The sequence below is a fragment of the Poecilia mexicana genome, unplaced genomic scaffold, assembly GCF_051168715.1.
Source record: "Poecilia mexicana isolate PSO_F unplaced genomic scaffold, ASM5116871v1 scaffold_3, whole genome shotgun sequence".
Classification (NCBI taxonomy): Eukaryota; Metazoa; Chordata; class Actinopteri; order Cyprinodontiformes; family Poeciliidae; genus Poecilia; species Poecilia mexicana.
In genome coordinates, this window is record NW_028263372.1 from 13,123,682 (window position 1) to 13,184,629 (window position 60,948).

The 60,948-nt window shown below is 40.4% G+C and overlaps 6 protein-coding genes across 8 annotated transcripts; 2 read left to right on the top strand and 4 right to left on the bottom strand.

Moving 5' to 3' along the window:
- Positions 1–6,900: 6,900 nt before the first annotated feature.
- bloc1s6 (biogenesis of lysosomal organelles complex 1 subunit 6) lies at positions 6,901–12,494 on the bottom strand. Its single transcript, XM_014998636.2, has 6 exons — positions 12,349–12,494; positions 12,049–12,164; positions 10,957–11,116; positions 8,890–8,977; positions 8,722–8,808; positions 6,901–8,640 (listed from the first exon to the last, which is right to left on the bottom strand). The coding sequence occupies exons 2-6, from the start codon at positions 12,101–12,103 to the stop codon at positions 8,521–8,523; spliced, it is 510 nt and encodes a 169-aa protein (XP_014854122.1). The 5' UTR covers positions 12,104–12,164; positions 12,349–12,494; the 3' UTR covers positions 6,901–8,520.
- Positions 12,495–12,999: 505 nt separating this feature from the next.
- Positions 13,000–24,350, top strand: slc30a4 (solute carrier family 30 member 4). 2 transcript variants are annotated; one of them, XM_014998635.2, is made up of 8 exons: positions 13,000–13,155; positions 13,474–14,017; positions 16,659–16,805; positions 17,924–18,077; positions 18,248–18,479; positions 21,066–21,171; positions 21,267–21,401; positions 23,266–24,350. In XM_014998635.2, the coding sequence occupies exons 2-8, from the start codon at positions 13,594–13,596 to the stop codon at positions 23,418–23,420; spliced, it is 1,353 nt and encodes a 450-aa protein (XP_014854121.2). In that variant the 5' UTR covers positions 13,000–13,155; positions 13,474–13,593; the 3' UTR covers positions 23,421–24,350. The 2 variants fall into 2 exon arrangements, with proteins under 2 accessions (XP_014854121.2, XP_087860310.1); XM_088004184.1 differs by lacking the exon at positions 13,000–13,155 and adding an exon at positions 13,219–13,323.
- An 8,278-nt stretch (positions 24,351–32,628) lies between these two features.
- Positions 32,629–34,022, bottom strand: LOC106924773 (cytochrome c oxidase associated subunit FA4L3-like). Its single transcript, XM_014998640.2, has 5 exons — positions 33,892–34,022; positions 33,715–33,775; positions 33,529–33,617; positions 33,375–33,435; positions 32,629–33,122 (listed from the first exon to the last, which is right to left on the bottom strand). Exons 2-5 carry the CDS (start codon positions 33,751–33,753, stop codon positions 33,054–33,056), a joined length of 258 nt encoding a protein of 85 aa, XP_014854126.1. The 5' UTR covers positions 33,754–33,775; positions 33,892–34,022; the 3' UTR covers positions 32,629–33,053.
- Positions 34,023–34,830: 808 nt separating this feature from the next.
- LOC106924772 (cytochrome c oxidase associated subunit FA4L3-like) lies at positions 34,831–36,894 on the bottom strand. The gene is made up of 3 exons (XM_088004185.1): positions 35,687–36,894; positions 35,521–35,581; positions 34,831–35,348 (listed from the first exon to the last, which is right to left on the bottom strand). The coding sequence occupies exons 1-3, from the start codon at positions 35,890–35,892 to the stop codon at positions 35,274–35,276; spliced, it is 342 nt and encodes a 113-aa protein (XP_087860311.1). The 5' UTR covers positions 35,893–36,894; the 3' UTR covers positions 34,831–35,273.
- Positions 36,895–37,396: 502 nt separating this feature from the next.
- Positions 37,397–42,547, bottom strand: afg2b (AAA ATPase AFG2B). Of its 2 annotated transcripts, none has more exons than XM_088004186.1 (10): positions 41,626–42,547; positions 41,357–41,542; positions 40,305–40,589; positions 40,019–40,204; positions 39,365–39,523; positions 38,563–38,772; positions 38,280–38,462; positions 38,012–38,146; positions 37,672–37,797; positions 37,397–37,584 (listed from the first exon to the last, which is right to left on the bottom strand). In XM_088004186.1, exons 1-10 carry the CDS (start codon positions 42,217–42,219, stop codon positions 37,447–37,449), a joined length of 2,202 nt encoding a protein of 733 aa, XP_087860312.1. In that variant the 5' UTR covers positions 42,220–42,547; the 3' UTR covers positions 37,397–37,446. The 2 variants fall into 2 exon arrangements, with proteins under 2 accessions (XP_087860312.1, XP_014854120.2); XM_014998634.2 differs by having other exon boundaries at positions 38,235–38,462; positions 41,626–42,543.
- A 1,166-nt stretch (positions 42,548–43,713) lies between these two features.
- nnt2 (nicotinamide nucleotide transhydrogenase 2) lies at positions 43,714–60,563 on the top strand. The gene is made up of 21 exons (XM_014998633.2): positions 43,714–44,054; positions 44,724–44,953; positions 45,051–45,250; positions 46,076–46,163; positions 46,301–46,389; positions 46,492–46,679; positions 47,696–47,829; positions 47,935–48,126; positions 48,627–48,777; positions 51,541–51,702; positions 51,782–51,892; positions 52,001–52,146; positions 52,277–52,472; positions 53,406–53,639; positions 54,456–54,616; positions 54,854–55,033; positions 55,106–55,265; positions 58,250–58,331; positions 59,433–59,551; positions 59,890–60,005; positions 60,095–60,563. Exons 1-21 carry the CDS (start codon positions 43,910–43,912, stop codon positions 60,239–60,241), a joined length of 3,231 nt encoding a protein of 1,076 aa, XP_014854119.2. The 5' UTR covers positions 43,714–43,909; the 3' UTR covers positions 60,242–60,563.
- Positions 60,564–60,948: the final 385 nt, after the last annotated feature.

The window sequence follows — 60,948 nt, forward strand, 5'->3', positions numbered from 1 at the left end:
CTTTAATTTTTACGGTTACAGTTCACATTGTTCTTTTTTTTTATTGTCCACAAGCATCAGATTTATAGTACATTGTTGGAAAGAACTTGTTTATTTTTTTTAAAAAAGTGCTCTGGAATAAAAAAACACTTCTCATCGTAAAAAAAAAAAAAATAAAATAAAATAAAATACAAAGCCTTCTTGCAGCTTGTAAAATGAACTTAACTCTTGGAGTCAAAGTACCAAAGACTGGAATTTGCTTCCAGTATTTTCCAGCACATTTTGTATGTGCTGATTATGCATCTTCCGTGTTCTTACATGTTTTTTTATTAGATTTTATATGCTTTAATTTTATTCTGTTTTTGAGTGAGTCTTTTGTTCATTTCTGTTTTCTTTTCGCTGCGAAGCACACTTTGGGTACGGTGAACGCTTTATAAATAAATGTTGATTAAAGAGTGCCCTCAATGTCATCAGAAGATTAGAGGGTTACTGTATATACCCCAAAGAAAAAGTGTGCAGCCAAGTTTGCTTTGCATCAAAATGGCCTCACACGTAATGAATAGGTGAATCTTTCTCGGAAAGCTTACTTTGGTTTCAAGCTCAAAATATCTGCCTAAATTGCACTTTTGGAGCTCAAGCCAAAAAAAAAAAGTTTAAAGCGGCAAGTTTTAATTCGTGCTTCGAGCTAATATCTTGTTGTTTTCTTTGTTGCTCTGTTTTAGATTTCATTTGTACCCTCATACGAGTCAAAGATTAATAGCTACTTGTAAAGCGCCAACTCCTGAATTAACAGCAGCTCTGAACATTTATACGGAGGGGGTGTTAATTTTCCTCAAGCAGCAGCTAAGTCATTATGAAATGGGTGTTAACTTGAAGTGTGGAAGCTTGACAGTCTAGACTTGGGCACATGAGATTAGTAGTTATATAACAGCGACTGCTGCAGGGAAAAAGGAAACCTGATGATTCACTTTTGCTTTGTCTTACCTTTCTGATGACATTGCACAAGAATTATCGCCTGAAAATGTTTCTTTTTTTAAATTATGAAGTGGCTTGTTTACGGAAAGAATGAAACTCATTGGGCTCAGATTCAAATCTTAATAAGGAAACTTTTTCTTTTTTTTTGCATGAGTGGACAGTGACAATCCCTGCATTTTTCTGGACCACACCAACCACCACACTGCGGGTGATGAATACTGGCCCTGACTGGATCTTGTTTGCTGCCTTTCCTCCTGCCTGTGTGTGTGTGTGTCTGATTTGAGCCCATCTGCAATGCACTTCCCCTCGGTCTGTCCAAAAAGCAGAGGAAGCAACCGTCTGCGCTGCGGCTGACTCAAATAGAGCATCTAAACAACCCTATAAATCCTGGCCTCAGACCTCTAACTCCATACAGTTACGGTTTGGATTATCACATCTCCACCTCACGCAGGTCAGACAGGACACAGCCCTGCAACCGCTAACCATCCTGGCAGCAGAGGTGACTGCAACTCTGCGGCCGTCTGTCTCAAAACAATATCTCTGTCCTGCTAACAGAATCCCAGTGTACCCTTTAACATAATTCCAACCAGAGAAAACAACAGGGACAGAGCTCATTTATTCGGTCAAACCACCCTCTCAGCCACAACTTCTCATTTGCAGCCTACCAGTTTTTCCTATATTTATCCCTTTTACAGCAGTCTTACAGGAGCCTTTTTTTTTTTTTTTCCCGCCCATAAAAATGTTTCGTGACAAATAAACATTTCTGCAGGGACTTGTTTTGAAAGTGTGAGCCTCTGCGAACCTCCGTGGCAGTGAGCTGAGCAGGTCTCAACGCTTCACCTGTGCGAGGCCGGAGTAAAAACATCTGCTGCGGTTCACCCACTCCGTCTGTGTTTATTCTGAGCGGACACAGTCTGGGGAGATTTTGACCGCCGCGCAGACACAACAGCACGCTGCGTAGCCCCAATATGGCGGTAGATATTAAACTGGCCACACTTGCAGTATGCAGTTGTTGCAGCCGTAGCGTTCTGAAAGAGGCATTCAGATTCAAAATAGCAATAATGGTATGAAGAACTGGCAGCAGAGGAACTGCGGCGCGACTTACAGTCACAGGGTTCACCTTTGCACTTTATGCTTTTCGGCTGCACGATATTTGCTGTTGCATCTCACAGAGCAACGACTGGTCAAAGTTGAAAGCAGATGTTTACATCTACTGCCTAAAACGTCACACAACATTTTTGTTCTTGCACTGTCTGACATGAAATCAGGCCAAACCGAGACGAAGATGCGATGGCTTTGAAAATCTGTCAATTCACAACACTTGAGATAGCAAGTGATAGCAACAGCGGGGGTGCAAGGGGAATCCCGTGCACGCCTCTCTAACACAGTATTCTGTGGCATTATAAAAAAATGTTTCAAAGAAATCAGGTAAGATTTAAAAAAAAGGGGAAACGTGGAACTTCCACAGTCTGGGTTCACTTTATTTCATGGGAACCGACCTAAAAAACATATTTAAAACAAACAAACAAACAAAAAGAGGTAGAGACCTTGGCAGGATGCTGCCTGAATGCCACCCATGGTGGTGGCAGCATCATGCTATGTGGATATCTTCCTGCACTTCTCAAAATCTGTTGCATCACGAGAAGATAGATTTTTATGAAAACATCGAAACAACGGCTCAACACTTCAGCCAGGAAGTTAAACCTTAGGACCTCCAAATGGGCAGTGGCCCATTCCTATGGCCAGTGGCGTAAGAATGGGCCACTGTCCATTTGGAATATAAGACTAGGGGAATATGGCATAAATTCACCAAAAAAAAATTGTATTTAGAGTATGGCAAGTTCTGGACTTTAATGCCCCATTGCAATATTATTATTATTTTTTTTCCATTTAAATGTGTTGCATGTTAAAAACATGAAAAATGTGTCCTATGGTCTTACATTTTGATTTTGGTCTAAATAAAAAACAAAAACACAGTTTTAATGTCTTGTGGTTAATTCACAACTAGTTTTCCAGAGCCTGGCATTGTTTTTACTGCAGAGTTTTTATTCTGGCACCTACCAGAAAAAGCCACGCTTGTTCTCAATTACACAATTGACATTGGAGCCCAAAATGCGTGTCTTTGTTGTTCTTGTTCTTGTTTTCTTTTTGTTTTGTTTTGTGTTTTGCAGGGTGCGGCATGATACTACTTGGTCTAACTTTGGGATGATTATGCCAGGAAATCCACCCCTGGGAAGATGTGCAGCCATATCAAATGTTTTTTTTTTTTTTTTTTCTTTTCTTTTTGAGAAGAATATTTTTAAAATGATGGATTTCAAGTTGTTTGGAAATGCTCCTACAACCCTCCCAAGAATGACGTCAGAAAAAAGTTGCATGTCTGAGTTCATGGCGGCCTTTTCTCAATACCGTTATGTAATCAGCACTGGCGTGCTCCGAATCACCAAGTTTCCAAAACGTCTTGTTTTACAGACGTTTTGGTCTCATTTGCTGATGGTCAGTACAGCAAATTGCTGCTACTTCCTTTATCAATATGGAAGTAGCAAGGTTTAGTTTTTCCCGATCGCAGAAGGTTATTCGGTTATTCCGTAAGTGAGGGAGAAAATATTTTCCTGAATTCAAATGCAAAATTACTGCTTTGGAAAGTTGCTTTGGTTACGTGGTGAACTGTTTAAATAGCTGTTCTGCACCATCTGCTGCGTCACAGAAGCCTAATTACAAACGTCTTCATTGCCACACTACCCACTCATCCTGATCTGAATCTGAACCGTTACATAAGGCACGGCGCAGAAGGGAAAAATCATCTAATTCACCGTCGCTTTGGACAAAAAAACAACACCACAGCGATGTGTTTTCCAGCGCTGCAGGCCAAACCTTTCACTCTGTGACAGACCGTGCTCGACGTCCACCATGCAAACCAAATGGTAAAACCTGGAGAGAATAATAATACCACGCATCTGTGCTTAGTGTGGGCCCCGGGGACCATATCCTGTTGTGGAGGGTCTGGGAGAGGCCTGGAGCTGCCAGTCTCCAGTAGACCACAGCCTCCCACTCCTCACCCATCTGAATCACTGTTTACTCAGACTGGAAGGCTACAGCATCATCTGTTTCTTCTGCTCCGTGTCTCTGTGACTCGCCTGCGGCTTTGCTGAGGGGAGGCTGTGTTTTCCCTGACGGGTAACTTTCTAAAAGTAGAGACAACTCTCCAACCAAACGGTCAGGGACAACACTGGCCTTGCCTCTGAAAACAATGTGTCTGTGAGCTGTCTCTCACCCCCCAAGAAGCTTTAATGCCTCCATCTGCTGGACCAACAGAGTCCATTTTTAATATAATCTGATTAGCTTAACAGAACAGATTCTGTTTGACCATTATTGAGGTATTATTGGGTTGCAACTTGCATCAGTAAGTGCAGAGATGACAGATGCATGAACATCCTGCTTTTGAAACAGCAGTTGCAGGCAAAGGCTTTGCCCATTTCGTCTGGGTCATACAGCATTGTGTAAGTACAAGGGAAAGGTTGTGAAGTTGTTGTTCAGGTGGTTCAGTTACCTAAGTGCGGTGCCAACATGTCACATACTGAGAAAACATTTGGCACAAACTGAAACAAACTGCTTAGGAGTTGAAAGGCGTCTACCAAACAAGGTAAGTAAAACATCCTTCTGTTGCAAAACTACCACTATGAATCTCCTAAGCCTCCAAACATTTACAAAACCGGAGGAGGAGGAAGGTACACACGAGTCAAACAAGGTCACTGAAACATCTTGCTGGCTTTAAATCCAAACTGAGTAAATCTTTTGTCCAGCTGATTGTTTTTATTGTTCTTTTTTTTATATACAAATGTTGCATTATAACAATTCCAAATCACTGTTCTTTTAGTTTATGTTATTTTTTTTTCATTGACTTTTATTTGAAAACTGTAAAGAGTAAAGAAAGTTTGAGGGAGACTCAAAATGTTTCTTTTGGTCTGATTATGAACCTTCTAATTTCGACTGAACCAAAAGTTATCAGAGCAACTCTACTGGTTCTGTGTGGACTGATCCTTCATTCCTATCTAGAGTAAAAGCTCCAGGAGGAAAAATCCGACCTCCGTATCTAGCTCATCCTAGACGACCCCGAGGCATTCCCAGGCCAGAAGTGACCTGACCAAAGACCACAGTGACTTGTTCATGTTAGGGACCACAAGGCACTCTTCTAAAGCCATATCTAGGGTAATGCTGGTGGTCCCGGTGTTTGAACCTCCAGGGACTTCACCGGGTTTAGTGTAAAATATCAATAGGAACCTTCCTTCATAATAATCAAGGACCAGCAGTAAGGGTCAGGGAGGAAATGCCAGAATTTGGTGCAATGCAAGCTGGATGACTGGTGAGGGCTCATCTGGCTTCTGTCATGTTGAAATTGTATCATTTTTGTTATTTAGCCAAATGTTAAGAGTCCAGATTTAATTAACTAAATCCACAAAATGAATAAAATAGTCTAAAAACACATCAGTCCTACTTGTAACATACTCTAGCTAAAGCTAACTTCCACTGATTGTTTTTGTCTCAAAATCTGAGTAACACTGTAATGTTTTAGTTTCATCAACATAAACAAAAGGTTCGTAAAGTTACCCTCAAAACTGTGCTTTGTACTCATTCCTTTTGTCAGTGAGATGCCAAATTGCCCCGACCTCAGAATTCCCCATTAATGTCCACCCTGTGTTACAGTCCAAGACAAACCAAGCGGGGGCAGTTAGAGTCTTGTGGGCCTTGACTCAACTTCCTGCTGTAGTAGCTGAGGTTAAAATTGGAGGTTTATGTGAAATGGAAGTGGGTGTGGCAGACACGGGGTTGGTGTTTAGGACCGAGACTGAGAGGAATGTAACCTACTTTCTCTGTCAACAAACTCCAGTTTTGTGGCTGGTCAGTTTTTACATGTTAAAAAACCATCCAATAAGAAAAAAATAAAGTTAGTTTGATAAAGCGCTACATGTTAAGGGAATACGGTCAGAGGTACGTTTGTGCGTTGCCTGGTCGTGCAAAATTGACTTCCGCTTAACGAGCACGCTTGCTCAATGAGAGGAGCGGTTCTCTGCTGCCATCTAGCGGGCCAAAATCATCATTACAGCTCCTTGTTTATATATATATATATATATATATATATATATATATATATATATATATATATATATATATATATATATATATATATATATATATATATAAAAAAAAAAAAAAAAAACTTCTCAGACACTTCAATATTCCCTGAGACCGGCAAAATTGATATTACCGAAATATTAGGTTCTGGTTGTGTTATGGCAAACACAACCATGGGGGAAACTGCCAAGTTGAACATGTGAATGGAAAATTGACTGCGGCTGTTTGCTAGAAAAAATGCAAACATGTAATAAGGAACACCACAGTCGAAAAGGATGATGAAATAAATTCAGTTCAGTGGACAGCAGCTGGAGTCAGAGATTCAAGAATCATCACAAATGCACATCCAGGAGGACACAGTAAAAAGTGTCTTACCTGGGTGGAGGAGAAAAAAGACCAGACTGTATTTAACACATGTTCTTTTCATATGAAGCATAATTTTCATTCTGCTTACAAGTAAAAGTCTCAGTCTGAAGGAGCTGCTTGAGGTCCAGTGTTGACTTTCCATACAATGTGGTTATTCGGGGTCATCCGCTGGCGTTGGTCCACTAGGTCTATAAACTGCAGAGTTAGTGCAGCCAACTACTTTTCAGTTCTTTGGTCTAAAGTATGCAATATTGTCATTTTCTGCAAACTGAATTTTGGGTTTTCATTACATGCGAGCTTAAAATATATCAATATGTGCTTAATGAAACTATAACATACATTTCTTCTCTCAGAACGAATAACTGAAAAAAGATTTTTGATAATAATTTAATTTCTATTATTGACAAACACCGTAAATTATTCAACAAGCAGAGAAAAATCTCACCAAACCAGTGATTATGTTGCTTTTATTATTAACTCTACAAACCCTAGAATTTCAAATAAAACTAGTGCATAGAAGGGTTTTACAAAAAAGAAAAAAATATTTATATCAAGGAGATTTGCAAGTGACGTTTACAGTTTGGTACATTTTACCATCTATTATCATAGTACACAAGCCTCAGTCAGATTTAGTGCAGAAGAAAAAAAAGATTTACACAACATATCTCTTTTGTAACATTCAACACTAATGGGGCTGACGGCCCACATTACAACGCGTATTATATTAAACGACACATTGTCAAAACACAGCAGATGCAGAAGTTCTCCCAGATTATTATCTGTCAAAGAGTCAGAGGAGGATTCGTTCTGCTTTACAAACATGCGCATCGTCAGAAGTCAAACAGCATTGGATGACGTAGTCCAGGTCTTTGGTTTATGGCGTCCTTGGCTAAATCAGACAGGAACAACCAAACTCAAGGTTCTGCAAGCTTTTTACTATTCCTATTTACTAAGCACCACATTAAGTGTTTTTATTAAGGAAACCATTTTCCAAAGTGCGCCGCAGATTTGAGGAGGTCTGAACTGAACGGAGGACAACTTTTCCAATCGCCTCGGTGAATACCGTTTTATATTTAAACTTTCTGGTCTGTTCAAAACTGCTTCTCCTGCTGGAGAAGAGGTAAAGTCAGAAGGGAGTGTAAATGTTTTCCACAAAATACCATAGAGACTAGGCTTTTTGGTAAATGCAAAAAGGCCAAAACATGAATTCATACTGATAAATGGCTGTAAAAAGTATTAACATAAACCTACCTTTCATTGCGGCGCAATGATGTAGTCTTTTATTTATTTTTTTGGCAAATCCAACCTTTCAGTAATGCACAGATATATTAAGAAATAAAAAACACCATTCTCCTAAATGTTGGCACCCCAAACAAATTTTATAACAGAAATCTCCCTGAGGAATTTCCCTTCTATTTCTTTTTAGGTTTTTCAGAATATGAAGGGACTTTCGCTCAAAAATCCATAAATTTCTCTAAAGAAAAAAAAAGGGGAACATTTAGAGAACAGGCCATTCAAGCAAGGCATACGAGTGTTTATATCGATATGTCATACAACTAAAGCAAATAGATACACGGCTAAATCTGCCCGAACACTCAGAGTGAGTCTAAACGAACTGGAACTGTGACAAACGAGACCGAACAAGGAGGAAGTCGGCGGCAACGCGCTAAAAATTGAAATGACGAGGGAAGTAAAACCAAAAATCTCAAGAGCGCACTTTTAGAGAAGTGCAGCTTAAAGTGGCATGATGTTGTCACCAGGTTACCATGACAACTAGTTAATTTATGTACAGATATAGTGTGCAGATAGTGGAGATACGTTTGGAAATAAAAGCCCCTCCATTGCAAAACTGACTGTAAGCCGGAGATAGAGAGGAGATTTTCTAAGTTCCCCAACAGTTTCTCGCAAGATCTGTATTGAAACGTATTGAAGCCACGCGCCGCCTGTCCGATTACCCAATGAGCACTTTGGAAAATGGTTAAGGGTTTGTGTGATTGGTCGGAGATATGTAGTAAACAGAGTAAGACATGCAAACCCCTTAGAGCGGTTCTTTAAACACCGTCGGGATCTCTACGTTCTTTTAGCCGGCTTGGCGATAAGCTGCCTCTCCCTCTCCAGCTCCCGCTCCCGCTGCTGCTCCTTCTCCAGCAGCTCCTTCTGCTTCTGCTGCTGCAGCTTCAGAGCTCTTTTCTGAAATCCAACAACACCAGTCAGTTACCCAACATCATGCCATTAATGCACTTTTAGATCTCTTTTCGCCGCGACAGGTACCTTCAGTTTAGTTGTCTTCTCATGAAGCATGATCATCTCTTTTCTTATGTTCACCAGCTTGTTCTGGTAAATTTTGGCTTCTGTAAACTGAAGATAGACAGACCGGGTTAGTCCTCCGTTCTGAGAGCGACGCAGACGAGAATATGTTTTTTTGAAGTCTGAACACACCAGCGAGTTGAGGTCCAGCAAGGTGTTGCACTCTCTGAACTTGGTGATTTCTTGATCCAGTGTGTCCAACAGTATCAGCTGATTTTGTCTGGTCGGAAACAGAAAACAAACACAGGTTCGTTTAGAAACGTAGCCTTCAAGGGAGAAGCAAGAGAAGTTTGTCACTAAAGTTGTGTCGGAGGCATAAAAACGTGACCAGATGTGCCACATTTTGATGACTGGATGAGAGCTGGTGAGAGTGTTCAGTAGGGTGAGATTAAAATAGATGTATGCAACGATCAGAAAGTAGTTTGCTGCAACTTCTGTGTCTGCTAAGCAACTTAAAAAGGCCACAAAAAAAAAAAAAAAAAAAGAAATCAGCCGCACTGTGCAGAAATTAGGCTATGACAAAACAAGGACAAGTTCATTGAACCCAAACCATGAGGTTCTTTTAGAGGAAAATGTACCGGTCCGTCGTGGTGGTGAAGAGAGAGCTGAGTCAAAAAGCGAAGCTCTCGATTTACCGGTTGATCTACGTTCCCACCCTCATCTATGGTCATGAGCTTTGGGTCATTACCGAAAGAACGAGATCCCGGATACAAGCGGCCGAAATGGGTTTCCTCCGCAGGGTGGCTGGGCTCTCCCTTTAGAGATAGGGTGAGAAGCTCGGCCATCCGGGAGGGACTCAGAGTAGAGCTGCTGCTCCTCTATGTCGAGAGGAGCCAGTTGAGGTGGCTCGGGCATCTGGTCAGGATGCCTCCTGGACGCCTCCCTGGTGAGGTGTTCCGGGCACGTCCCACCGGGACGAGACCCCGGGGAAGACCCAGGACACACTGGAGGGACTATGTCTCTCAGCTGGCCTGGGAACGCCTTGGGGTTCCCCCGGAAGAGCTGGAGGAAGTGGCTGGGGAGAGGGAAGTCTGGGGCGCCCTTCAGAAGCTGCTGCCCCCGCGACCCGACCCCGGATAAGCGGAAGGCGGAAGAAAATAAATAAATAAATAAATAAATAAATAAATAAATAAATAAATAAATAAATAAATAAATAAATAAATAAATAAATAAATAAATAAATAAATAAATAAATAAATAAATAAATAAATAAATAAATAAATAAATAAATGGATGGATGGATGGATGGATGGATGGATGGATGGATGGATGGATGGATGGATGGATGGATGGATGGATGGATGGATGGATGGATGGATGGATGGATGGATGGATGGATGGATGGATGGATGGATGGATGGATGGATGGATGGATGGATGGATGGATGGATGGATGGATGGATGGATGGATGGATGGATGGATGGATGGGCAAATTGTCAATCAGGACAACTGAATGCTGTGCACATCAAAACACGTTTTGCTTGTTAATTCTGCAGCATTAATATATATATTTTTTAGCTGTTCTTTCACATCTGTTCCCCTTTTGACTCATCAGATTAGCTTCTGTTTGGCTTCAATGTCCAAACAGAAAGTCGTTCAACACATTACTGCAGCGCTTCACTGCTTTAATTATCACTTTGGGTTTTTAATGGTAGTTTTCTCATTTTTTTTACTAGTAACAATGCCATTTTTGCATGTAATCTGATCCATACTTTCTCATTTCATCTGCGTGGACAGACCAGGTGAAATGAGACCGTCAGTCCATCTTACACCTGTTCAATTCGATTTCCTTCCAGGAATAAAAGCAGCAGAATCTTGCTGAGTCAGGAAAATTGATTGTTTTTGCTCCTGATTTTGCTCACTTGCTTGCAATTTCTATTTAAAACAGACTGGATGACCTCAAATGTATTGATGTATGAAGAAGCGACTACTGTGTCATGTGACAGGAAAAAGTTACAAAGCCAAAGACACAGTTATTTCTTTTTTGTTGTTGTTTTGGACAGCTTCAATCCCTGAATAAATGAAGTCGGAATTTGAAAAGCGTTGTTTTTAATTTACTCGGTTTATCTTTGCCCGTTAGCTAAAAATGTTGGATGATTCAAACAAAACAAAACTAAAACTGCGAGGCGGCAAATACTTTTTCTCCGCACTACGAACAGGAGCGCATGCATCAAAACACAGAAAACGCAGAGACGTACGTGAGCTCCTGCAGGGCTCGTTTAGAGTTCTGTAGGTCTGGCAGGTAGTGGGAGAGGAAACCCTCGGTGAGTTTGTCCACTGCTCTCTGATTCACGCAGACGTTCTCTGCAGGCGTGGAGCTCTGCAGATCCGCTGGCGGCTGCTGCGTTGCCTGGAGATCTGACAAGCAAGTTCAAAGAGCTCAAACAACATAAAGATGTATTACTCACACGTTATTATTGTGTTTTAGGCGGTAATAAAAGCACTGGCATTCTTACAACCTGAAAGGCAACCTTTTACTTATATTTTGTTTTAACATGAGAATTTAACACATTTTTCATGAAATTAAATATTAGGCTATGCAGTTGATGCTAAAGCAATTTTTAATCATTTATTTAGAGTTCTTCTTTTGGAGAAAAAAAAGTTCCAATAAGATTCTTTCTCCAATATCCACCACAATTAAAAAGTGTTCTACATGAGCGGCATGTCTGTGACACAACAAGAGAGATGAATGCTACCAATTCACAAGTATTCTGAACGTGTGATCTGTTAAAGTTGTATTTGTCTGTTCTTTATCAGAAAGTGGAGAGGTGTTTTATTATCTGCAGCATCATGCATAAAATATTCCTGCATCACTTCCATATTTATAACCACGAACTCTATGACTTTGTTGTGACAGACCAACACAAAGTGGTGTATAACTAAAACGGAAGGAAAGGATACATAGCTTTCTATATTTTTTGACAAATGCACAACTGAAAAGCATTATTATTGTTATTGTTATTATTATTGAGAATTCTTTGTCGGACGCTGAAATACAGAGAACTCAAATCTGAGGAGGGATTTGGGCAACAGAGGCATTAGTTTGCTCCTAAGCAGTTCTCTTGTAGTTCTAATCTTCCTGGGAATGTAGCTCAGTGCTTGCTTTAAACAAACTAAACACATGGCAACCTGAAAAAAGAATACCTGCCGTCTTCCTGAAGCTTTCCTCTCTACTCGTGCAAGCAAACTGCTTTGTGCTTTTAAATAAAGCTGCGATTGTGTATCACTGTGTAGAGGCACGCAGGCTTGGACAATGAACAGCGACAGATTGTGCAGAGACATGTTTTCACCTGGAAGTTCACTCTGGGACGAAGGTCCTTCATCTTCCATCCCCTCTACCTCCATCTGGAGCTACTCGGTTGACCCAGTCTGTTTGGCGTCGAGCGGTCGGATCCAACACCTTTATCTGATGGAAATAACAAGTTAAACGCCTGCATTGCATGTGAGTCACAAAGAAATGCAGTGTCTCCTGACTGTGCAGAGGAAGAGCAGCTAGCTCATTGAGCTTCTTTACATGGTAGGAACACGACAATTCTTGGTTATCACCTAACCAGAGGCTTCACTGAAAACTATCTTAGCTAGCGAGTTACCTGTTTAGTTTAGGCTGAACAGCAGCTGTCGGTTCGGTTGGATTGTGTGTTAGGCACTCAGAAAAAAGATAAACCCGGATATTTTCGATTTGTTGTTAGCATGAGACAACATCATGTGACATTTGCGTCATCACGTGATCACGTTCCGAAGGTGCCAATGCGACGGATCCGGCTCACTTTGCCGACTCGTTTTCAGGAACGATTGGAACCGACTCAGGTGATGGGTCTTTCCTTTCTAACTCCTTTTTTTCTACTGAAAAGGTATAGCTAGTTTTGTATTTATTGCCTAAAATCAATGACACACAAAAAAATCCCTGCACTACAAAACATGTTCAAAATACCTAAGGAATCTTATTTGTGAATAATAATAATAATAATAATAATAATAATAATAATAATAATAATAATAATAATAGATGTAGTTTATCTATGCAATATGCAAGCAAGTTTGGCCTATATTGTTGCGGAAGTTGGAGAACTCTGAGCATCAGATTTGAAGTGTAAAAACAGTTTCAGTGGTTGAAAAGACTATAAACGCCCTATGTTATAATTTTAAAAAAGCACAATCGTGATGAAACTAACATTTAGTGGGGAATTCCTCTCAGCACAATTCTTTTCGGTGAACTTAGCCAATTGATATGGATCCCAGAAAAGAGCCGGAAATCCCATGACTATGATCTACCGAACAGAAGCAAAGTTCCCTGTGTTTCATTGCGGAGCTAAGGTGGTGCCAGGGCTGTGGCGTTGTTTACTCAACTACTATCATGACAGCGGAATAAGTTGGTCCCGCTGAAAACTCTTTTATCAGTAAGTCTTTCTCGAGTGTTTGTTAACAAACTGTCACATTACAAGAGCTGCCCTTCAGTCTGAAAGTGAAAGGAAAGCTAACATCTGCTTGCTAGCTTGTTACTGTTTGCCTTGTGCTGCTTTTATGAGGGCAGGTGAACTTTCTCTGCTCACGTGAAGGCGTTAAAGGTACAAAGAAGTTTTTTAAAAAAAAAGTTTTTTATTGAAGTTTAGTAAACAGCGACTGCCTTTTTTTTTGTTTGTTTGTTTGAACTACTCAGTTGTACAAACGTGAAACGCCTATCTGTCTGTGTTTGACATCACTTTCCTTTTTGACAGGTCAGAATCGAAATGCAGCTTTACCATCGCGCTCCATTATAAAGATGTTAATGATTGCCCAAGAGGTCGGGGACTTAAAAACAGAGATATCGACACACTGAGCTCCGGTAATCACTTAACATGTCAGGAGGTAAGCTCTTCGGTAAGGTGCGGTCCGCCTTCAGGAGGGACCGCACCGACTGGAACCTGAGCGACTCGGCTCCCTTTGACTTCTCCGACGAGCTGGGGGAGGATGACGAGGCCCCCAAGTTCAACAAGCTGAAGGTGGTCGTCTCCGGAGAGATGTCCGACTACTCGGCCGGGGCTTCGTCCAACGGGGTGGCGGTGAGCACCGTGGTGGTCCCGCCTGGAGCTGGAGGAGATGAAGATGATGATGATGACTCCCTGCTGGACTCCTCGTCCACTCCGGGCAGCCCTGGTTTGAACATGGACCCATGTGACAACTGCAACAAGAAGAGGGAGAGGATCAGGCACAGGAGGGTGATGAAGAGGCTCATCATTGCAGCTATACTGTACTTCCTGTTCATGACGGGGGAAGTTATAGGTAAGAACCACAATGGAAACGAGGCTTTCAGTGTAAATGACAAAAATATTCAAACATTATAATTGTCTTTTTTTTTTCTTTTTATACTTTAACAGATTTCTATTTGCATGTTTAGCCACCTCCTTTTTCTATGCAAATCCTTCGAGTTTATCTCTGTAACTAAACAAACTCTAGATATGAAAATGCACCCAGTTGAAAGTGAACTGCCTTAAGAGTAGCAGCTGGCCCCACTGTGGGGATGAATCACATTCACCAGTGCTGCCCCAAGCCCTCCCCCTCCCACTCATCCCTTAGTAGTTAAAATATCCCACTGTGAAATGAGACACTCCCTCATGAAGCAGATGCATCATCTATTCTCACTGTTTCCAATTATATAGAAATAATATGACTTAATATGCCTGGACGTGTCATGTAAGCAGTCATCAACCCCTCAGCCGGCATCAAAAATATTATACCAAATGGAAGGTAGTGGAAATACATGGACGTTTATGCACTTGTATCATTGACAGTACGCCAAAGGTTCATTTATGTGTGAGCTGTACATCATGATATGATGTTATCCCCTCATCAAAACACGCCTGGAATGTTGCCTTGATTCTTTCAGGCATGTTTGGTCGCCATGGAGATTAAAGGATTTCTCATTCAACTTTGCAATACGCCTGGGTGGGCCTAGCACCGCCTTCTTTGAGCTGCAGTTTTCAAGCTTCTGAGCCTCCACCTTGCAGAGCACTCAGCTCCTTCAGACTAGCCAGTAGCAATTAGCAAACACCTGGTGATGAAGCTGAGCTCATTAGATGAGCTCATCTAATGCACTGGTAGAAAAGTTTTTAAAAGGACTAATAGAGGAGCCATGCTGTGATGGCTTCCTGAAGGCAGAGTTTCAGAAAGAGCAGGAGTTAAAAAGTACAAATTTTTTTAAAGTCTGAAATTCACATCGTTATTTGCTTGTGCTATAAAATGGCACTATGTGCCTGGAAAACACCTTTAAATAATTGTGCCAAAGTAGAAGAGTTTTTCATACATGCTGGAAATATTGTGACTTCAAAGTCCGTCAAGTTCATTTAATTTTTAACACTCAGTACTTCATTTTATTTTTGCCTAATGCTCCAGTATACAAGAAGAAGCTAGATATTTCAGTAGGTTTGCTCTTGCAATGATACTTTTTAAAGAGAGAAATAACGCTGTTATTCTTCCTATTTAGTTATTTATTTAGTTATTTATTTATTTATTTTTGACTTCCTGGGAACTGGGTACGATTGCACAAGCTTTTAGTTGTAGCAGGAAAATGTTTGAAATGGAAAACGTTTGACTCTAGTGCGTTTTCTAACACCTGAATAATAACCAATCCAAAAGAATTATACTGGAACCCTTCAATATTCACATCATGCTGGTTTCTGTGCTAAAAGAAATTAGAAATTATTACTTTGTGTCCAAGTGTGCCCTTAAAAAGTTTTAAATATCTAAAGAGTCCCTCATATTTTCCCCCCTACTTATAACCCACAGGGCTAAGGGCAGAGATGAGATGCAGCAATAAGAGAACAACATGGAAGGATTAATCTCTGTAACATTTATCCTTTTCTTCTTGCTCTCTGCTGAAATAATTTGTGTCAATCTGTTATGCAGTATTTATGACGGGGCTGCCTGGAGTTACTGGAGTTTTTTTTTTTTTTTATTGCTGTCGGTCAAACAGTGATTTATTCCTGGATAACAAAACCCAGTGAACCACTTACTGGATAAATCTCCCGTCAGCAACCTTTGAAATTAATCTAGTGTTTGTTTACTTTTTCAGCAACTAATAATCTAGCTGGGAAAGCCGCCTTCAGTATCTTCATCAAACATTAACCTTTATGAAAGACGAGCATACAGCTGTCTCATGCTGGAGTTTGAACTTTAATTTGTTGTTTAAATCAGATGTGAAATTGTCTCACCATGCAGTAGCGACAGTCTCGTTTTAGTGTGTATTTGACGGGTTCCCGGCTTCCCATGCAGGAACTCCCTCCCTGTCCTTCCTCCATTTCCATGCTTCCTTCAATTTTCCTTTTGTCCTGTTAGCTGTCCTTTGTTACTTTCCTTTCTGTCCTCAGCACCTCAGTCCTAACCCCTTAGGACCTCGTTTCCTTTCTTCCTCATCTCCTTTTTTCTGTCCTTCTTTGCTCTTTCTTCCTTCTTCTTGACCTTACTTCTTTTGTCCATTCCCCCTCTCGTTCTTTATTTTTTCTCTCCTTTTTATTGTGTCTTGCCTCTGTGTCCGTTCTCTCTTCTGTCTGTCCTCAATTTTCTTCCTTCCTGTCTTTTTTTTTTCCTGTCTTTCTCTGTGTAAATCCTTTCTTTTATCCCCTACTGGCCATCACTTTCTTATTATCCTCCGGTGCTTCTTACTGAATTCAACCCAACTAGCATTTAACAGTATCTCAAATGTTTCTCATTTGTTAGATTGAATCTTTTCAGCATTATTTTATTATTTTTTGCCCTATTTTCACTGTGAAAACCTTTAAAATAATTCCCATTATATTGAACAGGAACAAATCTCAGTTAGTTAGGATTTCCAAGTTTCAAGTTAGCATTTGCAAATGATTTTTATACAGCCAGTCGTAAACATTTTTCACTGTAATTGCTCTCATTTTCCTCCATCTTTTTCCAGGTGGTTATGTGTCGAACAGTTTAGCAATAATGACTGATGCCGTGCACATGCTAGCAGATGTGGTTGGTATCTTGTTTTCTCTGCTGGCCCTGTGGCTCTCCAACAAGCCGCCCACCAAGAGATTCACCTTTGGACTACATCGCCTTGGTGAGTTGCAGAGGCAGCTAAGCTGCTCTACTTTTTTTTTTTTTTCTCTGTCACTTTCCTTTTGCAGCTGCTCCAACTGTGGCATTTCATGTTGCTTTTCCTGCTGATTAATCATTTGGAGAAGTGTATTTTCAGCTGTGCTGAAAGCAGATAAGAATCCTATCTCTTTTATTGCATCTATAACAATGGAGGCCGACATGCTGGCTGAATGACTGGGGCTGTATAAACACTATAAAGACTTGTGTTAATGTCGGGAAAATAGTAATGAAAATTAATTTCTCACATGAACTCATAGTCACATCCTCCTAATTTCAGCAGTAAAATAAATTCTTAAAGGCACAAAAGCATTTTAAAATAATAGAAAACGCTTCAAAAACTTCTTTGAAAGAGTTGACTTTATCCTTTATGCCTTTGTCGGCACAGTCGGTACGATTTAAACAAAACAGGAAAATGAAACCACAGCCTTGACACCGCAGCTACAAATGAAGAAGCTGCTGAAGACGAAAGAGTTCAACTTGATTTTCTGTCTGCTTCTCATTAAACTGGATCTTAATTTATTACATCGCTTCCTCATTTTAAACTCGGTTCTCACTGAAGAAAAAAATTTAAAAAGTCATAAGACGCTTATTGTTTTTGCATCAGATATATCTTTTTAATGTTTCAGTAATTTCAAACGAGATTATTTCTTTAGACGTATTGTAAAGGTGATTTTTTTATAAATGTTTTTCGCGTTACTCCGTTATGATTAAGTTCTTCTTTTTTTGTGGCACAACAGCAGTTTTCTGTTTAATTTCCTTGAAGTAAAAAAATAAAAATGATGAGAAATGTGAGAAATATGGAAAAATTAATTAAAAAATGTATATATTTTTATAAAATTATTATTAAACACACAAATTAAGCTGGATGGTACAGTTGCAGATCAAAAGCCATTGTGTGAGATTGAGTTTCGAGAGAAAGTTGAAAAGTTGCAACTGGATTTCTGCTTTTTTTTTTTTTTTTTTACCTGTTACTGTAACATTGTTCAAAGAGAAGTGTACTATGGTTAAGTCAGACTTTTTTTTTCCCCATTCATCTTTTTTCCCCTTCAGCTGATGTCTGATTGTGTGTGTTTGTTGTAGAGGTGGTGTCGGCGGTCCTCAGTGTGCTGCTCATCTACATCCTGACGGGCGTCCTGCTGTACGAGGCCGTCTTGAGGACCGTGCATCAGGACTTTGACATAGACGGGGATATCATGCTCATCACTGCAGCTGTAGGGGTGGCGGTTAATCTTATGTAAGCATGGCCATTTTTACATTTTTAGAAAAAATGTGTAAGTTCAGTCCAAAGTGCTGCTGCCTTTACTGCCACGGACCCCAGGTGTTGATCTCTGAGTTAATGTTTACCTGAAGTCTACAGGATTGACTGCGCCGCTTTAGTGATTTAATGTCTCTTTGTCTTTCCAGAATGGGTTTTCTGTTAAACCAAGGCGGCCACCTCCACTCTCACGGTCATGGTCACAGTCACGGTCACGGTCATTCCCACGGCCCGGCTGCCCCATCTGGTTCACACTCAGCCGGGTCGGGTCAGCAGAGGCCCACCGGCAGCCTCGCCGTTAGAGCGGCCTTCATCCACGCTTTGGGAGATCTCCTCCAGAGCGTCGGCGTGCTCATAGCTGCTTACGTCGTCCGCTTCAAGGTGAAATCACCGGTTCCGATATTCCTCCCAAAGTTCGGATAATGTCAAATCTTTTGCAGATTATTTTCACTTCTTCTCTTATAGCAAAGTTAACAGCTTTTCCAACAGCAGTGCACACACAGAAATTAGCCTGTTTCCAACATTATGGTGCAATCCATCATTCATGAAGTAACGGCGTGTTGCCCTAGTTTGTAGCCTCTCTGTTAATCCATCTGTCCTTGTTTACATATTGCTCAAACAGCATTCAAGCAGCGATGTGGCTGATAAATCCAAACAAGTCATAACATGCCTGCATGCATCTTCCTGCTTTTATTGTCAGCTAAAACTGGTTTTAGTGCATTAGTTTATTTAAGCATGATTCATGCACAGAGCTAAAAAAAAATGTTTTGAAAAACAAAAGCACATTCTTTCTTATTATTTCTCATGTGCAAACTCATCTTTTACCAATGCAAAATTTAGTTTCCCACAAAACAGGAATGCTATAGAAGACCAATAGAAAATTTTAACACAGGAATGCGATGTTAGAGGCTGCAGAATCAGCAGACGGTCACTGATGCTCTCCTCCAGGAGAAGACCGTGCAAGAACTAGCAGAGATTGTGGCTTTATAGTGCTGGGATGTCATTTAAAAAAAGTATCAAGTATTTGAAGGCTTTGTTAGGGATTAGGATAGTTAGGAAGGATTGTGATTCACCTGGAGGTTTGACCCAACATGTCAACAATTTGTTCCTTGATTCAGTTGAAACTTTACTTAGAATTAGAAACCAAAAATAATTCTTCAAAACATTTTTGTATCTGATTATTAACTCCAATACTGACCATTTTAATCAATATTTGTGCACCGGTGGGTTTTTTTTTTAAATTTCTCTCAGATAAAGGATCAACGACGAAAATTTGCTCGTTTTTCCTAAAAAAAAATATAACATCTTTTATGCCCATTGAAAAAACCTACACAATTATGTCCTTATAGAAATAGAATTTTTTTTTAACATTCAATTTTGAATATTTTTCAAGGAGTGATCTATTTAATTGAACTGGAAACACCTATTCTGTTCTGGGTCAGATTGACCCGCTGATTAAAAATCGAGACCAACGAGTCATGAAGATTTGTATTGAAAGTAAACTTTATTCAACCACTGTTTTTGAACCAGAAATGAACTAAACAACAAAATAAGATGTCAGGAACATAAACAACAACAGCGCACGTCTGTTTGTGAATATCCACAGCCCACAAATAATGTCACCGTGTTGTGATAGTAAACACCATGCAATGAATAAAATCAGAAATAGCACAGAAATGAATAGATTTAGTTGCGTCATCTCCATGGCACACGAGGGACATGTCGTCACCGAGCGCTTTGTGCAAATGAGCGTTACACATTTCACACAACTCGCGCTCGTTCTAACATCATCAGATGGCAAACCTAAAGAAGAATAAAATGGTTACGATTATTTGATGCTAATGTGTAAAACATTTTATATGTAGATTAAAAAGAAGTTTCATGCATAAAAAAATACTTTCAGCTATTTAAAAAAAATGTTTGTACTTTAAAATGGGTCAATTTGACCCGTAACTTAACATGAGGGTTGAAAAACAAAACAGAGATCTGTGGTGTTTTATACAATCATATTAAATTGTTTATAGAGTCATATTTAATTATGACTCTATAAAACACAGTCCAATAAAACTGCTGTCATTACAAATGACTAAGGCTGAGTAACAAATGTTTCTCGGAACATTAATGATAAAACACTCATTCAAGTCACAGGAGGCCTTTGCCCTTTTCTTGCTCAGATCTACATAATAGATAAAATAATTTAATATTTCTATTTGATAGAAATAATAATTTGATTATTGATGTCATGTTTTAAACTCAAGCAGTAAAAACTTTGTTCTGAATTAAAACATCTTTAAAACGTGTCTCTGTTTCTGAAAAACAAAATATTCTGTTTGACCGTCAGCCTAGGGATTTCTTTGTGTTGAACCCTTAATACATTTGGATTTGACATTCATAGTAAATAAATAAATATAAAGTTTCTATAATGTCTTCTACCAGGTTTTTTTATTACAGAAAAGTTTACATCTGTTTACCATGAACACAGATTTTCACACCGAGTAAAGGTTTCTTGAATAATCAGTATGAAGCCTGTTGTATTACTGGCAAGCTAAGTCCAAGAGTTTTATGGCACTTGTCAAAAAACATGTAACACATTTAGCTTTGAAGTTTTTAGATAACTTTATGGTAATTTTTGTAGGTCTTGAAGTTAAACCATAGCAGTCCTAAAAACCCTCTTAAAGTCCTAAATGCCAGTCATACTTGCAGAAATGTCTCAGAAAATTGAGTGAATTTCATTTGCTATTCGCCATAATCATCAAAATGAACAGGGATATATCCCCAACCCCCCTAATAAAGATATCAGCACTACAACTGTATCACTGTATGTTAAGGAAGTTTTTCTTAAATTAATAAATTACTTAAATTCAGTTTTTGATGACATTCTTGCTGAGCTTTACCTGCATGTAAACATTGCTAACAGTGAGTTGCAAAACGACTGATTTTACTCTACGCAAATGTCTGACTTCACAGCCGGAGCTGAAGCTGGCCGACCCCATCTGCACCTACATTTTCTCAGTTCTGGTCCTCTTCACCACAGTCCGCATCATTCGAGACACGATAGTCATAGTCCTGGAAGGTGAGTCCAGGTTCATTTTCCCCGAGCTTACTTTGGTTAGCTTTTATGAATCTGTTACAGCGGGCAGCTCTGGTGATCTTTTTCCCACCCTGCAGGTGTTCCCAGACATTTGGACACCCAGCGAATCAAAGAGGACCTCCTGAAGCTGGAGGACGTCCAGTCTGTCGACGAGCTGAATGTCTGGGCTCTGACGGCTGACAAGACCGCAGCGATGGTGCACTTGCAGCTCAGTGAGTATCTACAATAAAGACGGGATGAAATGGACAGATTTCAGGCAATTTAGCTCCAGTTTAACTTTTCAACATGAAAGATAAAGTCCTTTTGTTTAAATTGAAACCGTAATGGAAAGATCTTCTCAGATATCTGAATATAATCAGAATCTGATGCAAGTTTATCTACATTGTTCCTTGATGTAGATTGGTTGCTGATTTGGCAGTAGATGAAGTGTCAGTGTCCTGAAAGGACAGAAGGCTTTGTGTAAAGTTGCCATGTGTCAGTGTGGCCTCTGGAGTTTGTTCTTATCTTTGACCTTTGGTTTAACAATTATGTCCATTTTGATTTTTACAGCAGGAATGGTGCTTAGTGTGCTGATACATGCTGTAACACTTTAGAAAACTTCAGCTGTTAACAGACCATCTGATGTTCCTTATTTCATCACATTAAAAAAGTCCCTCCACCGTCTCATCCAACAACGAGCAGGTTCATGGGTGAAGGACACACACTCTGCAACACTTAAAGCGCTTTACAATTTGCATCTGAATGTATTTTAGTTGAACACGTCAACGTTTTCCATTAGCTGCAGATTGGACAGCAGAGGGCGCTGTTCCTTCATCTGCACCAACCGCGCTGCAACTCACTGGCTGCCTTAGTCATGATTTTGTTTCTATTGACAAAACTTGACTGGTTTGACCAGTAATGGTGTGAAAACTTTTACTGTGCGCAGCTACAAGTGCACATGTATGTGTATGCAGTGGATATTAAAGCATACACAAAGTGGTGAAGAAAATATTTGAAGCATTAATGGCTTTGGCATATTTAGAGTAAATGAGTTGGCTGTACCAAAGCCAATCCTGTACGGCTGTGGACTGATTATTGGTCAGTTCCACTCTGGTTAAGATGTACAGTTTTGTGAATATATATTCCCAACCCCTCTTATAAATATGTTTGATGCTCTATTATATTCTCAAATTTTTAAGTGTGACAACAATTTGAAAACACAATAAACCTGCTATTAGGAAACTTTTTCATGATACTGTATGAAAGGAAATTCATTTGGATTCACAACATTTCATACGTCTGGATTTGTCTGTGTTCACCATGTTCTCGGTTTAAGTGGAAGCTGTTTTTGACTTGGAAACACTCAGGTCTTTGTACATGAGGTATTTGGGAACAAAACCATTCATAATCCTCTAGTCTTGCTTTGGTATTTAGCAGATCCTGATTCAACTTTAAAGTAATTTAGTTTTCCACTATTATCCTTTTAAAAAGAGGCGTTAGATGCTCCATTTCTCCCACTGTGCAGCAGAACGTTTTTAGAGCCCTGTCTTGCACACTCAAGTAGACGTCAGGAGTGGAAATGATTATTGTCGTACAGGGGCCACATTCTGGATCGACCAGAATGAAACTTTTAACAAGAACAGGCTTTTCTTTTGTTCCAGCTTATCTTTCTGTGCAACATTATTCTACAACAATTGAATCATCAGAATACCTCCAGCGGTAACAGTTGTTTTTGTTGCGAATGTTTTCTGTGGATTCAGCTATTGTTAGATATGTTGTTTAGGAGAGAAATTTTTTATATGTTAAAACAAACTGGCATGACTATTCTTGTCATTTGGTCTGGATGAGCTAAAAATAAAGTGAGGGAATGAGTCTGTGTGAGACTCCTTATACTCTGTTCTCAACAATGAAACTATAATTAGCTTGGAACGCAAAGTTGACTTATCTAACCTCTTGGTCTCAAGATTTTCACTTCACATGGTAATCTAGCATGAGATGTTTTACACTGCAGAAGACTTGCTATTTTGAAATCACGTTCTCGAAACATAAAATCCACGGCTGAGCCAGCTGTGATCATGTACCCCCCTGTGTTCACAGCTCCCTCTAGTGCCAACAACTGGGAAGACGTCCAGGCCAAGGCGCGCCACCTGCTGCTCCACACCTACAGCCTCACCAGATGCACGGTGCAGGTCCAGACTCACAGACAGAGGACAGTACGTAGCTGTGCGCAGTGTCAGCAGCCCAGCGTCTGAGAGTCTCTGTTTCATTGACATGCGCGGTCCGTTCCAGCGGAGGCAGGGATGTCTCGGCGCTGATCGGTGCCTTTGCAAGTATAGAGACATGGATGGGGAAAAACGGCGGTGCCTAAGCACAGCCAGTGGAACGACAACAGACGCACATTTCTAATTGGAGGAGAACTGCAGCCTCTTGGGGACCTAATGCCCTGTGCTTGCATCGCTCTCATTGGGTGGAAAATGATCTCTTATGCTGAGAATAATCTGAAAACTTGACCTTAATTCACCATTAAAGCCTACTGCAACGGGTGATTTTTTTTTTCATTTGTATTAAAGAATTTTGCTTTGTTTCAAATTATGTTTGGTTATTAAAAAGGTATTACTTTATTGTAATGTGTTCAAGCTGGATGCTATGATCTCAATGTAATAGAGTGGAAATCAGCAGTTTTGGTTTGATTTTGTAGCTGGCCTCAGTGCATGCAAGCTAAACCTTTTCATGGGTTACGAGACTCACTTTTTTATCATTTCTATTTTGTCAACATTACACCTCGTCAAATGTGTTCACCTGAAGTCTGTTACCAGGCAGATTTCTGTCTCTGTAAAGAAAATCAATGGTGAATATTTCAAATATTCCAAAAGTAACATCATGGTTGCTTCACTTGCATAATGTAATAATTTACTGACTATACTACTTTAAGAAACAGAGTGTTAATGATCAATAAGACTGATGATATCATTGACAGACAGCGTGAGGATATAATTATAAAGCTATGCAGATCAGTTTTAGTGCTCAGAGCACAAGGGATGACTTGAGCTGGATTTGCTATTTATGGTGTTTTCTGAAAGGTTGAGAGAATGTAAGGGGGGATGTCTAAATCTCCACTTCCCCCCAAAAAATAGTATTAAAAACTGGACCACAGTTTTGGCATAATAAAGTTTTCAGTTGTGTTTGTTGTACTGTGTTTTCTTATCATAAAGTATAAAGTGTTTCAGAATGTCAAATATATCAGAATCGGCTTCTTTGCTCAGGTTTGTGCACTCAAGCAAGTTGACTCTACACACAGTTAGCATACACACATCTGACTACCAGGAAAAAAAAATATTGTCCAATCACCATTTTTTTTTAAATCCCACATTCTTTGTAAGGTAATAAAAGGTTTTATGCACTTACTTTGTCTCTTCCCATAAAATGTGTTATTACTGATGAACGCCATTTTTATGAATTAGAAAAAGGTACGTACAAAAGTCCCACCCCTTCACATGTGGTATCATTGAAAAGCCCTAAATGTCCTCTCTAGATACCAAAAGGAATTAATTCAGTAGAATGCAGGGGGTGGGAGATATTCAAGTTTACACATGTCCTCTACAGAGGACAAAAATGAACTACTGGTAGTCAGGAGGTTATTTATATACAGAGAGAAAGAGGACACAAAAAATTCAAAATGAAATGATCTATATCCATCACTGACAGCCCGTTTATGCAAACGGTGTTGTGTGGCTGAAGTGTGAACAGATGGTGTCCTGTATGTGTGGGGTCTGCAGAGATGACGTCCAAGCCTGAGAATGGCCAGACCTGTAGGAATAATAAATTACTTGTATAGAACCTGTTTGAAACATTGACTACTCCTTCAGCATGTCGCATAAGAACCAAGAATAATGCTGACAGTACTGCAGCCCTGACTTTCCTCAGCTGAGGTCAGAATTCATAATTCAACAACAAAGAGAATGCAGAAAACAAGTTAAATGTGAAACCCACCTATCTAACGCTTCCTAAGAAAAAAAAAGGTGTTGATCTGTAAGACTTTCAGGGAAATAGTAGACAATGAGAAATCTGCAATCTGCCTCTAGACAGCTCAAACAAAAAGAAAGCAAGATTTTAATGTAAGTCTGATGTAAGTCTGGACCTAATCTCACTGAGTCAATGACATTAAACCATTTCTCCTTGAAATCCTCCCATGTGGTTGTCCGTCCATTCATCCATCCATCCCTCTGCTTATTCGGGGTCGGGTCGCGGGGGTAGCAGCCTAAGTAGGGAAGCCCAGACTTTCTTCTCCCCAGCCACTTGTTTCAGCTCCTGGGGAATCCAAAGGTGTTCCCAGGCCAGCCGAGAAACATCGTCCCTCCAGCGTGTCCAGGACCTCCTCCTGTTGGGACGTGCCCAGAACACCTCACCAGAGAGACGTCCAGGAGACTTTCTGACCAGATGCCCGAGCCATCTCAACTGAATCCTCTCGAAGTGAAGGAGCTGTGGCTCTACTCTGAGTCCCTACTGCATGACTGAGCTTCTCTCTCTAAGGAAGAGCCCAGACACCCAGTGGAGACAACCCATTTCGACCGCTTGTATCAGTGACCTCGTTCTTTTGGTCATGACCCAAAGCTCATGACCATAGATGAGTAGGAACATAGATTGACCGGTAAATCGAGAGCTTTGTTTTTTGACTCAGCTCTCTCTTCACCACGACAGACTGGAACAGCGTCCACTTCCCTGCAGACGCTGCGCCAATCTGCCTCTCTCGCTCTGTTTTTCCTTCATTCGTGAACTAGATCCCAAGATACTTAAACTCCTCCACTTGGGGCAGGACATCCCCCCCCCGACCTGGAGAAGTGGGTGGTTGTGGTTAATATCAAACAATTTTGTTAAGAAAAGTGGGCCAAAAGTGCTCTGCCTCAATGAAAGACTGATATCTCAAACTGTGAGGCTCAAATATGAAACTGTTTTTGTAAAGGATAGCACAACCATTTGTTGGTTGAGGAGACATTAACTGTTTTACATCCATAAAATAGTCCATAAAAAAGTCTATTAAATGTCTTACAAAACTGCATTTTGTATAAACTGTGGTTGTTTTTGTGTTCTACTCATATTCTACTCAAAAGTGACTACAGCAAATCTGATCAGGTTTGGATGAAAGCGTCTGATCTTTTTGTTTTAATGTGTGGTTAATTTTTCAAACACCAGGGGTCGCACATGTGCTGGTTTTATAAATGACAACGCTTGAAGCCGAAATGATTAAGTGCAGGAAGCAAAATCGGCTTTTAGCGAGTAACAAAATATACATTCACCGGTTCTTTATTAGGTACACCTGTTCAGTTGCTCATTAACACATAGAAATCAGCCAATCAGATGGCAGGGAAACACGGAGTTCAATCTGGGCATCAGTGTGAAGTGGGGTAAGACATTCAATGACATGGTTGTTTCCAGCAGACGACCTGGTCTAAGTATTTGAGAAACTGGTGGATTATGTACATTTTCATGCCAAACCATCTCTCAGCAGCAGTAGAAGATTACAGGATTTTCATCAGTAGAATGAGAATGGTTTGAGATGAGGCATCAACTAAGGTATGCAAAATATAATCTCTGAACGCATGTCAACTTTGAAGCAGGTGGAGTTCAGCAGCAGGTGCCACACCTCTTTGTTTTTAACAGGAAGCTGAGACTACAATTGAAATTCCTACAATGGCATTTCAAGGTCAGCAGATTCTAGTTCTATTAAGCACCGTTGGGAAGTGGTACAAGACATTTGCATCATGGTTCTATGGCGGAGAGATTTGAAGCACAACGGCATGATGTTCTCCTGTTAACGAGGCCCACGGTCTCCGAGGAAAGTTTCAGACACTTTCCTGATACTGTTCCATGGAAATGTAAGGCAGTTCTGGAGGAAAAAGTGTCTTCAGCCTCTACTTTTAAAGGTGTGTGGCCGGTCAGTGCAAGTGCAGGTAGTCAAGTATCGAGAGGCCTATGAATTAGTGAAATAATGATTTCTCTAAGCGATATGAATATACTTGAAGAGTACATTGGACTACATAAAAGAGTTATCCTTTGATAGCTGCAACATTCCCCACCAATCAAAGTTAATGTTCAAATTTCAGATGTATAAAAGAGTTTATAATTGACAAGACAGTGTCAGTTTCCAGGCAACATAAGTGCTATAAAATTTTCAGACAGCAGTTAACTTTGTTTTAGAAGGAAGCAGCTTCCCTCCGTCTCCCCTGCCTTTCTGCCTCATCTAACACACAACTTGCTTTTATTCTGTCTGACTAGGTTCCATCGCAAAGCCTGGAAATCTGTCCAAAATGAGCGGCACAAAATAGCTTTTATTAATGTAATGTGAACAAAGAGGTGAGGTAAAGAAAGTTTCATGTTTGACATTCAATTACAACTAAAGTTAATGTTTTTCACTCGCTGGTCACATGATCTGCGGTGCCGTGTGTGTGTGTGTGTGTGTGTGTGTGTGTGTGTGTGTGTGTGTGTGTGTGTGTGCAATAATGTCACGTACATATATTTCAAGGCACACGACTGCAGCGCCGTGCCCTTCCTGTCTCATTGTTTCTGTAAGTAACTTATAAGTCGAACATAGTTTGATAGATGAAATTGTGACAGCTGTAAAGCTCTCTGTGTCTGAGGCTTGTTTCGCATTGCAGCCATACAGATGCCTGTGCAAGTCTGAGCTTGTCTAGCAAAAGCCACTGAATTTCATTGCTTAAAAACTCATGAGGCAGAATGACAGTGCAAAAAAGGTGGACAATTTGTGTGGGGGTGAAACACAAACAGCAGCACCTGTAATGCAAGTGGAACCAAAGAAAAAAAAAAAAAAAACGAGAAACACTTCCTGGTTGCAGAGCTGGAAATAAAAGCTCCACCTTTTTCTCTTTGTATTGTCTCATTTTGTTTAATAAGTCATGAGACACCCGTTCAGCGTCATGGATATCCAACTGAACTACAGGCTGTGGATGCCAGACACAGCCGAGGGCGGCTTTCTATCACAGACACTTTTTGATTATTCGCTCTCCGATATGAGCGATGGGAGAACTGCCTCTCTGAAACATAATGCCAGCTCTGTTTGCCCATCCAGCCATAAACTAAGCAGATTAGTTGCTTGGCTTTTTTACTGGGTGGCGTTTATTACTTTACAGCTAGCCTTACTGGCACCATTTCCTGCTGTAAATGCTGTCATCTGAATGAAATATGGAGATCTGTGACAGAAGAATTAAAGCAACAGTGAGCTTTTAGTTCTTTTATTTGATATTGATCTCGTAAACAAAACAATCAAAGCAAATATTCACTCTCACTTTTTCGACATAATCGTTCAGACGCTTCAGAGAGTTGATACTTTTCCACCTTGTTGCTGTCACAGCGGTACAGATATCGCTGGCAAAACTGGATTTTTTTTTGCATTTTTTTCTTTTAAAAATAGGAAAAAACTCAGATTTATCCACATATCATATATGTAATATACATTTTTGCTGAAATATGATGTACAAATAAACTTGGACTAAGGAAAGGGATAAACTTATACTTTATTTTTTTTCTTTAGAGTAATTTAAAATGTACTTTTCTACTGAAATTCCAATAATCTCCTTTTTGAATACTTAATGCTAGAAAAAATTCTGACGTACAACCCCAAAGAAAGATAAGTTAGAACAGAAAAATGTAAGATTTTCTCTTGTAGTGCAGAGTGGCTTTGCCAAATAAACATCAAACTTGATAAATATTACTTTCAACAGCAATCCACAGTTGAAACTAATTTGTATATAGATCTAATTTTCCGTCGATTCTTATTCACTTTCAGCTTAATTTAACTTCAGTTTGTTCAATCTAAACAAACAAGAGCTCAAACACAAAGAGAGCACACATTTACCTGCATGTATGTTTGGAGGACGACAGAAAGAAGACGAAAAATGAATACTTTTTTTTTTAAAGGACAGGTGAGTATTATATATTTTATCCACTAAATTAGAAAAAAATGCCCTGTCACATACAAATATGGTACATTTCTTGCAATGTGCTTTCTGCCAATATTACATTTTGCATTGAGGTTATTTTTTTAGCATGATCCCTACCTTTATTTGCAAGGAAACTCACTGCCTAAATCCCAGTTATGTATGTAGGTCATTCCTGCAGAGGGCAGATCTGTGCCTCAGATGTGAACGAGATAAAAATAAGTTTCCATCAGTTAATCTGGGAGCAGCTCGACTTTTCCTAAAAAACAAGTGGGAGTGTTTTCTTGCTGCTTGTTGATGTTCTTGCTGAGAGATGCTGCAAAGTACACAACTCAATGCAATCTCTGTGGCCACATGCAAGCTCAGGTTATTTGAGAGATTGCTGCAAAGTCAATGACTTGTTGCAAAAGCAGGACTTCTTTAGAAAGAAAACATTTTGCAAACTTAATTTGATTGTAGTTTTGGATTAGATATTTATATAAATTAGTGTACACTCTATATGCCAGGGCAGAGTTTTTCTACATAAAGGATATCTCAAGATGACAGCATTGCAAAGTTGCTAGAATAGTGAGAACAGCAGAAAGCAACACTCGGCACCTAAGAACGCACCTCGTTCAAACCACACAAAGAGCACCACACCAAGATCAGGGCCGCCGGACAACCCTCGAGCCACTGAACACACCTCCAGCACTTGCCAAACCAGCAAGGATGCAGGGACGAGAACATAAGAATGCGTACCACGCCCCCTGGTCAGCCCCCTGCTCCCAGCCCAGTCCCCCACACCCCACTCTACTGTGTTTGCCTGTGTTAATGTAAAATGTTCACAGATGTGTAGTGGATGTGGTAATGCTGAAACAACACTCTGACAGTGTTCTTTTTTTTTTTCTTCTTCTTTCCAGTCTCTTGTGTCAAATTTCCTGCTAACCCTATCCTTACCCTAAACCTAACCTAACCCTTTTAGGCCATGTTCTGCCCCTTTAAGAGTTTCTGTAATTGTCATTTATAATTTTGTTTCTCATATACTCCGTCAACCTGACATGTTCTTGCTATGTCAGGCGAAGCACGATTAAACTCCTTGAATGTATTTGCCCTTACACAAACCGAATAAAGAAAAGAAAAGGGTGAAAATTGCTAGTGTTTTAGTCCCTTTCAGAGCAAACTGACTTCCAGGCTTGTGTGGCATCCAGTTTCAAAACCTATTTATGGCCACAAACTCTTGAAGGAAGAGTTGAATGTTATCACGTGTGCACCATCACTGTGAGGCTTTAACTGGCATACGGCTAGTTTAACCTCACAAAGCATCTATAAAAGGGAAAAGAATGTTGCTCTGAGGAAAAAACAGTTGGAATTACTCCAAAAAAAAAAAAGGGAAAATGAGTTTCCAGTTAATTATTCCTGAACACAGTGGGGATTTTTTTCTGCAGGACTGTATTGATCACGCCTCTTAAAGGGCCACTGATAGATTTGGATCTTTCACACACCAGAGCCAGAAGTGTGGAAGCTGTTTGTTGTTGCTGCCACTTTAAGTAACAAATCTACCTCGAGTCACATTTCCCCTATAAAACAAAAATAGGCATACTTGTCTTTTTGTTTTGTTTTTTGCTATTGTTTACAAGTAGCACACATCAGTTGAGGAATGCTTTCAGAAGTGTGCAAGTATTTACTATACCATTGCAGGAGATGCATGACTGATTAAAAAAATAACCAAGTGTTCACTTTGGATCATTTTCATTTTCAGTTTTGGACAACAGGTGTCCTTCACAAAGACACTTGTACATTCAACTGTTTAATTTAAAAAAGGCTGTTTGAGGAAATGTATTTAGCTGTTTAAGTAAAAACGAGCTGTTGCTGTCGATTTCCATGTTTTATTAAGGAAAAACAATCCAGTTGTGGGTACCACCCATACGTTTTCCTGTTTTTGATGAGTCACTGTGACTGAAGTGGAAAAGGCTGCACCCCTTTTAACATTTCTGAACTAAGACAGAGCAGGAGGGTTTGTGTGTACTGTAACTCCCACAGTTTACATGCAGTCATCATGACTATGGATATTAATCTGAGGCATTTGTTGAGAAGACATACAACCAAAAACCCAGGGTAAACAAGTTTGAATGCATCGACTGTCTGCAGAACCAGAACTAAACTGGCACCCATGAATATATGTATATCCATGCACCTTTGCTAAAATGTGGTTAAATGTCCCTAAAGATAATCAAATACTTCTTTTGGTAGCCACAAAAAACCCATTGCATAATTTTTGCTGGATATTTGACCTGTCTTTCTATCAAAAGTGCTAGAGTTAATTTAAAAAGGCTGGTTCGGGGTTTCAGGGATAAACCAGAAATTTTCAATAAAGCTGAGTGCAGGACAATCAACTGTCCTGAAGCTTAATGTTAGCCTGCGTCATACATTGCAAAACCAGTTTTGAGCACTGCTTGGGATCAATTTCCTGCTAGAACGCCCTACTGTGAGCAGGTTTCAACCCTAATATGAAAGAAAATTGGTCAAAGCCTGTGGCCAGGACAAGGACAATAACAACAAAGTTCTGTCTGTCCAGGACATTTCATGAACTGAAGTGCAGAACTCCCAGGAAGTCTTCAGTCGGGATAACACATTTTGCAAGACAATAAACTGTCTCATAAATTATCACAATAAATGAAAAATATTGTCATTTTGACAACATTTTTATTGTACATAATAACAACAATGATAAGGGCTCATTAATGCAAGCATATTCAAAGATTAAGAAAAACCTTTCATTTCTAAATAACATTTGAAATATCCAAAATAAGCCAATAAAACAATATAACAGTAATTAAAATGGATTGTGAGGTGTCTGTAACCAAAATTGCATTTGAAATAATCATTTAGCTTAGACAGTAAAAACAGGCAAAAGTGGCAGGTAGTGCAAAATAACTACTTTGTTGTAGGTGTCAAATGTTTGGAGTGCTTCTCCAAATCCTGCATTTTTCAAGTTTATTAAAGGGGAGCATCTCCTAGCAACTGTTGTCCAAATGAAAATGATTATGCTCATTTTAATTTATCATGCGATTGATTTTTTGTTTACTGTTAGACTTAGTCTTCAATCCCTCTGTCATTTGTTATTGTAGTTCCCCACGTCAAATTTATGACTAATCACATGATAGTTTCCTTCATCTTGTAGATCACGTAGAGGCAGCAGCCACCAGCATCAAGGTCAAGTGATGGTTTTATCCCTAAATACTGTAAAGTGAAGTAGTTGTAGCATTGTGCTGCAGGGTTGTTCCTCTGCCTTACAGCATAATGAGTGAAGTTATCTCCTTAATCATATTGAAAGTGTCGACTATAATTCAATTTAAATGAAATCGACCAATTCTGATAAGAATATTAAATATTCTGACATAATTCTGTTGATGGTTGCAAAGCTCACGTTTCTCTTCAACTTTCTAAGGGGCATTTCATTAAATATTAAATAGGTTGTATGCATTTGTTTGAAGCCGTAAATATAATGTTGACACCGAATCGCCAAGACTCTCTTCTAAGCCACATAAAAGCTCAGCTTTATTGACAATATACAGTACAGTACTCTGGGTTTGTGTCTTTTTATATTTAGACAGCAATGAACATTCCTACCGAAGGCATCTGACAGTTAAGACGAACCACAGCTGATAAAGTAAAAATTAATCTCTCCAGCTCTGGTTAGCCAATAAAACCAAAAACAAAAACAAATGACCCGTCCTAATCTCAGACGTTTCTTTTTCTGTCGTTGTGGATAGATGTCCTTGTGTTGCCGCTACAGAGCAGGGGTGAAGCCCCACCAGTTGAGCAGAAGCATTTCCGCACACTGAGTGTCAAAGCGTCCTAGTTTGTGCAGAAAGGATTCTGCTAGACTGATGAGGGGGCCTGGCAAGTAGTCAAGACTCTACATCTTCAGAGATGATACTGGCTCTTCTTTCTTTATTTGGTCATGGACTTCACCATTTCCAGAGTCTCCACTGGTTTCCACTGCTGATTGATGGTGATTAGCTGCAGCAAAATGTTACAGACAGAAAAAAAGAGAGAGAGAAGACCCTTTGTTATAGGTATTGGCTATTACCAGGATTGGGTCTGATGTCACAGAAGACGGTTGGTACAAGTGATAGTGACTCAGCACTATCTATCAGCAGCAGGGTAGAAGGCAGCGCTTGTTTACGTGCCGCAATAAAGAGAACTGAAACCCTTATGAAAATGAATACAGCTGATAGAATCTTATAAAGCATAAATAAAATTAAAACACACCTTTTGGGGCTTTGAGGGGTCCAGTCTTTCCCATGGTTCTGGGTTTTCAGACTTGTTCAAACTGTACAGCATAGTAAAACAACAGATTATACTCTCTCAGCTCTAATTGATGTAATTTAATCAATTGTGAGCTAAAAAAAAGAGGAAAACTCACATCACATCGGATTTGGTGAACAGAAAGTACAAGGAAGCAGATGTGGCTCCTGTAGCTGCGAACGCCATGAATCCCACCAGAGGGATCAGCTGAAACAGACACACAAGAAGCATAACAACCACATCTGATCTTCACTAGGAGCAGACTGACTGCACAAATAAAAACAGTAAAAAGCAAACGTCTTACCTCCTTCCTCTTCTTCAACAACTGGATGAATCCAGACATGTTTCCAAAATACTCAAAACACCTGCAGATAAAATAGTTTGGTTTTCACTTGTTGTTGTTTACATCCTCAGTCTGAGTCTCTGCCTTTCTAAAGGAAGAGGCAAGGTCCCCAAAGTAGTTCGGTTCGACATGTCTTACCTGCTGCTTCAGAGCTTCCTGAAAGTCTCTGAGTCCTGCACAGCAGGAGACAAACAGATGTAGGACGAGGCGGGAGGGTTTACGAGGTGACAAGCACGTAGACACAAGATGCTTCCTGTATTGTAATGTACAACTCAAGGGCAAAGCATCTATTTGGTCATGACAGGTACAAAATACCAGTGTGCAGGGCCCTCTAGTGGTCACACTTGAAAGCTGAAAGATAACTGTACAGACGATTGTTAAAAAGAGCAAAAAATCATGTCATGGTAAATGCTGAGGCAATAAAATGACACAATAAAAGTTACATAAAAATAACATTTATTTTAAAACTGATTTGTTTATAGCCTGACATAGGAGAACACTGTTGTTACTTAAATGCCCTTAATCATTAATTGTTGATCTCAGGGATGCACCAGTTAGTGAACATTAGCAGAAATATGAAAATCCCACCATGTAAGTTCATTAGTAGACTTCACCTTTCTACCGTTTTCTTTCCAAGTAACAATTTAAACTATAATCTATATCTGATATCAGATACAATAAATATAGAAAGTTTAGTTTTTTCAAACTAGATTTTGACACATCAGAATGAAGAGATGTAATGAGAAAATAAAATACTTAAAGAACAACTTCTTTTTGAGTAATGACAACAATGTCTAACCAGCACATTCATTTAATATGTTTTTTTTTTTAAGTCAGTAACTGGAAAACGTTTCAGAATCACTGACTTGATTGGTAATCACAGTAAAAATGAAAATGCTCCTACCTCCATGACCACCCTGTGGACCAACACAGGCTTTCCAACTCCAGGAGGTTCGACACCTCTGGCACAGGACACCACCAGCGAGTACATCTGTATTAAAATCCTTCAGGTTCATTGCAAACTCCTCATGGATACAAACACTCCTCAGCACGTCTTTCACAAAGTCATGAACAACGGTAGCTTAAGAGATTCCTTTATCCATCAAAAACCAGATGGCACATCAACATAAAAATGGAAAAACATAACAAAAAACAATGCAATTTCCCCCCAGGTTTTGTGTTTAAACAGAAATCCAAAGAACGAACCATACTCTGGATTATGATGACTAACATATATAGAAACTTCTGACCAGTCGTAACTTTAGCTTTAGTCATGAGAGCATTTCATGAAGACAGAAACCATCCGCTCTTCTAAGCCACATAAAAGCTCAGCTTTATTGAAAATATATAGTGTAGTACTCCGGGTTTATGACTTTTTATATTCAGACAACAATACATATTTGTATCTGAGGCATCTGACAGTAAAATTAAACAGTTAAAATAAAAAAATAAAAAAATCATCTCTCAAGCTGTGGTCAGCTAAAAGTAACAAAAACAACTTCAGAAATGATGCTTGCTCCTCATTTGTCTTTGGTCATGGACTTCACCATTTCCAGAGTTTCCACTGGTTTCCACTTCTGATTGATGGTGACAAACTGCATCAAAATGTTAGAAAAAAAAAAGAAGAAAGACTTCATTTAAGGTATTTGTCACTGTTACCATGAATATTTGGAGGACTGACTCTGATGTCACAGAAAGTCATAGTGAGATGGCACATATCATAAGTTGGGTGAAAGGCAATGCTTGTTTTCAAAAATTAAAATATACCTTTTGGGGTTTTGATGGGTTCACTCGTTCCCATGGTTCTGGATTTGAAGTCTTGTTCAAACTACACAGCAAATTTAAACAATAGACTATAATGATTCAGCTCTAATTGACAAAATTCCATCAAAAAGAGCAAAAAACAACAAACAAACAAACAAAAATATCTCACATCACATCATTCTTGTGGAACAGAAAGTAGATGGCAACTGATGATGATCCTGTTGCAGCAAGAGCCATGATTCCCACAACAGGAATCACCTGAAACAAGAAACATTCCAACCACACCTGATCAAGCAGTTGTAGCCTTGCCAAAAGTGTAAAAAGCAAACATCTTACCTCCTTCCTCTTCATCAACATCTGGAAGAATCCGGGCATTTTATCAAAATACTCAAAACACCTATCGAGAAAATAGCCTGGTTTTCACTTGCTGCTAGATTATGTACTTTCCTTACAACATGTGTCAGCTATAGAGTGCTGTTTGTAAAGTTACAAACATTAACAGCAATAATTTGCTGTATTTGGCCTGTCATAGAGAAAAAAAAATGTGGGTGTTAATTTTTCAGACATATTTTCACTATGCCATTCCAAGATTTATAATTGTAAGAGTTCCAAACTAAATATTTAATTCACTAGCTATACATTTAGTTCCAAACTAAATACTTATTTTCCAAACTAACAACGTTTGTTTTCAAACTAACAAATATTTTTGCTTGTTAACAACATATTTAGGTTGCTAGCTAAATACTTAGCTAATATGCAAATTGGCTTATCGGTAAGCGGAAATGGAATATCAAAATAAAAGCTCGGGTTTCCGTGTCTCTAAACTCCGGTGGTGGCGGCCATGAACAGGCACATTGTTTTCGTTATGACTAGCTAAACAGAACAAATTATTACTTTTTCTTTCTTTCTTTCTTTCTTTCTTTTTTTTACTGTGTAACTTTACAAACAGCGCCCCATAGCTAACGGATAATAAGGTCTCCATAGACTTGGTTTTCTTAACTGCAAATATTTTATAAACGCTTTTTGTAACTGAAATACAGCAGAGGGAAAAATGCGACTAGCTAATAACTTTAAGCTACTCAAAAATATGTACACTGTTGTACACATCATCAACCACAAAAAAAAAAAACACCTGCGTAAGTGCCACCCAAACAAGTAAATACTTACTAGAAGAAAGTCTTCCAAAGGACAAAGTATTCAGATAGAGCTCATGAGCGTTTACTTTCTCCTAACTGCCTAAATTCTCGTTGTTAAGGTTACCGTAGAACATTTCAAAGATAGTTTGCTGGTAACGGCGCTCACTCGGTCATATTTCTAGAAATACAATTTGACAAAGATCCGATACAAAGTAAATAATATACCGTAGGTTATCGCTGATACCGCTAAAACCGATTGTATTCAGAAGAAAACAGACTTTTTCAGTGCAAACAGTACAAATGTATGAAAACATATTTTCAAATTGAAAATGTAAGCCATTGATATTTGCCATTATAATTCTTGCATCTCTTGAGGAAATTCAAGTAATTTGCTGGACCTATGGAATAGGAACCAAACAAAAGTATGAAGCTCATCACAACGGCATTGATCTGATACAATTACTCACTTTGAAAATTATATTATTTAGATCAATATGGCCAGACATACCCAAAACAGAGGATTTAAGAGGTAAATGGAAAGTAGATGATTCTTTCTGTATTGTATTGTATAGCTGAAGGATAAAGCATCTATTTGATAATAGCTACAAAATATCACAAAATATCAGTGTGGGCCCTCTAGTGGTCAGACTTTAAAGCTGAAAGACAGTTGAACTAATTGTTAAAAATAGCCTAATTCATGTCATTGAAAAGCTTATGAGATAAAAAAAAACAGACAATAAAAGTTATATGTCATAATATTTATTTTAAAACTGATATTTTGTATAAAAATACATCACTGGTGAGGTATTAAATATGAACTAATCTGCTGAGCAGTGAGAGAAGGACTCATTTTGGTGATGGAACGAAGGAAATGTGTCTGCTGGATGGATGACGCTTCCATGTTCTCCTCCAGCAATGCCAGCAGAGCAGCCTAAAACGAAAAAAAAGAAATTAAATATATAAATATATCTTTTTTGGTGTGTTTTTTAATTGTAAAGAAACACAATTATACACTTACTTCTTTACACAGGTTTTCCAGGTCAGCTCCAGAGTAAAGCTTTGTCTTTGCAGCCAGCTCCTCCAGACAGACGTGTGAATCCACAGGCATAGACTTTGTGCAAACTTTTAGGATGGCGAGTCGAGCCTTAACATAGGTAACAAAAAACAATGCACCACGAGATTTAACATTAAAAGACTCAGTTGCTGTTATGTATTACTGTGTAAAAATTATTCTCTCTCTTTGCTGCTTTATGTTAAAACAGCCTAAGTCCACAGGGAGTTAAAAAAAAAAACTGCATAACTATGACTAAATTTAACAACGTAATGCAGATTAAGCACTCAATAAAGTAAAATCAAACCTGCAGATCAGGAGGTGGAACGTAAATGATGTGGTCCAGCCTGCCGGGTCTGAGCAGGGCGCTGTCGATACACCTGGGTCTGTTTGTAGCAGCTACAACCATCACATCTTTGTTACAAACCTCCTGACAGTACAGCTGTTAAAAGAAAAAAAAAAAAAAACTTGTTTATTATTAAAGTCACGGTGTGAAGATGAGAAATTGTGTAATGTCAGCAACATGTGACTTCGTCATCTGCGTGACTCTGCTCCACTCCCTCTGCCTGCAGGACCTTATCTGCTCCCCTCCTCTCCACCATCTTCAGGCCGATCCCATCCATCTCATTCAGCAGCACAGAGAGCAACCGGGTCTGCACGCTGTTAGGGGTCCCGACGTCGGACCGCGACCCGATCAGCGAGTCGATCTCGTCGAGGAACAGAACACAAGGCGCGCAGGCGCGGGCCTGCCGGAACAGCTACACGTGAAAAGACAGATGCAATGGTTTGAAAGACGCAACAAAGAAGAAATGAAAATGATCTGTTCTCTGCATATTTCAGGAAACTAACAGAAAGTACCTGAGCTAAGGCTTTCTCAGAGTCTCCGATGTACGGAGAGTACAGGTCAGCGCCGCTGACGGACAGGAAGGCACAGCGGGACGAGGTGGCAGCAGCTTTGACAAGCGTCGTTTTTGCGCATCCTGGAGGGCCGTACAGGAGGATGCCACGCGGCCGACACAACCCCAGACGGACAAACGCCTCAGGGTGTCTTAAAGGCCACTCAATGCTCTGTGGCAGAGATTTAAAGAGAAAAATTACTTAACTATGAGTTGCATGGAAACATTTCATCATACTTTTCCTTTCTAGCTCTATAAATCCAGCCCCACTACTCAGTTAGTACGTGGTGGAAATTTATCATATTATTTATCATGTAACACAGTAAATTTCTTATCATAATAAGAATTTTGATTTACTCTTACCATAATAAACTGCAGTTATTGATGGTAAATAAACAAAAAACTGACAGGGTGATCAAGAATGTTATTTTTTCTATTTTCTCCACTGTTCCACAAGTGATGTGCATCAATAAATATCAATAAATTTGAAATTTAAATATGATTACATGCAGTTACTGTGGGCAATGTAGTGATGTAAATCACATTTATAGAAGTAAGTGGCATCCTGAACAAGCCTATTTCAAGAACAATATTTGTGTTTGTGGCACTACGATTGCTGAGCCCTGCAGTCACAGCCATACGGTTATCTAAAAAAGAAGCAATAAATACATTATGATGAAATAAAAGCTACTGCTTTCAGAATAGCACCACAAGATATTGCGATAAAATTCTAAGTCCATATCGCCCACCCCTAAATAGCCAACCTGTCTTAGTTTGGTTTTGACTTCCTCCAGGCCTCCAATTTGCTCCCAAAGCACCGGGGAGAGCTCCGTCCTGCCCAGGCTGCCTCTCAGGCAGGACGGCCCCACCAACTTCAGGGCCTCCTGGAAGTGCTTCATATCCACCACCTGCTCCCCTGAACCCTGCAGGCAACAATGTCAATGAATCACAGAACACTAAACTCATAAATTGGTCCTGATCCAAAACAAGTTGGATAAAAACAAAGATTTGACGTTTTGTCTGCACAGAACACGGTCCTACAAACTATGTCCCACGATTCAAGAGCTTTCACAGCAACAATTCTTAGTAGTCAGAGTCTGTCTGACTTCATCACTCTCTCAAAGTGTTTCAAAGTTGTTTAAGTTTCTTCAAAACATTCCTTCAGTTTAGTGAGTTTTACATGCATTTGTTTTTGCTTTGCTCTCTTACGGTTCCTCAGTAAGATTTCAGCCACTGTTGAGGTCTGGACATTGACTGGACCGTTCCAGTAAATTGATTCTTTTCATTCTTTTCAAGCCATTCTGTTGTAGGTTTACTGCTGTGCTCAGTGTCACTAAAGCCACTGCTGGTAAGCTGCATTTATTATATCTGGGCAAATAATTAATTTAAAAGTGATCACTTATTTTCTCTGCATTTACCTTTACGTTCTCCCTCAAAGCGTGCATGGCAGCCTCCCTGCACAGTGCACTCAGGTCTGCTCCGACATATCCTGTCGTTATCTGAGCAAGCTCTGCAATGTTCACAGTGGGGCGCACGGGCATTCTCTCACACAGAACAGACAGGATGGCTTTTCTCTGCAGAAGTGTAGGAGCACCGATGATCACCTTTTAAAAAGGACAAATGCAAAGTTTACTGGTTTTGCTTTGCACGTTGCAGCTGTCGTTCACTTTACATACAGGACTGTATCAAACTAAAACGCTGCACCTCTCTGTCAAACCTCCCAGGCCTACGCAGCGCCGGGTCTAAACTGTCTGGCCTGTTGGTGGCTCCTACGATGAGGAAGCGGTCGGACCGACTCATCCCATCCATCAGCGTGAGAAGCTGAGCCACCAGCCGGTTCTCCGGCGCGGAGGAGCCGGACCTCCTCGGAAACAGAGAGTCCAGCTCGTCCAAAAACAACACGCAGGGGCCCTCTTCCGCTGCAGACCGCGCACGCTCAAACACAGCCCGCAGCGTCTCCTCGCTCTCACCCGGCCGTGACCCGACAACCTGACAAAAGGAGACCACTGCTGTTACTCAGCTGCACTTATGCACCACATGTCGATCTCACGTCATTCTCACAGCCTAATAACTTTGAATGCCATTGATTCATGCTGCTATGGTGTTTGGACAAAAATACTACACATGATCTAAATTATTTTTTGCTGAAATTGAAACATTATAATTATTCCCACTGTTGGATAGTTATATTGATTATTATAGACATAAAAATGTTCTTTATAAACATTTATTTAAAATGGTTCGGGACAAAAACATCAGAAGAAACATGAAAATCTTACCAGTTACATTTATTTTTGGTCTTCTAGTGTTCATTTTAAAGAATGTTCACTTTTTTCCTGTTATCATTTCAAAAAGCACCACAAGTAAAGCTACAATCTATTTGATATCAGATAAAATGAATGTAGAAAGTGGAGTTTGACTCAAACTGAAGGGATGCAATGAAAAAATGAAAGAAGAGTTATTTTGTTCTTTTTTTAAATTTTTTTTAACTTTCATAAAACATGAAAGAAACTCGAATATACCTGTACAGTGCAGTTGAGTTTATTCTGAAGACTCACTCAGGAATAATTATTCTTTGACAGCATAATAATTTAGCCATTTACTTTGTCTTGAAACAGACAAACAGAAAATGCAGAATATTTGTTTTGTATCTCTTGAAACATTTTTGAGAACCAAGTCCTTTCCAATTAAAACGTTTCCAGTCACTGACTTCTCAAAATTACTCACTAAAAATGAAAATGTATATCAGCTCCTACCTCTGGTCCTCTGACCACCACCAGGCTGGCTCCCACCTCCATGACCACCCTGCGGACCAACACGGTCTTCCCAACTCCAGGAGGTCCCACCAGGAGCACACCTCTGGGGCAGGATACGCCCAGAGAGGTCAGGGTGTTGGGGTAAAGGAGGGGCAGCTGCAGCATCTCTCTCAGGGATGCACTCACCTGCAGTGGAAGAAAAACGCACATGTTGGCGTCAACCCTGTAGATTAGTACAACAGGGGTCATAACAGTAAGTAGAGGCTGACCTCCTCCAGTCCTCCCAGCGGGGGTGTGTGCTGGTCTTGCATTTGACTCTTGTAACGCTGGACTGTCTGGATCTCAGTTATCTCCAAACCAATTTTAGAGGTGATGACTCCAGCAGCTGCAGACTCTGGACAGATGCCGTGCACAGCAACATATCTTATATCTGTATTAAACTCCTCCAGGTTTATTACAAACTCTTTATGGACATAAACACCCGTCAGCATGTCCTTCACAAGCTCGTGAACAAGGCTAAAATTTGTGTTTTTCTTAAAATCAAGACTCCGGACCACCACAGTTACTTTAACACTCTTCAGTTTGGTGCAGGGTGCGGGACTGAGCTGAGTCGTGTCCAAGCTCAGGTGTGCGGGAAGCCCAGAAATCAGGCTGGGAGTGAAACATTTCAGGTCCATCTGCAGGAAGCCCTCCGCCAGGTCGGGACGGGGCCAGGCGGTGCACAGGCAGCTTCCCCCAGGAAGAGACACCAGCAGAGGGGAGCCCAGTCTTAGACCCAACGACGACATCAGACCCGGGCCCAGTCTGCATCTCTGAGACCCCCGGTCAGAGGGATCCACCGATAGCAGCCTAAGAGACTCCATTGTCCATTAAAATCCGATGATGACACACTGACAGCGCGATTTAAACAGAGTAAAAGGCTCAGATGCGGCACGCACTTAGCATACATACTACAAAAACTTCATTTAATAGCTTCATTTAGAAGCTGAATTACACTGACATACTAGGTAACGCTGTACAGCAACCATCTGTGTTTTAAATAAGAAAATGGCAGCTACATTTAATAAGCTAAAGCGATTATTACATTAGCTGAGCTGTAATGTGTTTACAAAATGGTGCCTGCTAAAAAAAGATGGCCAACAAAAACCTTTTAATGTGTGTTACGTCGGTCGGTGTTTCACCGGTTAAAAACGCGCGTGCACTGCTCGCATTACAGGGATACTACGGCTACCGCACAAGCTCAAAAAAGATGATTGAAAATAAATATTGGTTTGAAAAATATAACTGTAACGGAAAACGTGAGTATTGACTCTGAAATAAATGTACTGAAAAAATTTGCATTGAACGATAAACAAAAATTGATGGTGAAAAAAGATTCATTGAAACTCTAACTATATGCATTTGGTGAAACAATGTGGATCTCCTTAAGAGATCCTTATTGAAAAGACCTTAAATTATATGACTGCATATTGAGAAACTACACAAGCAAATCTAATTTACTATTCTGTATTTTAAGTAAGTTTGCAAATGGATGGAAGGTGGAAACTAAAGCTAATGGAAAACGAAAAGTCATAGTAGTCCAACACATTCTGAGTACACGTTTCTTTCTCTGGTACTCTGCTGCCATCTAGTGCACAAAAAATAAAATACACTGAATCTCGATAATTGTGTGCTGAACTTTGAAATGTAAAGCTAATATCACATTCTATATCAAATTTAGAGGAGGCATGTTAACTTTATAATTATTAATGACTTATGATGTTAACTGATGATGATTTTATTGGATTTCTAACCTGTTGAGCCATCTTTTAATTTGTAGCTGGATAAAACAAGGAGTTTTATACACTACATGAGTGGTCAGATGTAATATTGTTGCTTCTTATTTCTAAATATGTATCTTACATCTAAACAGAATAGTAGTGATACTGATAAAAGGTCATCAGGAGGAATTACGGGTCTTTCAAGCAAAGCTGCCGTTGAGGGACACTGGAGCCATTTGCCAGATCTAATAGGAGGCAAACCTGAGAAGATTGATCCACCTTCTCATTTCTCATTTTCAGAAACCAAATGATAGTTTAATTCAATGACTGACAAAGTGAAAACTTTGCATTGCTTTGTTGAGGAAAGCTGTTCTCAGAACAAGTTCAATCCCCACATTGAGTTACACATTGTTCTAAAATATCAGAACGTCATTTTCCCATTTGAAATTGTGAATGGAGTCATGCGTTTTTACTCAACTGTCTCTGTGACCCCACTGAGCCTTTGCGTCTCTCTGTCGTCACAATTCCAGATCTCGCGAACTGGAACGTTGCATGTAATCAACCCTAGGCCTTGAGAGAGAGAGCGCGTGAGTGCGTGAATGTGTGTGTGTTGTGTCCTGCAGAGTTGAAATGTCACTCTGCTGTCTGTAGGCCTCGCAGCACAGACTGGCTGAGTGTGTAACTGGGGGAATCAGGACCTTCTGGAGGGAATCAAGATGTCCTCTGGTGTCTGACAGCAAATGAAGAAACAGCCTTAACACAGAACAATCTATATGCTTTGTTCTGTGTGAGCATGTTCGAGGGAGCCATGTCAACTCTCCTGCGCTGCTTCTCCAGCTCCTGCCTGGTTTTGTCCCAGAGGAAGGGTCATCAGAAAATACTTGGGAGGAGGCATTTTAGGACTTTTCCTGTATTATGGGACCAAAAGGCTTCCAGAGGTAGGAACTATACTGCTTAGACACAGTCTCTCTTGATTTACATTTTTTTTCCATCTCCAGTTTAGGGCTTCAAAGATCAAAGTTGCCTTTTTGTGGCCCAGAGAAGTGGAAAACTCCTTAGATCATAAAATGCTTTCAGAAGGTTAGCTGAGATGTTCCCAAAATAGGGAAAGCAGGCAGTTGTTTCACTCGCTGACTTGTGGGCCGCTGCTAACATGTAGGTCAGTTAAAGGTGACATGTTGAATCCTCACTGCTGCCTGACAGGTTTCCTGGAGGGATGCGTGTGTTTTGCTGTAACGTCACTGTGGAGACACCAGAGAGTGTTTGTGGTGGTTTTAGGGGTTACTGAAAGCTATAAAGTTGAAATTCTGAGTGTCTCTGTGGGAGCGGAGGCCTCTCTGCGAGCATAGTGGATCAGAGCCAATCACCTGCTACTTATGTCACCATGGCGGCGAGGTCACCAAGCCATGTATGGACAAAGAAATGTGCAACATGATATTGTTCCCCGGCCACACAATGTCAGCTGCAGGCTCACGCTCGCTCTCTAAAGCCAGAGCGTGCAAACTCGTAATATTAGGATCACAACTTTAAATATTCATCTGAAAATGCTCTCTGAGATCCTCTGAAGGAAGGCGGGCCTAACTGTCACTCGCTGTGTGTTCACTTAGGTGTGCTCTACAAAGATTTAGTGGTCGGTGTTCCTAAAGAAACTGTTTTGAATGAACGTCGGGTGGCGTTGTCGCCCGCCGGGGTTCAGGCTCTGGTCAAGCAGGGCTTCAAGGTGCAGGTGGAGAGCGGAGCCGGAGATGAAGCCAAGTTCTCTGACCAGCAGTACAAGGACGCAGGAGCCACCATCACCGACGTCAAGGGAGCTCTCGGCTCAGATTTGGTCCTCAAGGTTTCGCACGTCCCTTCTGTTCCTCTCAACATCGTCCCTTAGCTGTCTGAAAGGCTATAATCTACACTGCCTCTCATTTATTCCCGTTCTTTCCCAGGTTCGAGCTCCCAGCTTAAGCGAAGCAGACCTCCTGAAACCCAAGTCCACCTTGGTGAGCTTCATTTATCCGGCACAGAATCCAGACCTGATGAAGAAGCTGTCAGAGAGGCAGAGCACCGTGCTGGCCATGGACCAGGTGCCCAGAGTTACCATCGCCCAGGGATACGACGCTCTCAGCTCCATGGCCAACATCGCTGGGTAAAGAAATATCTAGATAATCACGGAGATTCACGTATGTACAGACAAACACACAGATAAGAGGTAATAACACTGTTGCTAGACAGCTGGTATCGCTGCCTGATGATGTGTGTCATGTGCTCAGATGAGAGCATCCATTCATCCATCTGAACTTGATAAATATTCACTGATTGAGAGTAAATAAATGTAAAAATAAGAGCAACTTATTTTATACATTTCATCTTAACACCCTGAGATACAACTAACTAATCCCTTCAGCCAGCTGGACATGTGTTGTTATGAAATGACGACCAGTTTATTGCAAATGTTTTTATTTTCATTATAATGAGTTGTTAAAGTTTGGCACAGAAGTAGTTAAGAAGTTCTATGAACACCAATATATACAACCTTTATCTTAGTTGTAAGACCTGTGCTCAGCGGTGGCAGTGCAAATATAAATATCAACAGATATGGACACTCTGAAAGTTGCTTTTGTTTTCATAAAAACAGAAAGCATTCCAATTATAATCAGTTTACGTAAAGAGGCACCCTAATAAATGAAAACGGTGCACTTTTTTTAAAATCAAGCCTAAAATAAACTGCCTAATTCTGAATACACAGAAGTCAATATTGTTATTACTTATTTTAATTCTGCAGCTTTAGGTTTGATGTATTTTGACAGCAAATTTACATGACCTGCAAAAGATAATTGCAAAAGCATTAAATTAGACACTGTGTCATATCATATTAGAAATCAATAGGAATAGACTCACACTTTCTGTCATATACTGTAAACATAAGAAAACAACAAAGAATGTGGTTTTGTTAAATGTGTTATTTTGGCAGATACAAAGCTGTGGTTCTGGCTGCCAACCACTTTGGCCGGTTCTTCACTGGTCAAATCACAGCTGCAGGAAAAGTCCCTCCAGCTAAGGTAACCTTCAGCTGAACGTTTATTTATTTATTTTTTTCTGAATTGAGAGGCTTCTGTCCACCTTTGGGCGTTTTCTTTTCACGTACACATTAAAAACTGCGAACTGATTCTTCTCTTGATGTTTCTGCTGCTCTCAGGTCCTGGTTATTGGAGGCGGGGTGGCTGGCTTAGCAGCAGCAGGGGCAGCCAAGTCGATGGGAGCCATAGTGAGAGGCTTTGACACCAGGTATGAGATGAAAGGAAAAGGACGCCTCGTGTTTCAGACCGCCAGACTCGGCGATGATGGTTCGTGATCTTGACGAAAAGCTGACTGTTTGTTTCCTGTCAGGCCAGCAGCACTTGAGCAGTTCAAGTCATTTGGGGCAGAGCCTTTGGAAGTAGAGATCAAAGAGTCTGGCGAAGGGGTCGGAGGTTACGCCAAGGAGATGTCAAAGGAGTTCATTGAGGCTGAGATGGCCCTGTTCGCCAAGCAGTGTAAAGATGTCGACATCGTCATCAGCACTGCCCTGATTCCAGGTCGGAAACAATGAAACCTTCAACCATTTCTCTTTATGTTCGAGTGTTTAAAGTTAAGATAAATGGCCTACTGTTTCTTATTTGGAAGCGTGCATACATCTAGTGTGTTTTTTTTTAAGTCGATTGTCGAAGAAGAAGAAGAAAAAAAAAGGAAATGAGTTGCAAGACAAGACTTTAAAAGCTCAAGTCATTGCTGATTTTGTTGATGGATTTCAAGGCTAACATGCTGATCTAAGGCTTTATTTCCACACGGTTTTATCCAAACATGTTAACTGACTTGAAGTTTATTCAGTCTTTGGAGGGTCCCCAACATCCGTGCAAAAGCTCCTGCCTGAGCAAAACTTTGCAAGATGGATTACAGGGCTCTGCACGTCAGGAAGATGGATGAACTAATTTGCTAATAAACAACTCGCAAGGCTCCACTCAGAGATAACACACTCAGCTCTGATGCTTACTGGTGAAAAGTATGTCGAAAGAGGTATTTACAGTACGCTGCAAAAGGATGTGTATCTCTTGAAAGAAAAAGGATACATATTTATTAAACTTTTCTGCAAATCAAAATCTAAAATATGTGGCCTGCATTTGTGCTTGACCACCCAAGTCAGTTCTTTGGAGAATTACCTTTCACCATATTTACAGCTGCAGGGTACAGTTTGTCTCCACTGGCTTTGCACATATTGGACTGAATATTTAGGCTTTTTCCTTTGGAGAATATCTCTAACGTCAGTCTTACTGGATAAAAAGCATTCACAGTCATATTCAAGGACTTACAAGAATTTCTTGGGTGGATTTAGTGCCTGGACTATGACTTGGCCATTCCAACAGATGCCTTTATTTGTCAAAAGTCCTTATTTTGATATTCTTTTTTGGGGGTTCTGCTTCAAAAATGGGAACTAACTGTGTCAGCCCATTTCATTTCAAGTCCAAAACTTTCAGTTTAGTCCAGATTAGCATAAAATAGTTTGGTTCAAATTCAGTTTAGTTTATCATTTTTCTTTTTGTCTCCGATCGTGCAGGAAAAAAGGCTCCCGTGTTAATTAAGAAGGAGTTTGTCGAGTCAATGCGGGATGGCTCTGTGGTAGTGGACCTGGCTGCAGAAACCGGAGGAAACATCGAGACCACCAAGCCAGGAGATCTGTACGTCTACAAGGTCAGCTTTCTGTCTGCGTCTTAAAGTACAGCAATAAAAATGTTCCCCTGCCTGTTCACCCCAGAGGAAAATTCACAGATCAAGAACGTTTTCTGTTCCAACCAGGGAGTCACTCACATAGGCTACACCGACCTGCCCAGCCGCATGCCCACACAGGCCAGCACTCTGTACTCCAATAACGTCCTGAAGCTGCTGAAAGCCATCAGTCCAGACAAGGATTACTTCCACTACGAGCCCCACGAGGAATTTGACTATGGAACAATCGACCATGTCATCCGTGGGACTCTTGTGATGAAGGTTGGTTTTGATTTGCTGTAAAAGTCTCTGCTGGCGGCCTCCACTCTCTCTCAGCATGAGCTATCACATCTTGTCAAGTCAAGCTCCAAGCTCCCCCCGCCCCCACAAAAAAAAAAAAAAAAAAATACCCAGTTCCAGCTGGGTAAGGTTCAAACTGGAAACATTTCCAGGAATTTTGGTTTGGACACAATGTCTACGGCAGTGAAATCATGCGAGTTCGGTAGGGCATATCGACTTACTGCTGGTGGACCGACTCAGGATTCAAGTCTTTCTAAAGTAAATTCATCTGCAAAACCCTTGCTAACTGGTCGATGAGTACTGTTTGCTTAGTGTAATCTCCTGCTGCAGGACTGCCAGCATCCAGTCCAGATGTTCCAAAATGCAAATTTCACAAATATTCAATTCTCTGTCTAACATGTAGACCTCATGGATCTTTTACTAGTGCTCACTAGGGTATATTTGTGTGTGTGTGTGTGTTTTTTTTTTCTCTGCCTGAACAGGAAGGTCACAACATGTTCCCGTCTCCACTGCCTAAAACGACCCCGCCGGCCCCCGTGAAACAGAAAACCGTGGCAGAATTGGAGGCCGAAAAAGCTGCAACAGTTTCCCCTTTTAACCGCACGTTGACCTCTGCCGGCGTCTACACTGCAGGTCAGACACAAAGCATCAGATTCAGGGGGGAAATATTCATCTATAGATTTTGTTGTGGATGTCTTAGCTCCACTGGATTCTGAGGTACATTCTTCAGATTAGATCAAGCTCGAGGAAAGGTTGAACGCAGAAGAAAATTGTTCAAATGTCTGAGTCTCTGCCTATTCCTTTATCTTCCACTGCTAGAGCAAACTGTAAGAAAAAAAAAACAAAAAAAAAACATGCATTGTGTGTATTTTAGGTGCTTGAATGTGAAGCTGAGCTGCTTTTCCTTCCCAACATGCATTGCAAAGTGACAATCGTTGACGATACAAATCTAGATCCCCACTCAAATGGATGTTTTTGTCAGTCTTTTTGTTGGAGGCGTGCAGAACTAGCCACTTGGCATGAGTACGACGGCATTTGTCCTTTTTGCATATTTTTTCTGTTCTGCCACTGGAGTCATTGGAGTGAATCGCCAGTCAGACAGAAGAGATTCGTTCAGGACGTTATGCTCCAAACATAAATACAAAGGTTAATATTTTACATGTTTTCACATATGCTCAAGATATTTATCAGTGTATCATCAAGTGTTCCTTTTATGTCTCTAGTTTTGGTTTGAAATGCAGCATAGCTCTACATACAACATTTAAAAATGTAGCCTTACTTTTTTTTTCTCACTTTAAGAGACAACGAAATACAAAGTTGCTCAGAAAACTGTGTTTTTCCTGCTCTATTTACTTAAAAAGTTAATTGGAAACATGGGATTATTTGTAGGATTAACCTCGTCCACACAAAAATACTATATGTGGTGCTGTAATAGTGTACCAGAATACACCACAAACAGAGAAGAAGGGGAAGGGTATGCAAATGTAATTTTTAAAAATGATTATATTGTACCTCCACCATGTCAGCACCACGTGCATGCTCCTAAGACAGTAACACACCTAGTGTAGCTACTGTAGTTCTTGCACTTTCAGAAATGACAGAGCATTGTACTTTATAACTTAGTGAAATTTTGAAAATGATTTCTAATCAGTCTCTTCAGCAGCAGATTGTAAAGCGTGGAAACATGCCACAATTGTTCCTGTTGCAAATGCCATGAAGTCCTCAATGTCTTCAGACCAGTAGCCCTCACCTCCTTGGTGATGAAGGCTTTGAGAGGATAATGAAAAAGGGCGATCTGAAACAGGCAGCTGGCCACTTTAGGTCCTCCTCAGTCCGCTCCTCAGGCGGGAGTGTGCAGGACGCCACTCTGTTTTTAATAAACCTTTTAGTGGAGCATCTGGATGTCCCTAAACCACATCCAAGGCTGTGGTTTGTTGATTTTCCATCTGCATTTAATACTACCCAGCCCTATCTTCTTGCGAATGAACTTTTGTCAGCGTTTCATCTGAATCCAAATCTTGTAGGTTGGTTGTTAGACTTTCTGTCAGATCGGTCACAATGTGTGAAGATTAATGGCGAGCTGTCACACTTATCCTTCCTGTTTGCAGGGTGGTGTACTTTCTTCGGTGCTGTTTATTCTTTGTGCAGTTCCTGCAGGAGCTCACATCAGAATAGATGCACTTTGAAATTTGCTGATGACTCTGTTATAAGTCTTTTAAACGACAGTAAAACTGAGAAAGGTGCCGTTGTCGAGGTCTTTACAGCATGGTGCAATTAATGCATCCGAAACTAAAGACATGTTCACTGACCTTCATAAATCCCAGTCCAGCATCACTATGATTCATAACCTGGAAGCTGAAATCGTAAGCGAGTATAAACTCTTATTGATAATAAGCTGGGCTTTTAATCAAAAACGGATGCAGGGTGTAAATAGATCCAGCAGCACCTTTTTTCATTTTATTTTATTTTTTTTCTAAAGTAAACTGGGCTCTTTTAAAGTTTGTAATTTATTAGTGACTCTATTTTATCAGTGTTTTATTGATTCTGTTCTATTTTTATTGTTGCGTGGCTTTGTTTGGTTTCCTTACCTCGTCTAGTAAAAACTGGTTGATGAGGCTCACTAATGTGGCAAGCAAGGTAATTGGAGTGAAGCAAGCCCGGCTCCAGAATACACTCCAAGCGTGTGAGAACTGATCGTTAACAACGCACAACATCCACTTTAGAGCGAGTTTCATCTTCTTCCATCTGGCCGCCGCTGCAGGATCTCTAAGATCAGAACCTGGTGTGGTTCTGATCACACAGAACCAGGTTCTGTGTGATCAGAGGTTTCTTTCATTCCTGCTGCCATTGCTGACCTTAATCTCCCTGGTTTAGACTGCAATAGCCAGACGAGACCACTTTTTAGTTGTTGTTTTTTTTTAAATAAAACACATTTTATATTCTTGTTAATTTAGTCTATTATGTGCTATGATTTGAGATGATCCATTATTTCTCTTGATATTTGTAGTTGTCCTGTACCAGCAGTGGATGTTTTTTTGTTGTTGCTTTTATATATGTTGCTTGGGATATCTATAAAAACTGAACAGAACATGCATGTTTTTTGGTCTGGATGAGGCCTGACTCTTAATCGTGTGTATTGTTGTTTATTACAGGCACTTTATAAGTGCTTTAGAGCTGTTTATGTTTATAACCTCAGTGGCTCTATAGAATAGTATGATAATATATCAAAGAAAGATTGAAAATGAATGACATGGTAACTGAGCAGTTACACTTTCTTCTATTTTGGGTAATAAATCTATCTAAAGAGTGCAGTTTGAGGGATCCTAGCTTTAAAAAAAATGCTGTGAAGATGCTAATATGTTAATGGTGCTTCTCTGCTGTTTGTCTTTACATCAGGTGTGTCCACCTGTCTGGCTCTGGGCATCATCTCCCCTAATGCAGCTTTCACTCAGATGGTCACAACGTTCGGTTTGGCTGGGATTGTGGGATACCACACCGTGTGGGGGGTGACCCCCGCTCTGCACTCGCCTCTCATGTCTGTCACCAACGCTATCTCAGGTCAGGGGGTCAGGGTACAGTCTGGCGCTTCGTGTGGCTCTCTGCTGCTGTTACTCATGCTGCCCGTTCCGCCTCTCAGGCCTGACCGCGGTAGGAGGTCTGGTGCTGATGGGTGGAGGTCTCGCACCCTCCAGCCTGCCTGAGACTCTCGCCCTGGCAGCCGCCTTCGTTTCATCCATCAACATTGCCGGTCTGACACTCATCACGGACACATCAGAGGAGAACGTGATTTATTAGCTGTGCTGCTAAGTGCGTGCTACTTTTTTTTTTTTGCTTTGTTTTTGCTGTGCCTGTGCAGGTGGTTTCCTCATCACCCAGAGAATGCTGGACATGTTCAAGCGTCCCACTGACCCTCCTGAATACAACTACCTTTACTTGTTGCCGGGGGCTGCTTTTGTCGGAGGATACGGAGCTTCACTGGCTGCTGGGTACAGCATAGAGCAGGTGATGGAAGAGTCTCTAATCTACCAGTCTTGCACAGCTGCAGGGAAATAAATATACTTATTTTGGTTGTTGCTTTTTTTGTGTGACTTGACTGAGTTTTTTTTTCAGTTTCTTTAATTAATTCCCTCAGATGATGTACCTGGGCTCAGGCTTGTGTTGCGTTGGGGCTTTGGCAGGCCTCTCCGCCCAGCACACGTCTCGACTGGGGAACGCCCTGGGCATGATGGGAGTAGCAGGGGGCATTGCTGCCACCATCGGCGCCCTCAAGCCGTCGCCAGAGCTGCTGTCTCAGATGTCGTTAGCTATGGCCACTGGGGGGACCCTTGGTATGTGTTTTTAAAGCTATCTCTGTGTTGTAGCTCTAACACAGCACTGCACGCTGGAAAGTCCCTTCTCTGGCACTGATTATTCCCTTTTTAGCACTGTCTAATATTGTATTGTTCTCCACTATCTAGACCACATAGAAACATGCTGTGTGATCAGACTATTAACCTACAAAGAAAGAAAGCAATGGCTATTGGTTTCTGAATCACAGTTTGGATATTTATCAGTATATATCTTAATTTTGCAATTCTCTACTTGAGTCTTTATGAAAGATTTCATCTTTTAGTTTTAGTGTTGAGTAAGACAATTACTGATCCTCGAGGTGGCGCGGTTATGTAAAATTGGCTTTCTTTGAGCTTTACATTATGTTATAGTAAATAACATCAAAAGAAATTGTATCATGGTATTCCCTTGATTTTCCAGGTAATGATATTCAATGCAATAATACTTGAAGTAACAAGGTATTATATGAGCTATTGATAATAGCAATTTTCAGTGTAAAGCTCGTGAAAAACATAATTAAAGGGTTAATAGAGGAGTGACGTTGTGATGACTTCCTCAAGGCGGAGTGTTGGAAAGAGCAGGAGTTTTTAAAGCGACAGAGGCCCAATTTCAATTACCAAGTCAAATTTGTTTTAAGTCATATTTGATATATGTAGCACTTTTATAGCAACTGAAGGTAATATAGTTATTTGATTATGCTTTAAAATGGCACCACATGCTGGAAAGCAATACCACCCCTTTAATTTACTGTACATGCATATGCATCAGTGCTGCAGCTGCATCTCTTTTCAGCAAGCCCAACCGACTACTTTGCTTGATTTGGCTTTGTAGCAGAAAACAGGTGTTGACTTGATAACATTTCGCTCTTTTTCGCTTTCAAATAATTTGAATAATAACAGTAATAACTTACTGATGTCACATCTCGACCGCAGGCCTCACCATCGCCAAGCGTATTGAAATCACGGACTTGCCACAGCTGGTGGCAGCCTTCCACAGCCTGGTGGGACTCGCGGCTGTCCTCACCTGCGTCGCCGAGTACATGATCGAGTTCCCTCACCTGGAAACTCACCCTGCAGCCGGTGTCCTGAAGACCGTGGCCTACCTGGGTACCTACATTGGAGGCGTCACCTTCAGCGGATCTCTGGTGGCCTACGGAAAGCTGCAAGGTTGGAGCCGCTGACCAAAACTGCGTTCAGCTTTTCCAAGATTCAAATGCATCGGAGACCTTTTGGGTTGAGAAACACTTTGTGGGGGGTCCTGAGCTTGCCTTCAGACCTTAGGTTAAATTTAAACCGCACATTATTTAACCAGTAATTACATTAAAAACATTATAAATAATGTTTTTACATTATAAATAATGTTTTTAGGGATGGTTTTTGCCATGATGACCTTTGTTATTGTGGGTCTCAAGCTTAGAAGTTTATGAAACACCAAAACCGAAGTTCTGGTCTACTAGCGAGATACAATGCCTTGCAAAAATAATTCAGTTATGTTCCACTTTGTATTGGTCTGTCACATTGTTCCCTCTAAACACCAGTTTGCAGCTGTAAACTAACAAAAGATGAAAAAGTTTAATCGAATACCTTTACAAGGCACCGAAACACACAGAGCTTCATGTATCCACTTGCACTGACTGTCTCCTGGTGGTTAAAGCCAAATCCTCTATGGAGTCCAGGTCAGGGTTGGGGCTTTGCGTGCAGTTATCAGCAGTCTTTTATTTAAACTGTTGTGTGAACTGATCAAGGGGAACACATGAGAAACATTCTGGTAAGATGTGATTTGTTGACCACAGGGCAGTGGCTCTGCTTGCAGGATTAGTTGTTGTCTTGTAACAGATTGTAATAGATTCCTCCGCAGAGACATCTGGATCTCCAAAGGGGCGCTTGAAACTAATTGCGCTCTGTGTTTTATGTTGTCAATTATCCCTACAAACGATTGACAATCATTTCTGGCTTTTGAAAATAATTGCACTTTGCCTGTAGGCCTCCTGGACTCCGCCCCCCTGCTGTTGCCTGGTCGACACATGTTGAACGCCGGTCTGATGGCGGCGTCCATGGGAGGCATGGTGCCCTTTATGCTCAGCTCCAGCTACGGCACCGGGATGGGCTGCCTGATGGGGGTGTCTGGGCTTTCAGCTGTCATGGTGAGATTTTACAGCAACATCTGAGCAGCAAACAGATGAGGCAGCAAAGATTCGGTTTTGAGGAAACACATTTTCAGAAAAAAGAAAAAAAAGTTCCAAAAACCGGTCTGGATTCGGTTATATTTCAGCTGATGAAATTTGTCGTTTCACTTTGTTAGATGCCAAGTATGTTTAAACTACAACGAGCATTGTAGCGAAACTGAGTAGCACAGACGTTTTTGCACACCTTTCTTCCAGGGTGTAACACTCACAGCAGCTATCGGTGGGGCAGACATGCCGGTGGTCATCACTGTGCTGAACAGCTACTCAGGATGGGCGCTCTGTGCTGAGGGCTTTTTGCTAGACAACAACCTCATGACGATTGTGGGAGCCCTGATCGGCTCCTCTGGCGCCATCCTTTCGTACATCATGTGTGTGGTGAGTAGATGCGTTTTGCTTGGGCCACACTTGTGATAAGAATCTGAGATGGAGTTCCTCCTTCCCTCCCAGGCCATGAACCGCTCGTTGCCCAACGTGATCCTGGGAGGGTACGGCACCACCTCCACGTTAGGTGGGAAGCCCATGGAGATCGTCGGCACCCACACCGAGGTCAATGTGGAGCAAACTATAGACATAATCAAAGAAGCCAACACCGTCATCATCACTCCAGGTAGACTTTAAAAAGAAACATGCAGTATTTCTGAGTGTTGATTATCCAGTGTGTTATGATTACAGCCTCAGTTTTTTCTTTTTCTTTACATCTCTGATTCTACATGGTTGCAAAGTTAACACATTCATATCCTCAAGTATTGGCACTACATGTGTAAAAACATTCAAATACTCCTGCTTTTTTTATTTATTACTATTATTATCTCGCACTGAAAATCTTAAAAAACAAAAAAAGTTTTAGTGCATTGGAAAATTCCCGTGCTAAGAAATTATTGCTTTTAACGAAATAAGTAACTTCATAATTATTGCCTCCCTTCTGTTTTTGTACTCTCCGCTCCCCTAGAGCAGCAATAAGTGTTCTCCGTTTCACAAAGTTGGATCAAACAGAGAGAAGGATTTTTCAACGATTCTCATTTCGCACATTCTGTCCAGAACATCCAGATTCCTGAATGATCTCATGATCTCCTCTCTCCTGCTCACACAGCAGGTGTTACAGGGTATTAAGAACTGAGGCGGCAGGCGAAGAAAGTTGATTTTGTGTCTGTTATATCACTTATACGTTGATTTGACCTTTTGTTTTGGATCATTGCACATTAAAAAAGGAAAGAAAAAACTGTCATTACCCATTCTCAGTCAACTTCACAGCCTCCCGGTATTGCACTCCAGCACGCTGGAGGATAACAAGGCCCAAAGCATGACAGATCCTCCTCTGTACGTACTCGTGGGTCTTTCATATACTCGTCCTATGATTTGGAAAATCTCGATCACATCCTAACAAGACAAACAGCTCCGGTTAGTTCAACCTCAATTTTTTCCTTTGTGATGGTAGGACAGAAAATATTTTTTCCTGCCAACTAGTTGGTGTGTAGAGATGCTGTCTAATGGTTGTCATGGAGACTTGGAGACCCCAGATGCCACTCTTTGCTGCAGTTCCCTTACAGTAAAATGTTTACATTTCACTGCCTCCTCACTCTTCATGGTGGCAGGATAAACATTAGTCTTTGCCCAGCAAGCTAAAGGCTAAAAGAAACATTACACCCCAGGGAAAACAATAACTCATTAAATATTAAGTAAAAGGTTTTATACGTTCAAATTCAATTAAATATTTGAGGTTATAATTAAAAAATGCTTCAGTTAAAGTTATTTCACACTAATTATTATTAAGTGTGATATTGTTGTTTTTGTGTAATTTTGCTGTTGTGGGAGTTCCCCCCCTGTACTAGAATAAAATCAGTAGAAGATTACATCACTGCAATTAATATTATGATTTCTTTTAAATCTCTGCACATCTTCAACAGGAGTGAGAGTAACTGTGGAGGGGATTGTATCTTTTCTCTGTATGCTAGTTTGTTTTTCTGTTATGTACAGGTGAAGGCCTACAATCGCGACCGGGACAAAACATTTTGTTCCAGTCGATCATACAGAAATTCGCAGTTCCACTCATGGAACGATTTGGATACCAATAAATCTGCAAATAAAAAAAAGCTACACATGTTTTAATTAGGCAATTCTTGATGAGTAACCTGGGAATAACTCGCCATTTTATCCTGCTGTAACATTTTGTCTGTTTTCTAAACAGATTGTGGACACTCTGTTACACAAACTTTATGAACAAACATTAAAAATAATGCCAAAACTCAGCATCAAACACTGTCATAGCATGTGGCACAAAAACAAAAATATTCATAAAACTCTTTTTGAACGAGTTCAGAAGTATCGCATGTCGCGGTGTGGGAGTGTTTCTGCTTCTTTTGGACGTTTTTGTTGAAAAATTAGCTCAAAACAGATGTAACCACATTGCAACGTTCCCAAAAAAAAAGAGAGAGAGAGAGACTCCAAAAAAAAAGACAGACTTTTGGGAAACACCAACATCTAACTTTGATCTTGCTTCAGGTGGGGCACAGCTGCAGCGTGGGATGATATCATGACCAAACAGAGTGAATTCTCCGCTCTGCTCAGACAGTCTGGCTCTGTGATAACATCTGTCTTTTGTTCCATTTACCTGACAAAATAAAGGTTCAGACTGGCTGCTCTGCCAAAAGATGCATCCAAACGGGAGTGATGAAAAAACCTGCAATCCTCTGGAAATGTCAGCGACTGTGACTGATGGTGGTGATTAATTCATTTGAGACAACAAAAAAAAAGATCAGGCACCACAAGAGGGAGCAGTGCACTTAGCAGTCGATCCTGGAATCATCTGTCAACCAACATAAAAAAATCATTGTTGAGATAATTACCAGATCATGTTTTTTTCTTCCTCTTCTTCTTCTTCTTCTTAACAAAAGAAAAACCAGATCTATCTGACAGATAAGTTGTTGTTTAAGCAGCCTGAGCTAGAGCAACCATTCTGAAAATCTTGGAAACACGTCTCGCTGTTGTTGCCTAATGGCCCCGGACCAACGCGAGGACAGATGTGTGGTCCAACACGCTGGTTTGATTACAGTAACAGGGAAAAGTCGAAGCAACTATTAGGTCCAGGCTCTAGACTTCTCCATGCGCTGTCAACAACAAAGGAGGGCAGTGAGGAAACAGAAGGCTCTGGCTGTCTGGGGAATTACCGTACAGGTCATGAGTGACTGCCTTCAGAACAACAACAACAGGGAAGAAAATCTTAACAAGAGGCTATGCTGAACTCTGTTAGGAACATGACCACCAGGGTTAAACAGTGGTGAGGCAAAACGGTTCTTTGCACGCAGGGGTCCCGTATCCATCATACATTACGGTGCAGTTTCTCAGAGAGATTGATCTCAGACTTATTGAACTGCTGGGATTTGAATAAGGACGAGGACACTGCAGAGAGGAGAGGAGAGCAAAATGAATAAAGAACACACGATTGATGATTTTGGACTGTTGTGTTTCTATTCAGCTATGAACAATGGTGCTGATGTGTATCAAGACCCCAGATCTAAGACATGTTGCTCTTGTAATATAGAGCGTAGGAGTGTGATTTCCTAACTTGTGTTTTAACCATTTTTTCCTGTTTAGGCTGGGGTTTGTGTGCAGCCAAAGCCCAGTACCCGATAGCAGACATGGTGAAGATGTTAAGAGAACAAGGCAAGACTGTCAGGTGAGTAATTTTGTACCGTTTTTTGTACTGTTGCCTCTCACCCCCAAGTTCTTGAATATTGTCTGGCTTATTTTGGGCCTTAAATAAGATACACACACTCTTTATAATTTATAAAGTCAGTAAGTTTTATAATTTAGAAATAAGTTTGTGTTATCCTGTATGAAAATTCTAGTTGCTTTCTCCCCCGCCCACAGTTTAGCTAATGGCTGCAAGGTAATTTTATGTCTACGCAATAACTGAGCTAGAGTAAAACCAGGGGACAGTAAAGAATGTGCAGTGTTTTCTGTTTAACCAACTTCTTGGCTTTAGTTAGTATAAAAACGCTCTTTGATACTTTATTCTGTATATATCTATCATTCGCTCTCCAAGTGACCGTTTCATCAACAAAAGCTCTCAGAAATGTGTGTTCCTGGATCCTTTCAATGTTTACTTCATTTATCTGTATTTTATTTCTCTGTACTTGCTCTGGAGTTTCCAAATAACATTATTTTGGTTTTAATCAAAATTTAGTGACAGCTTGTTACTGCTTGTCCGAGGAGTCAAACTTTCCTCCAATCTTTCAAAGTGATCTTGGTGTCAGAGGTTTTCAAGGTTATTTAGATTTCACATACCAACATTTTATTGGAATTTGATGTGATAGATTAGTAAAAGCAGTGCATTAACTGTGACAGCGAAGGACAGCTATGTATGTTTTTTTTTCTTTTTTTACAAGAAAGTGCAGCATGCAAATCTATTCAGTCTTCTAAAGTTAACAGCTTGTAGTAGGCACCTTTCCATCTGTACACATCTAGAAACAAAAAAACACGTCCAATTGGATTCTATGTGTTTACTCAAGTTTTTTGACAACGATAGCAGGTTGCATAGCAGATATTTGCACTAAAAATGGCAAACATAGATGACAAGATAATGGAAGAAGAGAAAATATAAACAAATGATGCATGGCTTTGCATGTTTGCAAAATGCGTGTGACCATATATTTCTTTAGGGCCACATGTACTCATTTGAAAGAGACAAGGGCTTTTTTAAAAATTATTCTTCTCAGAAAAAGCAGGAGGATGATTGATCAGAGCAAATCACTTTCGATCTGCGTGTCTCTGACAGGTTTGGTATCCACCCCGTGGCTGGTCGCATGCCCGGCCAGCTCAACGTTCTCCTGGCTGAAGCCGGCGTCCCCTATGACGTGGTCCTGGAGATGGATGAGATCAATGACGACTTTCCAGGCAAACTCTTTTAAAAATAAATTGCGAATACAGAAACGTAGTATTTATTGAGGCACGGTTATCACTTTGGCAGGACAGTATAGGATAAAATTACAATATCAGCCTTTGTGTATTAAACACGTCCACATTTCCATTTACACTTGCAGCTGCCACGCATGTGTGTGTTAATATTCAGACATGCCATGTTATTCGGACAACCGTTGGTGTTTTCTTAGCAACCAGCACGCCGTCTAGTACACATGGTTCTTGTTTATGACAGAGTGAGGCGGGGAGTGGAGCGTTATCCTTTATCCTTTATCTGTCTCGTGGCTAAAAGTGTGAATGTCGGTGACCCGTAGAGACGGACTTGACGCTGGTCATCGGAGCAAACGACACGGTGAATTCTGCTGCACAAGAAGATCCCAATTCTATAATTGCCGGCATGCCTGTGCTGGAAGTGTGGAAGTCCAAACAGGTATGTTTGAGAATATTCTATAAACTCTAACTGGATGTATATATAGCGTCTTGCCTATATAACTGACTTGATGTATGTTTTCCCTACAGGTCATAGTGATGAAGCGTACACTGGGAGTGGGTTACGCGGCGGTGGACAACCCCATTTTCTACAAACCCAATACATCAATGTTGCTGGGAGATGCCAAGAAAACATGTGACGCACTGCAGGCAAAGATCAGAGAGGTCTACTACTAGCTACAACTCATCCCTTTTTTCCTGTAAAAATTAAATCCACATTCACAGGAAATGATTTAAGGATCTGGCTATTTTTAGAGATTTATTGGATCTGCAAAGAATGAAGCATAATACATTTCCACTGCCATGTCACGGTCATATTTAAAATCATGCAATCCCAGGAGGTTGCAAGCATCAACGACTGCACATACAAATGTGTGTGCTTGTAAAATATCGGTTTTCATGTCTGGATGGCTAGAATTCATATGTTTGATTAAAACATAAAGTGCATTAAACTCATGGACAAATGTGTTCTGAACTGTAAATAAAATATTCAAATATGTTCTAAAATGTTTTCCTTTCAAGTGCAAATGCCATCTGTGAAATTTAGTACCGTTACAACAAAACGAGATTCCACTTGTTGAGTAGGATCCAACAGTTTCTGGCGTAAATCTTGAAGACACAAATTTTTAGTGTAGTTTTTACGAACGCGTAATTTACCAGAAGCATGAATAGTTTTGGTGTCGACTGTATATATGTCACCAGCTGTTGTTGTTGTTGAGTCTGACTGCAGTAGATTGTCAGATCATCATGACAGATGATGGTACCGAAAATGCTAAAGATAAGCAACAAACCTGTCAGGATTTTCCTGCTATTACATCTGACCGATTCAGATCGATCTTTTCCGAGGATTACAGCGCCATAAAAGAGAGAAAAAAAAAAGTTTC

Excerpts from the sequence above, each read along its gene's own strand:
- bloc1s6 (XM_014998636.2), bottom strand. The coding sequence starts at position 12,103 with ATGGAGGTAGAGGGGATGGAAGATGAAGGACCTTCGTCCCAGAGTGAA. Across the intron at positions 8,978-10,956 it reads CGAGCCCTGCAGGAGCTCAC|ACAAAATCAGCTGATACTGT; the intron begins GTACGTCTCTGC and ends GTTTCCGACCAG. Across the intron at positions 8,809-8,889 it reads TGCTGGACCTCAACTCGCTG|TTTACAGAAGCCAAAATTTA; the intron begins GTGTGTTCAGAC and ends GTCTATCTTCAG.
- slc30a4 (XM_014998635.2), top strand. The coding sequence starts at position 13,594 with ATGTCAGGAGGTAAGCTCTTCGGTAAGGTGCGGTCCGCCTTCAGGAGG. Across the intron at positions 14,018-16,658 it reads CATGACGGGGGAAGTTATAG|GTGGTTATGTGTCGAACAGT; the intron begins GTAAGAACCACA and ends ATCTTTTTCCAG. Across the intron at positions 21,172-21,266 it reads GATAGTCATAGTCCTGGAAG|GTGTTCCCAGACATTTGGAC; the intron begins GTGAGTCCAGGT and ends CCCACCCTGCAG.
- LOC106924773 (XM_014998640.2), bottom strand. The coding sequence starts at position 33,753 with ATGTCTGGATTCATCCAGTTGTTGAAGAAGAGGAAGGAG. Across the intron at positions 33,618-33,714 it reads TGTTGAAGAAGAGGAAGGAG|CTGATCCCTCTGGTGGGATT; the intron begins GTAAGACGTTTG and ends TGTCTGTTTCAG. Across the intron at positions 33,436-33,528 it reads TTCACCAAATCCGATGTGAT|TTTGAACAAGTCTGAAAACC; the intron begins GTGAGTTTTCCT and ends TATGCTGTACAG.
- LOC106924772 (XM_088004185.1), bottom strand. The coding sequence starts at position 35,892 with ATGCCCGGATTCTTCCAGATGTTGATGAAGAGGAAGGAGGTAAGATGT. Across the intron at positions 35,582-35,686 it reads TTCCACAAGAATGATGTGAT|TTTGAACAAGACTTCAAATC; the intron begins GTGAGATATTTT and ends TTTGCTGTGTAG. Across the intron at positions 35,349-35,520 it reads ACCCATCAAAACCCCAAAAG|TTTGTCACCATCAATCAGAA; the intron begins GTATATTTTAAT and ends ATTTTGATGCAG.
- afg2b (XM_014998634.2), bottom strand. The coding sequence starts at position 42,219 with ATGGAGTCTCTTAGGCTGCTATCGGTGGATCCCTCTGACCGGGGGTCT. Across the intron at positions 40,590-41,356 it reads TGGTGGTCAGAGGACCAGAG|GTTGTCGGGTCACGGCCGGG; the intron begins GTAGGAGCTGAT and ends TCCTTTTGTCAG. Across the intron at positions 40,205-40,304 it reads CTGGGAGGTTTGACAGAGAG|GTGATCATCGGTGCTCCTAC; the intron begins GTGCAGCGTTTT and ends CCTTTTTAAAAG.
- nnt2 (XM_014998633.2), top strand. The coding sequence starts at position 43,910 with ATGTTCGAGGGAGCCATGTCAACTCTCCTGCGCTGCTTCTCCAGCTCC. Across the intron at positions 53,640-54,455 it reads GGCCTACGGAAAGCTGCAAG|GCCTCCTGGACTCCGCCCCC; the intron begins GTTGGAGCCGCT and ends CTTTGCCTGTAG. Across the intron at positions 59,552-59,889 it reads GATCAATGACGACTTTCCAG|AGACGGACTTGACGCTGGTC; the intron begins GCAAACTCTTTT and ends GGTGACCCGTAG.